General features: G+C 37.3%; 10 protein-coding genes and 1 pseudogene across 16 annotated transcripts in view; 6 read left to right on the forward strand and 5 right to left on the reverse strand.

The window, feature by feature from the left end:
• Positions 1–3,929: 3,929 nt before the first annotated feature.
• Positions 3,930–6,296, forward strand: LOC103954668 (cytochrome P450 82A3-like). The gene is made up of 2 exons (XM_048578155.1): positions 3,930–4,972; positions 5,444–6,296. Exons 1-2 carry the CDS (start codon positions 4,001–4,003, stop codon positions 6,065–6,067), a joined length of 1,596 nt encoding a protein of 531 aa, XP_048434112.1. The 5' UTR covers positions 3,930–4,000; the 3' UTR covers positions 6,068–6,296.
• A 13,356-nt stretch (positions 6,297–19,652) lies between these two features.
• On the forward strand, positions 19,653–21,489 carry LOC103955732 (cytochrome P450 82A4-like; the record flags this gene model as incomplete). Its single annotated transcript, XM_018649469.2, has 2 exons — positions 19,653–20,276; positions 20,736–21,489. Coding segments are annotated over 2 exons (1,248 nt in total), but the record flags the coding sequence as incomplete, so codon positions are not given.
• Positions 21,490–31,960: 10,471 nt separating this feature from the next.
• LOC103954583 (probable protein phosphatase 2C 55) lies at positions 31,961–35,430 on the forward strand. Of its 4 annotated transcripts, none has more exons than XM_048578177.1 (5): positions 31,961–32,188; positions 32,514–33,427; positions 33,940–34,264; positions 34,583–34,732; positions 34,820–34,944. In XM_048578177.1, the coding sequence occupies exons 2-5, from the start codon at positions 32,676–32,678 to the stop codon at positions 34,853–34,855; spliced, it is 1,263 nt and encodes a 420-aa protein (XP_048434134.1). In that variant the 5' UTR covers positions 31,961–32,188; positions 32,514–32,675; the 3' UTR covers positions 34,856–34,944. The 4 variants fall into 4 exon arrangements, with proteins under 4 accessions (XP_048434134.1, XP_048434128.1, XP_009364699.2 ...); XM_048578171.1 differs by having other exon boundaries at positions 31,988–32,188; positions 32,469–33,427; positions 34,876–35,430; XM_009366424.3 differs by having other exon boundaries at positions 31,988–32,188; positions 34,876–35,430.
• Positions 35,431–36,063: 633 nt separating this feature from the next.
• LOC103954573 (arabinosyltransferase RRA3) lies at positions 36,064–38,262 on the forward strand. The gene is made up of 2 exons (XM_009366415.3): positions 36,064–36,504; positions 36,876–38,262. The coding sequence occupies exons 1-2, from the start codon at positions 36,316–36,318 to the stop codon at positions 37,992–37,994; spliced, it is 1,308 nt and encodes a 435-aa protein (XP_009364690.2). The 5' UTR covers positions 36,064–36,315; the 3' UTR covers positions 37,995–38,262.
• A 440-nt stretch (positions 38,263–38,702) lies between these two features.
• Positions 38,703–42,705, forward strand: LOC103954565 (J domain-containing protein required for chloroplast accumulation response 1). The gene is made up of 9 exons (XM_009366406.3): positions 38,703–39,487; positions 39,657–40,480; positions 40,564–40,979; positions 41,082–41,187; positions 41,535–41,602; positions 41,832–41,903; positions 41,981–42,058; positions 42,233–42,409; positions 42,495–42,705. The coding sequence occupies exons 1-9, from the start codon at positions 39,015–39,017 to the stop codon at positions 42,531–42,533; spliced, it is 2,253 nt and encodes a 750-aa protein (XP_009364681.2). The 5' UTR covers positions 38,703–39,014; the 3' UTR covers positions 42,534–42,705.
• Positions 42,706–48,164: 5,459 nt separating this feature from the next.
• On the forward strand, positions 48,165–50,707 carry LOC103954553 (deSI-like protein At4g17486). Of its 2 annotated transcripts, XM_009366391.3 has the most exons (5): positions 48,165–48,408; positions 48,689–48,816; positions 48,938–49,193; positions 49,430–49,717; positions 50,234–50,707. In XM_009366391.3, exons 3-5 carry the CDS (start codon positions 48,986–48,988, stop codon positions 50,476–50,478), a joined length of 741 nt encoding a protein of 246 aa, XP_009364666.1. In that variant the 5' UTR covers positions 48,165–48,408; positions 48,689–48,816; positions 48,938–48,985; the 3' UTR covers positions 50,479–50,707. The 2 variants fall into 2 exon arrangements, with proteins under 2 accessions (XP_009364666.1, XP_009364674.1); XM_009366399.3 differs by lacking the exon at positions 48,689–48,816 and having other exon boundaries at positions 48,166–48,408.
• Positions 50,708–50,874: 167 nt separating this feature from the next.
• LOC103954506 (lysophospholipid acyltransferase LPEAT1) lies at positions 50,875–54,077 on the reverse strand. 3 transcript variants are annotated; one of them, XM_009366362.3, is made up of 9 exons: positions 53,346–54,077; positions 53,135–53,254; positions 52,951–52,988; positions 52,772–52,836; positions 52,509–52,577; positions 52,107–52,240; positions 51,812–51,952; positions 51,602–51,665; positions 50,875–51,212 (listed from the first exon to the last, which is right to left on the reverse strand). In XM_009366362.3, exons 1-9 carry the CDS (start codon positions 53,847–53,849, stop codon positions 51,202–51,204), a joined length of 1,146 nt encoding a protein of 381 aa, XP_009364637.2. In that variant the 5' UTR covers positions 53,850–54,077; the 3' UTR covers positions 50,875–51,201. The 3 variants fall into 3 exon arrangements, with proteins under 3 accessions (XP_009364637.2, XP_009364629.2, XP_009364622.2); XM_009366354.3 differs by having other exon boundaries at positions 50,875–51,278; XM_009366347.3 differs by lacking the exon at positions 50,875–51,212 and having other exon boundaries at positions 51,302–51,665.
• An 815-nt stretch (positions 54,078–54,892) lies between these two features.
• LOC103954529 (peroxisomal membrane protein 11A) lies at positions 54,893–56,853 on the reverse strand. Its single transcript, XM_009366368.3, has 2 exons — positions 55,926–56,853; positions 54,893–55,303 (listed from the first exon to the last, which is right to left on the reverse strand). Exon 1 carries the CDS (start codon positions 56,730–56,732, stop codon positions 55,947–55,949), a length of 786 nt encoding a protein of 261 aa, XP_009364643.1. The 5' UTR covers positions 56,733–56,853; the 3' UTR covers positions 54,893–55,303; positions 55,926–55,946.
• A 907-nt stretch (positions 56,854–57,760) lies between these two features.
• LOC103955723 (UDP-glycosyltransferase 72E1-like) lies at positions 57,761–59,874 on the reverse strand. The gene is made up of 2 exons (XM_009367629.3): positions 59,430–59,874; positions 57,761–59,185 (listed from the first exon to the last, which is right to left on the reverse strand). The coding sequence occupies exon 2, from the start codon at positions 59,177–59,179 to the stop codon at positions 57,761–57,763; it is 1,419 nt and encodes a 472-aa protein (XP_009365904.2). The 5' UTR covers positions 59,180–59,185; positions 59,430–59,874.
• Positions 59,875–64,373: 4,499 nt separating this feature from the next.
• LOC103954499 lies at positions 64,374–66,927 on the reverse strand (annotated as a pseudogene).
• A 1,902-nt stretch (positions 66,928–68,829) lies between these two features.
• LOC103954491 (zinc finger protein GAI-ASSOCIATED FACTOR 1-like) overlaps positions 68,830–69,134 on the reverse strand; it is a 3,443-nt gene continuing 3,138 nt past the window's right edge. Inside the window, exon 4 of the mRNA XM_048578215.1 lies at positions 68,830–69,134. This exon is cut by the window's right edge and continues 728 nt beyond it. Within this exon, the coding sequence (XP_048434172.1) occupies positions 68,988–69,134 (147 nt within the window). The 3' untranslated portion in view covers positions 68,830–68,987.

Genomic DNA, 69,134 nt, shown 5'->3' on the forward strand with positions numbered 1-69,134 from the left:
CTGCACTGCCACAACGTACTGAAATAAGGCATCATCGCGGATTGGGTATTGATGTTGAACATCATTTATCATTCAATATTTAGAACCCTTGACTAGGGATATGTTTAACGCGTGGTTTGCAAACTATCATTTTGATAAGACAATTTTCTCACCGTTAGGGGGAGAAAATAATATCGTTCCAGAAGAACGATGAGAAAATATCATTCAAGAAGAATGATGAAAAAAGACCGTTCCCGAAGAACAAAGAGAATTTGTTTTACTTTGATTCACGAAACAATCAATGAGGAAAATGAAGTGAGAATGATTAATGATGCAACAAAAGTGATGAAATTACATATACTTACTGCAAATGTGCCTCCAAGAATTGATGTCCCTGTTGAAAATAAATAAAATAATGATGCAGTAAATGATTTATTTATTGCATGCCTGAAGCGTGACAAACCCTTAGACTCAAAAGGTTTAGTCATTCAAAATAAGAAGAATATGACACTACTGAACTATTGCATTCCCGTAGCATAACTGTTACATGCCGGAAGCTTGTCTCATACGACACCTATTTTCTATAAAATACAAACTCCACACAATATCAAAGCAATAAGTTCACGAAGAGGAAGAGAGAAAAGAGAGGAAGAGGATAGGAGATAACAGAGAGAGTTATTTTGTACTCCTATTATTCTAAATTATAATGAAAGCACCACTGCTGCTCCGATGATGTATTCCAGTCATATTGACTGTAGAAGAACCTCTTAAATTTTGTATCTTGTTTTATTTATTTCACTGTACACACCGTTAATTTTACAAGAGTTGGGGCAATGATATTAAAATCATGCACGGATCACACAGAAGACAATCCTATCTTTACTTGCAAGTTGCATCGAACAGATAAGTAAAAGGTCCAAACTAACCATGTCATAAATAATCAAGTTCTTCAGAATAATCAAAAGTCGTCGAAAAAAATGTGGGACTGCGCGATTTACATATTTGGTCGTTCTTTTTATTTTTATTTTTTTATTTTTTTGTGATACAATATTCTGCAGAAAGTCGTCGAAGAAATATCACACTTTTCGCGAATCAGCTTGATGCTCCATAATTCAACATTTGACTAATGAGTTTATAATATTAAAAATAGCAAATTATAATATCAGACAACGTAGCATATGCGGGTTCATATGTTAATTATTTGGAGTACAGATTCTTTTTGAATCTAAAAAAATTGAATCTAAGGATCAAATGATCTGGATTGTTAAAATTTGATTCAACGGCTATAATTATTATAACTTTTAAAAAAATCTTTTGTTTGTAACCGTTGAATCAAATTTCAACGGCCTGAATCATTTAAACCCCTTCAACACCACCATGAGACATAAAAGAAAGACACAAGCTCAAAAAGGCAAATTTAACATGGACGAAAGCCGGACTATACCTAGACAACCCACACCATAAAAATTCATCTCCATCTCTTGCCACACACCACACTATCCGAACAACCATAGACGGAAGATTTTGGGAGAAAAAATGGATTGAAAAAGGACAAAAAAATAAGTGACAGAGAACTCAAATCTAAGCAAGTTTAGACACAAACTTAATCACCACAAAAGGGACTAAAATGATTAGTATGTCATTAATGCGTGATAAAAAATTATTTGGTAACTTCACCGCAACAGTCTACTTTTAGGGATCGAAAAGACTTACAAAGGCATTTCAACCTCTCATTGATCATTATCGTGTGATACACACGCATTAAGAATCTAACCCAAAACATATTGTGTATGATATAAGAGTATGAAATTCATTTTCAATCAGTAGGTCATCCCTTACTGGAATTGACCCTGATGTATAAGAATCACGAGTGGTAGACCAATTCCAGCGTAGAGATTTTTTTCGTAAGGTTATTTTCGTGGGGCCGATGACCTTAAAATTATGCACACATCACACAGAAGACAATCCCATCTTACTTGCATGTTGCAACGAACAGATAAGTACAGGGTCCAAACCAACCATGTCACAAAATAATAAATCTTCAAAATATTCAAAATTCGATAAACGTCTAGAAAAACGGGGGATTCAGCAGTTTTACTATTTTGTCATCCTCAATTAAATTGTCTTTTTAAAGAGTTATGAAAAGGAAAGGGTATTTTTAAGCGAAGAAGTTACTTTTCTGAGTTCAGGATGAGGATCATCCTGATCAGGTTATCCTAACCGTTTAAATTTAATCCAATGATTTTAAATATGAAAATCCTCTAAAAGTTATAATAATTACAACCATTGGATTAAATTTGAACGATCTAAATAACCTGATGAGGGGGATTCCCAACCTGAATTTAGGAGAGGATTCTCTTCCATTTTTAAGTACTTTGAAGGTCTCATTTTTCTATCTTCTGAAAAGTACTTTTAGAAAGGTAAGCAATCACGTCATTCTTAATTAAATTGTCATTTTAAAGAGTTTTAGGAAGGAAAACATAATTTCAAGGGAATTAACTTGGTTGCTGAAAATTTCAGCAGCCACTCCTACTTACAACTAATTTCGTGTGGACACATGTCCAAGTTTGAATTAAAAGAATCAAAATTTAAATACGTGTCCACACGAAATTGGGTGTAAGTAGAAGTGGCTGCTGAAATTTCAGCAGCCAAGTCTTGTTCAATTTCAAGTATTTTGAATGTGTTACTATTTTTATATTTTGACTTTGTAAAGATAAAAAGATAGAATATAGACAACAGTATTTTTGAACCACATTATTACTAATTTATTGTGAGGCTAAACTCATTCCTCTTCCTTTAGTGTCGAAAATAGGGAGTTATAACGAAAAGCTCACGGTACTGTTCACTTTAACGAAAAACCACATTTTTACACTAAAAAGTCAATCCTGATACTATTCACTTTACCCTTTATTTTATCTTTATCGTTAAAACTCAAAATTTTCAAACCCTTTTCATTAGTTTTCGTTAGAAAATATTATTTTGTTTGGACCGTTAGAAAATATTATTTTTTTTCCAAACAAAAGAAGGTATTTTTGAAAAGTAATCAATCACATCATTAACAAGCGAGAAAAGTCTTCCAAAAGCTACATAACGTAGCACCAATATAAGTAATTGCTTTAAAGAATGCACAAATGAAGCAGCCTAAGGAAAGCACCAAAGCAGCAGTTGCTGCCTTCTCTAAATGGTCCCTTTGTTCTTCTCCAAAGATACTCTTAAACTAACCAGGTTTTGTTTTCATGTAGTGGAAACATGGTAACTTGTAAATAACTAACCATTTATATTATTGCACGTATTAATTATGATTCAAAAGTAAAATTAAATATATGCGGGTCGGTTTGATTAACCGCACCCTAAAAATTTTGGGAGCTGATTGTCAAACCGATTAAGGTCGGTGCGGTTTGGTTTAGCCATTGAAAATTTTAAAAAAAAAAAAAAAAAAAACCAAACCAAGCTGCGGGTGGGATTCGATCGGTTTACTCGGTTTTTTTTTTAAATGTCCAGCCCTATGTTCTACGTAGAACCCAAAATAATTTTTTCTCTTAATAATTAAGATCCATATAAGCAAAATCATCAATTATATTTTACTTTACAGATTTTACATTTTTTCGAATTCTTAAAATATTCATATTGCATGTTTGATGTACACAATTAATTCTATGTGGGTTCTTAGGTTCGATTCTCGCTAAAAGTAAATTTGAACCCCATTATTACTAACCAATTGTGAGACTTAGCCCACTTCCCACCCCTTTAATGTAGATAATATCATTTTTTAAAATTTAAAATAAATAAATAAATAAATAAAACAACAACAACAACAACAACAATCTATCTTTTACCTTTTGGTTAGTCATAATTTTTTCATTTCTCCCCTCAACTGGAAGATAAAGAGTTATCTATTTCAATACAACCATACGTAATAATCGAGCCCTTACTCCTATATATACGTGTGTGTATGACAAGGCGATAAATCAACTCAAGCCTTACTCAGTTCAGTAAAAATCATTTTGCCTCTAGCTTTCTAATGATAGTTGCAAAAATGGATTCTCGCCCATATGCAAACTCTATCACTGCTGGCTTGTTCACGGTAATCATCGTGTTCTATTACTTATCACGAAGATGGAGAGCTGCAAATCACAAGGGCAAATTATCACCACCTGAAGCCAAGGGTGGTTGGCCTATAATTGGTCACCTTCCTTTGTTTGGAGGCTCCACACCTCCTCACATAACTTTGGGAGCCATGGCGGACAAGTACGGACCCATTTTCACTATCCGCCTTGGCGTCCATCCATCGTTGGTGATAAGCAGCAGTGAGATCGCAAAAGAATGCTACACAACCCAAGACTTGAGCATACTCTCACGCCCAAAGATGGTGGTTCTAGACCACGTTAGCTACGACTACGCCATGTTTGGGTTCGGACCAGGTGGACCCTTTTGGCGAGAAATTCGCAAGCTAGTCACCTTGGAGTTGCTCTCAGTCCGGAAGGTTGAGCTGCTCAAGCACATTCGAGTGTCGGAAGTGGCTACTTTCTTAAAAGAATTGCACGAACTTTGGAGTGCAAAGAAGAGGGAGAGCTCGAAAGATGGAGTCATTGTAGAGCTGAAGCAATGGCTTGGGGACATGACGCTGAACGTGATTCTCACAATGGTGGCCGGAAAGCGGTATTCCGTGGCTGCCGCTGGGGATGAGAAGAAAGAAGCGCGTAAGGTTCAGACTGCATTGAGGGAGTTATTTGATTATCTGGGCATGTTTTTGGTGGGTGATGCGGTTCCTTATCTGCGGTGGTTGGATTGGGGTGGACATGAGAAGGCAATGAAGAAAAGTGCAACGGAAATGCACGCCATTGTTGCAGAGTGGGTTGAAGAGCATAAGCAGAGGAGAGCAAAAGGTAATGCAAAAGGAGAACAGGACTTCATAGATGCGATGCTTTCTGTGCTTGATGGTGCAGACCTTGGCAGTTTTGATGCTGATACGATCGTCAAAGCCACAAGCTTGGTAAGTATATATAATTCATTAATTTGCAGGCAAATAATTAACCATAAAGGGCTGGAGTTGGACACTAAACACATCAAGAATTTTTTTGAGTTTCAATACTTAATTAAGTTAATTGCATGATCTATAAAAAGAAAATGAAAACATATGACTAAGAATTTTTTTTTTTTTTTTTTAAACATGTGATTTCCAATTTTAGGTATGACTCATGCAACATGTTTGAGTGCTCACCAATAGGTGATAGTAGAGAGATTTTTTTTTTAACTGTCTCTGCAGACCACATGATGTGACGGTTGATAATTATGTTATTTCTTTAAATCTTTAAAAATGAAATCCAACCATCAACCGTCACATTTTTTTATTTACAAGATGTGATTTAAAAAATAGTCTCTTTAGCATTTTCGCCACCTAAAGAATGTATTGATGTTAAGTACAGATATCCTCTAATCAATCAAGCAAATATTTTTTTGGCAGAATGTTATTGCAGGAGGTGGCGATACCACCATGGTGACATTGACGTGGGCAATATCGTTATTGCTGAACAACCCTCACGTTATGAAAAAAGCCCTAAACGAACTAGACACCAAAATAGGCAGACAAAGAGTTGTGAGTGAGGAAGATTTAAGCAACTTGGTCTACATTCAAGCTATTGTGAAGGAGACGTTACGTTTATACCCAGTGGGACCATTATCAGGGCCGCGTGTATTCAATGAAGATTGCATCATTGCTGGCTACCCTATTCGAAAGGGTACCCGATTCCTCCCAAACCTCTGGAAGATCCAAATTGACCCGAAATTTTGGCCAGAGCCACTCAAGTTCAAGCCAGAGAGATTTCTTACCACGCACAAGGACGTTGATCTGAAGGGTCAGCATTTTCAGTTTATTCCTTTTGGAAGTGGTAGAAGATCATGCCCTGGTTTGGCATTTGGCCTTCAAATGGTGCAATTTACATTGGCTAGTTTTCTACATGCATTTGAAATCTCAAACCCGTCAAGTGCCCCGGTTGATATGACGGAGAGTTTTGGAATGACCAACGTTAAGGCAACTCCACTTAATGTTCTCATCAAACCTCGCTTATCTTCTGAACTTTATGGATAAAATAAGGAAATATAAAATACTATGTGTGTGGTATGAATAAGAGGTTTTCATTGTTATTAATTTTATATAATTATATGTCTATCTTTATAGTCATGAGACCAATAAAAACAACTGCCAATGTAAGATACAAAACCTAGCAATAATGCGTGTTTGAAAATGGGCATTTATTCTTAATCAAAATGACATTTTGTGTATGAAAAGTTCATAATGGATCAAACTCTTTTCTTTATTTTTATTATTGCAGCGGGGTCCTATTGACATTTCTGTCTGGAAAGACATTATTTTACATGATTCTATTCAACTTATGCTAATGTGCTGCCAACTCTTCATGCTTCCATCATGTTGTCGATGTTATGCGGCTCTTCTTCTGTCAAATTGTTATAGTATTGTTCATCACCTTTTACTAGCTCTGCATCTCCTTCTCTATCTTCTTTCATCTTGTAATACATATCTTCTGTTTCTCCTTTGAAATTTTGAGGCTTCCAGTATAGCTGATGACGGGCTTTTGACTTGCTGTAAATATGCATTTCTTCTTCTTCTGCTACTAATATCATATTATACCTAAAATCTTCAAACTCATCTAAGGCAAACATTTGGATCCTTTGAAATTTTAAAATATTTTTGTAGATAGGGGATAGTCTAAAGGACTCTTCATTAATCATGGATATATGCTTAACTTTCTCCTTATGCATATGTACATATCAATTTGGAGGGCTATTAATAAAACTTGTGCAAATTTCTTTCCACTTTTCTAGATAATCTTCTGCTACTTTATAAGTTTTTCAGGAAATGATTCTAGTTGAGAAATATGGTTAATAAATATTTTATCAAGATAGTCAAACTCTAATAGTAAAGCAAGGGTAACTTCTACCACATTATGCTTTTTCTGATGCTCATAACTAAAATGTCATGGTCTAAAATCTCTCATGTTAATCCTGGCCACAGCTATACTAACCTCTGATTTACAAATACAATTCTTTGTACTATCACAAAGACATGGTGGATACATCTTTGTAATAATATACATCCCTGGTTTTGGATCAAAGATTGACTGATACAAAGCACATTGTAATTGTAATTATAACTTTTTCATGGACTATGATGTTTTTCTCAGGATTTCATTTTGCATATCTGATGGCATTAGTCTTAATTTTGCTTTTGAAATTTCTTCTAATAGTATATCATCTATTATTAAGTCTAAAAATATATTCCTAAGAAAACTTTCATATCTTTCTTGTTTTTCTTTGTCACTCAAATGTTGATGTTGCTCATTATTTTGATGCTGCTTCATTTAATGTCTTCTTCTAAGAGCTCAATCTTAATCTATTCTATGGGCTCATTAGCCTCTTGTTCTATGGTTTCAATAACCTATTTTCCTTTATTCTTATACTGATCAGTTTCCAAACCTATTTTCAATTCTTTTTTTAGGGTGTCACTTGCCTTCTGCTGTATTCTAAGATATTGAAGTTCTTGATTCATTTTAGTAAACTTACTACGTAATGACTCATGGTCTCTAGAAATGACTTGAAGGTTGTGCTCAAAAGAATGAATATAATGTTGGTTTTGAGGGATACTGAAATTAAAACTATCAAACTCTTGCTTCAAGGCTCTTATTAATTTTTCATGACTTAACCTCATACTTGGCTGTTTGATTTGGATATTTTAAAAATTATCTAGGAGAACCTGCTGCCTATCAGAAAACCTTGGTACTCTTGACCTATACCACAGAGTTGGATTTCTGATTCCTTCTACAACATTGCCATTAAAATTGAAAGTTGGTACTGGTGGTGATGCTGGTATGCTTATACTATTTTGGAATCTATTGAATGGTGGAGGTCCATGGTGCATCATTATGCTATTGAAATGTGCTCTTCTGCCTTGTGGTCTTGTGCTATTTGAGGATAATGGTCCACGATATCCCATTCATGTTCAACAAATTAATCTTGATAAGATATTAGCTAATGTATTGTCATTATCTTTTATATGTTCAAAAATTGGTTTAAAATCATTTCTTGTAATTGAATCAACAAAATTAACCCATGTTCAGGCTGCCTGTTTATTAGCATGTATTTTGTTATAATGAGAAACTATATTTTGACAATCTGTTCTAATCGTAAATATTTCATTATGTAAAAATAAAGAGAATATTTCAAGTGAATTAATTATTCCTAAAATTTCTAAATCCGTTGATGGTATCTTGACTGTACATCACCAAATTTTCCTGATGAATATCTACAAACTTGTTCGTCAGACTTTGGTGACTCCTTATGCTTTTTCTGGTATAGTATACATGCCCATCCTAATGACGAAGCATTTGTTTCAACTATTTTGTAACTTTCATCTAATGGTAATGTTAATGACTTAAGTTTAGTAATTTCTTCCTTTATTTTTTTGAACTAATTTAATATATTTACTATTAAAATACTTTTGTCTAGTTTTGCTAGTTTTACTATGTAATACTGCTATTTTTCTTCCCAAATCAGTGATAAAATTTATTGCATAATTTAACAAACCTAAAAATGCTTGTAATTATTTTTTGTCTTCTAATTTATCTGGAAATTCTAAGACCTTTTTAGATATATAATTTTGTAATTGTATTGTATCTGACTTAATATACATTCCTAAAAATTATATATCTTGCTTTTCTAATGCTATTGTATTTTTGCTAATCACAATTCCATTATTGATAAATTCTTGTAAAACTATCTCTAAATGTTTCATATGTTCATTTCTATTTTTACTATGTACTAAGATATCGTCTACATAAACACTACAAAAATTATCATATTTCTTGAAAATTTGATCCATCTTTCTTTGAAAGATCAATAGAGCATTTTTAAGACCAAATGGCATAACAAGCCACTCAAAATGTCCTTCTAAACAAGTAAAAGTTGTCCACTCAATTGATTCTTCTGCTAATCGTATTTGCCAAAATCTTGATTTACAATCAAATTTACTAAAATATTTACTTTCTTGAATTTTATTTATAAGTTCATCCTTACTTTGGTAACTTATAAATATCTTCATATGTATTATCATTTAGTCTCTTGTAATTATAAACTATTCTAACATTACCTCTTTTTAGTTTCGAATGTTTTCTCACTATAAATGTTGTTGATCTATGTCTAGACTTAGAGGGTCTAATTACTTTTAAATTTAACAACTCTTTTATTTGATGCTCAAACTCTTGTTTATCTACTAAACTACAAGGCATATCAGCTGTTTTTATGGTTAAATATGGATTAATTATATCTAATTTTGCTAGTATTTTATTTTTATTCAAATATAACTGTGGGTCTTCTCCTATAATTCTAGTTTGTTCTGCTAATTGTAACAATTCTTCTAAACTCTTTGGTCTATCTAACTGTAATATTTCTATACGGTTTCCTTCTTCTAAAATCGGATATCTATGTTCAAATATTTCTTCATCAAACGCTTCTATATTATTATACTCATCATTTTCTTTTGAATTTTCTTAATAATAACCATCTTGACTACTAAACTCTTCTATATTTATACTTATGTATGTTTTTTCAGTATTACATTGATCATTTATTGTAATGCATCTTTTGAAAAATGTTATGTTAGGATTAATTAATAAAAAATCTTGTAAGCTTTTCAAAAAGTTTGAACCTAAAATAAATGGGTATGATCCTACTGGTGAAATAAATGTTAGTGGTAAATGAAATTGTTATTTTTCAACTTTAATAGTGTAACATCCCACATCGCTTAGGAGAGTGGATCTTGTAAGCCTTATATGTATATTCTCATCTCTACCTAACACGAGGCATTTTGGGAGTTCACTGGCTTTAGGTTCTATGAGAACTCTGAAGTTAAGCGAGTAGCACGCGAGAGCACTTCCATAATGGGTGACCTATTAGGAAGTTATCGTGTGAGTTCTTAGAAACAAAATCGTGAGGGCGTGGTCGGAGCCCAAAACGGACAATATTGTGCTACGGCAGAGTTGAGCCAGGGATATGGTGGAGCCCGGGTCAGGATATGACAATTTGGTATCAGTGCCAATCCTTGGCCGAAGTGTGTCGACGAAGACGTCGGGCTCTTAAGGGGGGTGGATTGTAACATCTCACATCATTCAGGGGAGTGGATCCTGTAAGCCTTATATGTATATTCTCATCTCTACCTAGCACGAGGCCTTTTGGGAGCTCACTGGCTTTGGGTTTTATGGAAACTCGAAGTTAAGTGAGTAACGCACGAGAGCATTTCCATGATGGGTGACCTACTGGGAAAATCTCGTGTGAGTTCCCAAAAACAAAATCGTGAAGGCATGGTCGGGGCCCAAAGTGGACAATATTGTGTTACAGCAGAGTCGAGCCCAGGATGTGGTGGAGCCCAGGTCGGGATGTGACAAATAGACTCATTATTAATGCAATGTGTTAAGTAAACTGGTCTCTCATCAAATGGTGTTATTCTTACTATTTTTGCTAACTTTTGTCTATATTTTTCTGGTACTAACTCTTTTCTTATGACACTCTTTGTACTCCCTGTATCTATCATAGTTGTTGTTTGTATCTTATATTCTTTTGCTAATTTTATTTCGCACTTTATGGTAATTAATGAACTACTTTTTGACTTTTCTATACTATGAAAAGTATTTTCTAATATTTCAGTATTTTCTTGTGATTCTGCTGAATTAACTTCTAATAACCTATTACTATATCACTTTTCACATAATATTGAATATGTATTATAGTATTTATTTGTAACTAATTTACTACACTTATAACATTTTTCTGGCCAACCTAAATTAATGTATTTATATTCTTTTTCATGTTGTTCTTCTATGAATGCATATATATACTCTTCTAGATCACTATTTGTGCTACTTGAATTTTCTGAGTCATAATCTATCATATTTACACTTTCTATACTATAAATACTCTCATTATCACTTAAATCATATAAGTTGTATATTGACTGTATATCTTATCTTCTTCTAACTTAAACAACTTCATTAAATGTACCTTTTCTCTCGGTTGTTTACCTAATTTTGGACATTTAGGTCTAATGTGTCCAACTTCTCCACATGAATAACATTTACAGCTACTTTTATCTTTTGGTGCTTTATATTTTCTAATCCAAGGTCTGCTACTTCTTTTTCTAATTTGTTTTGGAATATATTTTCTCTTCTTATATGTTCTTGAAGGTCTCATGCTGAAATTCTTATGTTGTTTATAGAGTTTATATGACCTATACTTCTTTTTGTATATTTTCTTATGCTTATTTTTCTTATGACAACCATACAGTTGTGATAAATCTATATTTTTACAGCTCATGTAAAATTGTTTCTTAATCTGTCTCTTAGCTTTTATTTGGCTACACTATTGTCTAAGTATATCATACGCATGTTGAATTATAGGTCGTATTGCAATATCATTTTTCTTTGGATGCTTTTGCCATTCATTCCAAATCTTATCACCTATTGGTCCTTTTATTTTTGTCATATAAGTATCTAATAAATTAGTATTTCTAATTCTACCTGTTCTTTCTAAATATTTAAAGAAATCTGTAGTATACTCAGTTATATATTGTAAATCACAAATTTGTAATTGTTCTAAATTTGTAATTGCTCTTATTTGTTCTTATTCGCTTCTGTCATCTAACCTATTATGATCTAAAAATTCTTGCTTAATCAACAAAACCATCAATATTAAAATGTGTTTTGGCTGCCTAATGATGTTTTGGATTTTGGACTTTCCATGACTGAAAATAATCAAAAACTAAACCATCTAAACTATGCTCAAAATAATCTAACATATTTTGTGAATTACTAAAATCTAACATTAATGCTGCATGTACGCAACATTTTTCCCATCTCTCAATTGTTCTCTCCCAATCTTGAATATACATTATCTAAGTTTAATATATTTCCCGCTATATTAATTTGTTCTAACCTCTCAAATATGGAATCCTATTTTTTCTAGGTGGTTTCATTATATTTTCATCCATGTAGTCTACTCTAGCTTGTTTTTTTTTATATTGTTCATTTGTTGGTCTAAAAAATTATTGATCAGTTCTCCTTGTATGTTCTGGATTTTCTACTCTTGATGTACTACTTTCATCTGCTAGAGTACATTCTACTTTGCATTCTTCTCTCAACTCTAATAAATTATTATATTTTTTTTATCCTAAAATCTGTTCTACTCCTATTTCTAAAATTAAAATTTTCATCTCTTTATCTGAAATTCTATGTAGCCCTAAATCATATGTCTTATATTTTTCTAAGTACTCTTCTTCATTTAAATGATCAATATCTTCTATAAGTTTATCTACAATATGATCGAAATTTTGCTATCTACACTAAGGGGGAAGGGGTGGGCTTAGCCTCACAATGGGCTAGTAATAATGTGATTCAATCAATTGTTTATTAAATATTATTTTCTCTATTCTTAATGCAAATTTTATAGAGACCGATTTTATTATGTGAATTCAGCTGTTTTAATTAATTTATGAGGGGTTTCTTCTAACATGATCTAAAATTATTCATTTACTTCAAATATTTGACTTTCCTTTTGTCAATTTACGCATATAAATATATTTGAAACGTATAAGTCGAGCATAGCTCGTCGTGATTCAAAAAATACATTATACACACGTGTGAGCGTTTGCATGAAGGACTAGTAATCTATAAAACCCACATCATAAAAATTCAACTTCATCTCTTGCCAAACCCACACTACCCAAAACAAACACAAATGGAAGATTTTGAGAGAAAAATTGGACTGAAAAAGGACAAAAAAATAATTGATAGAGAACTCAAAAATAAGCAAGCTTAGGCACGGGCTTAATCACCACAAAAGGGACTAAAAGAATTAGTATGTCATCAATGTGTGATAAAAAAAAAATCACTTGGCGGCTTAATCACAACAGTTTACCTTTTTGGGGACCAAAAAGACTTACAGAGGCACTTTAACCTCTTTTTTACTAGTATTGTGTGATTTACACGTATTAGGAATCTAACCCAAAACATACCGCAAATAAAATATGAGTCTGAAATCCGTTTTCAATCAGTGGGTCATCCCGTAGCAGTTATAAAACGACCATTGTTCAATGTATAAAAATCACAAGTGCTACACCAATTCCAGGGTAGAGTTTTTTTATAAGGTTATTTTCGAGGGAGCAATGATATTAAAATTATGCACAGATCACACAGAAGACAATCCTATCTTACTTGCAAGTTGCATCGAACAGATAAGTAAAGTGTCCAAACCAACCATGTCATAAATAATCAAGTTCTTCAGATTAACCAAATTCGTCGAGAAAAATGTGGGACTGTGCAATTTAACTATTTGATCGTTCTTTAGTCAATTGTATATAGACAAGACAATATTACGGGATATGTTTAAATAATAAGTCTAAAGCCACGTAGAAAGTAAATATCACACTTTTCACCAATCAGCTTGATGCTCCTTAATTCAACATCTGACTAATGAGTTTATAATATTAAAAATAGCAAATTATAATATCAGACAGCGTGACTTGCGGTGTGTCAAGCTAATGACGGTGTGTGTGAGTGTGACGCACAAGACATTATTTTACGAATTCTGATCCTCTGCATGTTTTTCCCTACCACACTATTTCGTTGAGGAGAAATGATAAGGGGCTCCCTCGTTGGAGTCACCAACTCTGCTTTGATTTACAATTTGTACGAAATTTGAGTTTGAAGTTCGTTTTTAATTAGTGGGTCATCCCCCAGCAGTTATTGGATAACCGTTATTCAATGTATAAAAATGACAAGCGATAGACCAATTCCAGGTTTAGAGTGTTTTTTGTAAGGTCATTTTCGTGGGGGTAAAGATCGTAAATTATGCACACGTCACACGGAAGACAATGTCATCTTACTTGCAAGTTGCAACGAACAGATAAGGAAGGGTTGAATGTCTCATTTTTCTATCTTCCGAAAAGTATCTATCTTTTGACTTTATAAAGATGGATAGATAGAAATGAGTTTTAACAAAAAAAAAACTCATGGTACTGTTCACTTTAACGAAAAATCATATTTTTACACTAAAAAGTCAATCTAATACTATTTACTTTACCCTTTATTTTGTCCTTATCATTAAAACTCAAAGTTTTCAAGTCATTTTCATTAGTTTTCCTTAGATAGAATATAGATAACAATATTTCTAAACTACATTATTACTAATTTATTGTGAAGTTAAACTCATCTCCCTCATTTTAGACCATTTTCAACTCTTGGAGATAAAGCTTAAAAATTTAAGCCAGAAAATTTTAAGCCATAACCTAGAAACTATTTTTTTCATCCAACCCTTATAGCTTAAAATTTTAGCCGAAAATTATTAAATAATGATTTTAGCCTATTTTTTTTTCGGTAAATTTTTGAAAATAAAATATATGTAGATTATCCTAATTTATTTTTTAAATATTTTTAATCTAAAAATATTTAAACTCCGATAAGTAATAAAAAAGAATCATACAAATATATAGGTATTTATAAAGTTTTAAGTTAAATTTGATTTAAATAATTTTAGACGTTAGATTTAATGTCACATTTTGGCCCTGACCCTCACCACATCTTGGCCCCGACTCCACCGTAGCACGATATTATCCGCTTTGAACCCCTACCACACCCTCACAGTTTTGTTTCTGGGAACTCACACGAGAACTTCTCACTGGATCACCCATCCTGGGATTGCTCTCGCGCGAACTCACCCATCCTGGGATTGCTCTCGCGCGAACTCGCTTAACTTCGGAGTTCTTACAGAATTCGAAGCCAATAAGCTCCCAAAATGCCTCGTGCTAGGAAGAGATGAGAATATACATATAAGGCTTACAGGATCCACTCCCTTGGGCGATGTGGGATGTTACAATCCATCCCTTTAGGGGCCTGACGTCATCGTCGACACACTTTTGGCCAGGGATTGGCTCTGATATTAAATTGTCACATCTCGGCCCGGGCCCTCACCACATCCCAGGGCCCAACTCCACCGTAGCACGATATTGTCCGCTTTGGGCCCTTACCACACCCTCACGGTTTTGTTTTTGGGAATTCACGCAAGAACTTCCCAATTAGTCACCCATCATGGGATTACTCTCACGCGAACTCGCTTAACTTCGAAGTTCCTATGGAACTCGAAGCCAGTGAGTTCCGAAAAGACCTCATGCTAAGTAGAGATGGGAATATACATATAAGGCTTACAAGATTCACTCCCCTAGGCGATGTGGGATGTTACATTTAATTTTAGGCCATCAAATCTTTTTTTTTTTTTTTTTTTTTTGTTTACCATTACATTTGAACATAGCTGTTAGATTATAAGTAACAAACAAACAAAGGTTTGAAATATAACAATTTGGTAGGTCCAGAATAATTTAAGCCAGACTTAAATCCTAGGGGGAGTTTAGCCCAGAGATAAATTTTCTCCCTGGGGCTTATTTTAGCCCAATGGTTGGAGATGGTTTGAGAGGATTTTAAAGCTTATATTTTAAGTTTTGTCTCATGAGTTGGAGATGATCTTAGTGTAGATAATATAGTTTGTTAAATAAAAAAAAATATTTTTGAAAAGTAATCAATCACGTCATTGACGAGCGAGAAAAGTCTTCCAAAACCTACATAATGCAGCACTAATATGAATAATTGCTAAAAAAAAAAAAAAAAAGCACAAATGAAGCAATCCTATAAGAGCACCAAAGTAGCAGTTGTTGCCTTCTCCAAATGGTTCCCCTATTTTTCTTAAAAAAAAAACACTTAAACTAACCAGATTTTGCTTTCATGTGGTGGAAACATGATAACTCGTAAATAACTAATTATTTATATTATTACACATATTAATTATGACTAAAAGATAAAATTAAATATATGCAGGTCGGTTCAAATTTAAACCATATTATTGCAAACCTATTGTGAGGCTTAGCCCACTCCCCCACCCCTTTAATGAGGTTTGGTTTAGCCATCGAAAATTTAAAAAAAATCCAAACCAAGCTGCGGGTGTTGTTCTACGGTTTACTCTGTTTTTTTTGTTTTTTTTTATGCCTAGCCCTATGTTCTACGTAGAACCCGATATAATTTTGTTCTCTCAATAACTGAGATCCACATAAGCAAATTCATCAATTATACTTTACTTTACAGATATTTTACATTTTTCAAATGCTTAAAATATTCCTATTGCATGGTTGATGTACACAATTAATTCTATGTGGGCTCTTAGGTTCGATTATTGCCAAAGGAAAATTTGAACCATATTATTGCAAACCCATTGTGAGGCTTAGCCCAGACTCTACCAATTTAATGTAGATAATATTGTTTGTTCAAAAAAAAAAAAACAACAACAACAATCTATCTTTTACCTTTGGGTTATTATACAAAATGGTCCCTGAGATTTGCATGATCAATAGAAATGGTCCCTGAGATTGTCCACCGTCCATGATTTTGGTCCTTCCGTTAAAATCGATTCTGGGCAATTTTCAAAGCTTTGTAACTCAATCGTTTCTTAATCAAATTCGACCCATAATATATCAAAATGAAGATAGGAAAGTGTAGAATAAGATTATACTATTTGGAAGCACAATGGTTGCCGAAGATGGCCAGAAAATAGTTTGAAAGGTGACTGGTCCGTGAGAAAACTGGAAAACTCGTCGGAAACTGGGTAAATTTTAAACGTTCATAACTTCTTCAATACTCAACGAAATCAAGTGATTCAAAAACGAAAATAATAATTCTTGACGAGACGAAGAGAATAGGTACCTTTTTCGAAGGCTAACTTTTCATGGTTTGCTCAGACAACGGCTCGAAAGTGGCTAACCATTTTCGAGTTAGCCAATTTTGAGCATTTTTCTGGCCAAACCACGGCGATTTAGCAGCAAAGTAAGATACCATTCTCTGCATCTCTTCAAGAAGTATAATTTTTATTTTTGAATCACTTGATTTCGTTGAGTATTGAAGAAGTTATGAACATTTAAAGTTTACCCAATTTCCGGCGCGTTTTTCAGTTTTCCCGCGGACCAATCACCTTTCAGGCTATTTTCTGGCCATATTCGGCAATAATTGGGCTTCCAAATGGTATAATCATATTCTACACTTTCTTATCTTTATTTTGATGTATTATGGGTCGAATTTGGTTAAGAATCGATTGAGTTACGAAGCTTTGAAAATTGCCCAAAGAGTTTTTAATGGAAGGACCAAAATCATGGATGGTGGACAATCTCAATGACCATTTCTATTGATTTTCAATCTCATGAACCATTTCTATTGATCATGCAAATCTTAGGACCATTTTGTATAATAACCTCTTACCTTTTAGTTGGTCATAATTTTTTCATTTCTCCCCTTAACATACCTCAGGGATAAAGAGTTATCTATTTCAATACAATCATACATACTAAACGATCCCATATTACTCCTATATATACGTGTGTGTATGATAAGGTGATAAATCAACTTAAGCCTTTGCCCAGCTCATTGCCCAGTTCAGTAAAAATCATTTTGTCTCTAGCTTTCTAAAGATTGAGTTGATTCTCTCTGATAGGAGCATATTTATACTACTTAGTTATGTTATTTCCTTACATTTAGTGAGATAATTACTAATTATTATAGTGTTTTGAGCTATTTTCGTTTGTTTGTAGGTCCTAATGACAAACTTGGCAAGAAAAGGCAATTTTGAGCATTTTAGAGCAGTTTTGGGCTTATTTTGGATAGCTTGTATATGGAGCAACATGGATGGACGAATTTGGAGTCAAAAGAGGTTAGAAACATGCTACAAATCAGAAAAGGAAAGTTCATGACAAAGAAGATAAGGAAAGTGCAAGAAAAGAGGAAACATTATCCAAAACCTTATCCAACCTTATCTTATCCAAACCTTATCCTATCTTATCCTAACCTAATCTTGTTCCACCTTAATCCTAGCTGCAAGTGGACCTAAAAACCTAATTTCTAGAAGCCCTATTTGACCCTAAAAGGGTGCCACACCTTCCCCCCCCCCTTTTATGCCTTCTAGAACACCCAAAATTAGCCATAAGACACTTAGTTTCTAGAAGGCCCAATTTTGGACGAAAATTCTTAAACCTATTTCTGATTGGATTCTGATTTTATTTGGCCCTTTTTTCTCTTGGATTTGGTTTGTATAAGTCCATATCTAAGATTGATTGGGCTAGGACTTAATTCCCCAAACCCATGCCACAACTTAAGGGCCCTAAACACTTATATTGGCTAGGTTTAACCCTAAATCTGATTGCTAGGGTTTTGCCATGCTATATATATATAAAACCTAAAGTTGCCGCACCCTTGGAGAGACCCTAGGCAGCCATTTATCCCTAAATTCATTCATCCATTCACATCAGCCACCATTCATTCAGAAAACACATCTTGTGCTGCAAGTCCTAGGGAGAAGAAGGAGCACCGTGGCTTCCATAGGAAAAGGACCATCTTGTGCCGCAAGAAATCTACATCCATTGGAGACTTTCAGAGTTCTTTCTTCCCTTGTTTCGTTTCCATGTTTATTTTAATTTGCTTTTCAATTGTTATGAACATGTGTAACTAAGTTTTTCTTAGTTAAGGGTGAATTCAAAACCATGGGCATGTTTTCTATGACTTGATTTCCTCTAGATTTTGTTTCTTGAGTTGTGGATGTGATTTACTTAATTGATTTATTGAGAACTTGTTCTTGTGTGTTGATTAAGGATGCATACTTAGTTTTCATACATGAATTTGATGCTAGGATATAAGGAAATTTCACCTAATCGTTATGACCTTATATTCATAAGTAGTGGAAATCACTAGTCATGATTGTATTAAGTAAATTCTAGGCAAGAGTATCATGCAATTCATAGTTACGAATGCCTAGTCAATGCTTAGGGTTTTCAAAAAGCTCAATGATCTTTGATTTTATCTCTATTATGCAGTTCATGTAGGGAATTTGATAAGAATAATTTGATTGTCGATGCGTATTCCATCCAATTCAATGAAACTAGGAAAATCTGAGAGTTAATTTGTGCTTTTCACAATTAATTTGAGGCATTGTCATTCATGGTTTAAAAGGAATAAAATCTGGAAATCAATTTATGTTACATATGTGCATGTGTGGAGAAGAACCCCCTAACTAGCCTTTTTCCCATTCAATTCACCTAGTTTAGTGCTTAATCTGTTTAAATTGCAATCTGTCCATTTTATTAATTTCGTCCAAATCAATTCCCCATTTTATTAAGTGTGTTAGATTAGTTAGAAAAGTGTTTGAATCTGTCCAAATTAGTGTTTTGAGTCTAAGTTAGTTAAATTTCGTCCAAATCACCCTTTAGAGTCTAGTTTGAGTCTATTTGAGTGTTTTGGGCTGTTTTGAGTCTTTTTAAGTTATTTCAAGTCATATAGGTCTAGGTAAGTGTTTTAAAGTTTAATTTTGTGTTTTTAAGTCAGTTTAGAGTAGATTAGCATCCCTAGTTAATCCCCGGTTAGAACAATCCCTACTTTTGTATAATTTGTGTGTCAATATAATTTTCACATCACTCTCCCATATGTAAACTCTATCACTGCTGGCTTTTTCACAGTAATCATCGTGTTCTATTACTTATCACGAAGATGGAGAGCTGCAAATCACAAGGGCAAATTATCACCACCTGAAGCCAAGGGTGGTTGGCCTATATTTGGTCACCTTCCCTTGGGTTCGGACCAGGTGGACCCTTTTGGCGAGAAATTCGCAAGCTAGTCACCTTGGAGTTGCTATCAGTCCGGAAGGTTGAGCTGCTCAAGCACATTCGAGTATCAGAAGTGACTGCTTTCTTGAAAGAATTGCACGAACTTTGGAGTACAAGGAAGAAGGAGAGCTCGAAAGATGGAGTGATTGTAGAGCTGAAGCAATGGCTTGGGGACATGACGCTGAACGTGATTCTTACAATGGTGACCGGAAAGCAGTATTCCGTGGCTGCCGCTGGGGATGAGAAGAAAGAAGCGCGTAAGGTTCAGACTGCATTGAGGGAGTTATTTGATTATCTGGGCATGTTTTTGGTGGGTGATGCGGTTCCTTATCTGCGGTGGTTGGATTGGGGTGGACATGCGAAGGCAATGAAGAAAAGTGCAACGGAAATGCACGCCATTGTTGCAGAGTGGGCTGAAGAGCATAAGCAGAGAAGAGCAAAAGGTGATGCAAAAGGAGAACAGGACTTCATAGATGCGATGCTTTCTGTGCTTGATGGTGCAGACCTTGGCAGTTTTGATGCTGATACGATCGCCAAAGCCACAAGCTTGGTACGTATATATAATTCATTAATTTGCTGGCAAATAATTAACCGTAAAAGGCTGGAGTTAGACACTAAACACATCAAGATTTTATTTTTAGTTTCAATACTTAATTAAGCTAATTGCATGGTCTCTAAAAAGAAAATGAAAACATAAGACAAGAATTTTTTTTTGAAAACATATGATTTCCAATTTTATGTATGACTCATGCAACATATTTGAGTGCTCACCAATAGGTGATGGTAGAGAGGTTATTTTTTTAGACTGTTTCTATAAACCATATAATGTAACGGTTGATAATTATGTTATTTCTTTAAATCTTTCAAAATAGAATTCAACCATCAATCGCCACATTCTTTGATTTACAAGATGTGATTTAAAAAGATAATCTCTTTAGCATTTTCATCGCCTAAAGAATGTATAAGTATAGATATCCCCTAATCAATCAAGGAAATATTTTTTTGGCAGAATGTTATTGCAGGAGGTGGCGATACCACCATGGTGACATTGACATGGGCAATATCGTTATTGCTGAACAACCCTCACGTTATGAAAAAAACCCTAAACGAACTAGACACCAAAACAGGGAGACAAAGAGTTGTGAGTGAGGAAGATTTAAGCAACTTGGTCTACATCCAAGCTATTGTGAAGGAGACGTTACATTTGTACCCAATGGGACCATTATCCAGGCCGCGTGTATTCAATGAAGATTGCACCATTGTTGGCTACCCTATCCGAAAGGGCACCCAATTCCTCCCAAACCTCTGGAAGATCCAAATTGACCCGAAATTTTGGCCTAAGCCACTCACGTTCAAGCCAGAGAGATTTCTTACCACGCACAAGGATGTTGATCTGAAGGGTCAGCATTTTCAGTTTATTCTTTTTGGAAGTGGTAGAAGATCATGCCCTAGTTTGGCATTTGGCCTTCAAACGGTGCAATTTACGTTGGCTAGTTTTCTACATGCGTTTGAAATCTCAAAACCGTCAAGTGCCCCAGTTGATATGACGGAGAGTTTTGGAATGACCAACGTTAAGGCAACTCCACTCAACGTTCTCAACAAACCTTGCTTATCTTCTGAACTCTATAGATAAAAGACGGAAATATAAAATATTATGTGTGTGGTATGAATAAGTGGTTTTCGTTGTTATTAATTTTATATAATTATGTGTATATCTCTATAGTCATGAAAAAAAACCGAGACATATCTATACTATTATTAAGAGAACCCTCCTTGTCAACTTTTTGTCATTTTTTTTCCTATTTTGTCCTCATTTTTGATACACAACATTGACATTAGAAGGGTAAAATAGTAATTTTGTATCTTTTGAACTTTCCCCCCCCCTTTTTTTCCTATTTTGCCCTCACTTTTGATACATAATATTTACGTAAGATAAAAACTATGCACTTGTGAAGAGAAATTGTCTCACCATCATTTTTTTCATACATGTAAGTGAAATCATGATGTTTTTTGGATAATTTGAATGAACTAAAGCGGTTGCCCTTGAGGAGAACGTGGGAAGAGGCTTTAATTTTGTACATTTTGACAAAATGACAATCATATCCCTATTTTTCCTATTTTACCCTCATTTTTTGAGAAAATGACAATCATATACCTATTTTTCGTATGACAAAAAAATATGCCCTTATTAAGATAAACTGTCTCATCATCATTGTCTCATACTCTTTTTAAAAATTTTAAAAATAATCACACTCCTTAATAAAATAAAATAAAACAAAAAACAAAATGAAATTGTTCACACGAACGTGTGTGCTCATCTTCTAGTTTTAATTACATTAACTATGTGTACTGCTTACATCACTTTGTACATATATGAGTAATGGAATATCAAAATGTGATATTTCTAGCATTATTTGTAGGGGAGGAAAGAAATCTAAAAGAGATATTATATTTACACATCTCAAATTACTTCTCTCACATCTTTTTAATTTTTTTAATATTTTCTACACACCTACTAACCTTTGATAGAAAAATATTAAAAAAATAAAAAAATGTTGAAAAAGTAATTTAGGATGTGTGAATATAATCTCTCAATCCGAACAATTCACGAATATGGCCGTTAGATTTGATTGAGGTTAGATCTCAACCGCTCATATAAAATAAAACTCCAACTCTCCCCCTCAGAACCTCCCAAACTCTCAGTCCCTCTCCTCGACGACTCCGACCTTCTCTCTCTATTTCTTCTCTGGTGACACCCCACCACATACCACACCGCACCACATTGCCCCACACCTCCAAGTTCATCTTCTATGCCAACACCGCACAGCCAAATTCATCGCTTAGTCCCACCTAATTCAAATTTCACCTCTGAGCTTGCACAAACTCTCTCTCCCTCTCGACTCTCCACCACCCATTCTAATATTAGGTAGCCGTCGACCACCTCTGTCTCTCTTAGTCCACCCACAGCTCTACGAAAACTCATTTCGTTTCAGTCGTCAATGCAAAGCTTCGTCAATTCTCAACCAATTATATCGATTCAACTGTCAATGTCCGTCTCTCTCTCCTCTCTATATCTATTTGCAAACCCCCTTCCCTTACAAATTATTTTTAGTGCTGTTGGTTTTCCGCAGCACGTGGAAGCCCAAGAGAGAGTGTCTTAGCAGACTCACTTTTTTTTTTTTTGGAAACCGAGCAGACTCACTTTTTGAGCGAGTCTTGCTAGCCTTTCCCCTGCAAATTTAATTTCTCTCCTAGAAATTGCTAGATTCCATACAGACCCAATTACAAATTAGAATCTACGCGGGTTCGGAAAGTCAGTTTGGTCTGGGCTTTTCTAGAAAGAGATTCCATGCATAAGAGCAGTTCCACCGTGGTTACTACCCGGTGGACTGGAGATGGAACAGGGCCAAATAGGCCGGGGGATAAGGTCCAACGTATGCCAGCCCGAGGGACTAGGCCAGGCCCAAGTGACAAGTCCAGCAGGGATTGCCAACCCGAGAGCCTGAAGGGAATGTGACGTGCGGACGTTAGCCACAATATAAAAGTAATAAATTAATAAAAAATTTAAAAAATGAAAACATAGGCTTTGAACTCAACGGCTCTCGCCGAAGTTCGTCGCCGATGTTGATGATACACCCACAAACAAATGGCAGAGACTAAACCCAAGGGTTTCAACTCAAAACACATAAAAAAATCAGAGAATAACTCAAGCAATTGAAGTAGGGCAATAACCTCATATGGGTTTGAGCAATGGAAGCTTGAAGCTTTCGGCTTCGATGGTGGATCACCCAAATGGTGCTCTGATGATGCATGCAAGGATATATTCAAGTTCCTCTCATCCAGGGGATTGAGATTTCAGAGTTTGGTAGTTTGATTTGCTTCGGTTTCGAAGAAGAAGAAGGATGAAAAGAAAAAGGAAGGATATATGGATGGAATCTGAGCTTGTGCCTTGGCATCGGTCCATTTTGTGATTCATATGAGAGAGAGAGAGAGAGAGAGAGAGAGAGAGAAGGAATAGGAAAAGGAAGAGTGTTTTGGAAAAAAAAAAAATTGAAAAGGAAAAGGGAGCAGGAAAAAGGCTAAAGGAAAAAAATTAAAAATTATTTTGTATTATTTTTTAAATAAAAAATACTAATATTTTATTATCAATTACCAGGGTTATTTAGTGTAGAGGTGAAGATGCAAAAGACAGTTACTGTTCATTAAATGCAGTTACTATTCATTGGGTGGATTAAATAGTAGATAGCCCTAGGGGGCCTCAGACACGGTGGAACTGCTCTAATACTAATCATTCGGAGAATTTTTCGATCAATAAAAAATTCCAAAGTGCTCAATTCAATTTATGGTTGAGTTCAATATCTCTCAACCAATTTTTTTTATCGAGACTTCAACTTAGATTGAATTCTTTCTAGAAGAAATTAGGTTCTCATCCTTATTTTTTAAACTCCATTGATTAAAACCTTATTCTTTTCCAATTTTTTATCAAGGTCCTTGGGTTTTAATAAACGTCATTTATTTAGTGTTAAAAACGTTACATTTAGTATATTTATATTTATGGTTAAACGTTTTATCATATATTTCTATTCGTAGTTTGTATCTATTTTTAATTTGCAACCCTCTTTTTTAATTTGTACCAATTTTCTTTTAAATTTTAATTTGTACCCATATATTAATTTCATTTTGTCCCTTATTTTTAAATTTTTTATTTGTATAATTTTTTTAATTTTTTATGATTTTTCATTACAAGTGTACCACTTTATTATATGCAAAATGTATCTTTCTTTTTTTTTTTTGTAAGTACCATTTTTATGTAAAATGTACCCATTTTTTAATGTAAAATCTATTTATTTTTTTAATCTAGAATGTACCGTTGTTTTTTTATATATACAATGTATCCATTGTTTTTTACATAAAATATACCCATTTTTTGTTATATAAAACATGCCCCTTTTTTTTGTATAAAATGTATCAATTTTTTGAATGTAAAATGTACCCAATGTACCAATTTTTTTATTTGTAAAGTGTAGCCTATATAATTGTACTCATATTTTATAAAAATAAAATTCCATTTTTTTTATAACCTAGAATGCACCCATAAGCGATTTTTTATTTATTTTTTATTTTTTTGTAATTTTTATGAAACCCCATAAGCAATTTTGAATAATTGAATTGGCAGTGTAAATGAAAGCAAAAAAAAAAAAGAAAAAAGGGTTGAGTTTGTATTGAGATTATTGCATCTCTTTTATTATTATGTCATTTATATGGTAGAGGAGGGACTTCAATCAAAAACTTAAAATGCATAAGGTTTGAGTCTATAACAGTTAGGGATCAGATACCGCAACTAAACTATCCCTTCTTTATAACATATAAATGAATAAACTTCATTAATTTGAGAAATCGGGACTGAATGAACTTCGGTACTTTGGTCCAAATACTTTTCTTGTCCTTCTAACTACTGCAGATCGGCTCCATAGGAAGTAGCAGAACACCGATTATCCAAGAGTCAGATTGTTGCTTATGGAAGAGGAGGCAGGAGCTCGCGACGAATGGAGATTCTCCATGGCATTGGCTTTTGCACTCAAAAAATGGAGGAAAGCTCGGAAGGGCGGATACATCTAGCACATGTTTAATGCTTGGTTATTTGAATCAAATTGGGAGGGGTCGTGGCTTTGCCTATTGAATAGCACCTTGGCCGGTTAACATAATCTTACGATAAATGGAGTCTTGGTTAACATAATCTTACGAGAACGTATTAAAAACGCAAACTGGCTACTTTTATTATATTTTTCATACTATATTTGTACTAACTTTCTAAAAGAGATGAGACACACATGTGTTTGTGAACCCTACTTCTATTTGAATAAGTAGTATATTGTAAGTACAGCATTACTTTTATAAACGTGACAAGATATCATATATTGAATCAATAAAATTTTAATTAAGATGAATTCCAAAATTAAAAAGCAACCCACTATTTCTTATAAAATTACAATAAAAAGCAACCCACTCTTTGAGCATTTAGAATGATTTTTTGGTTTTTAAGATAGATTACCTGGTGCCCAAACCTAGATATTGGTTTAGCAAAGAAAACAATTTTTACCAACTCAATTCATCATTGTTGGCTATTTTATTATACTTTCATAACGTTTTTTTTTTAAACCAAACGATATTATCTACACTAAGAAGAGTAGGCTTAATCTCACAATGAGCTAGCAATAATGTAGTTCAAATTAGCCTTTGGAGAGAATCAAAGCTAAAACTTCTCACTTACAAGGGAAGAAGAATACCACTAAATCGTATAACTAAGTGACTACTTAGATAACATTTGAACATGAGATTCTTCCATTCTTCAAGGAAAAAATTGCGTTTTTTTTCCCTTTTTTTTCAACTTATAGTTGTGATCACATTGCGAGATTAATCAATAGTCTTGTTGTATAAAATGCAAACGAAATACATAGAATCTTGTTAGTTGGTTTATTGTCGTACCTCTAACAACTAAATAAAATAGAGAAATGCTAGCAAGACATGGTCCCAAAGCGAATTTGAATCTTGTTAGTTGATTACTTCTTTCTTTAAATCAACTTCTATTTTCCGATTCTCGTCAAAAACAAATTTGAATCACATTATTACTAACTCATTGTGAGACTAAATTAGCATCTCTCTTTTAGTGTGGATAATATCGTTTGTTAAAAAAATTCTTATGTTTTGATACTGCCATGATTTGTCGCACTAAATTGTCAAACATGAATCAAAATGATGATCTAATACACCACGAGGATCTTAGAAGAGCAGCCTTATATCGTCATATGTTTAAAATAGTATATTAATTGTCAAATATATTCTTGTCACATAGTGCTTTTAGTAATGCCCCAAAAAGAATATTGCAAACTTTCTACCAACAGTTTTCGATAAATTATAAACTCAAAACTGAATTTTAATTCGTCCGTTGATTTTTTAAAGATTTAAGAGTTCGGAATTATTTTACGTTAAAGCTGTTAACTAGCCCAAATGGGCAGCCCAATAACTAAAATATGGATCTACCGCGATCTCTTTGTCAGCCCACCTACTCATCACAAAAGCCCGTCCACGAAACTCCCAAAAAAAAAATAATAGAGAAAAAATTTGGCGGCACACGAAAAAATAAAACAGGGCAACGGCAGCGTTTGATACGACAGCGGGAGCATTTCCTCTGGTTCTCTAACGCTCGGGCTTTGCATTTCCATGGACTCGAAAACTTCAACCACCACAGCTCCATTACTGAACCAGCAAAATCGAATCAATCCACCGTCGAAGCCTAAGCAAAAGGACTTTCTAAACCACCTCGAAGTACCTCGCGAAGCGAGATGGCGTCGACAAGCTCCTTAGGATATCCCTGTACGCCACCAAGATCATCCTCGCCTACTCCGGACTTCCGGAAACCCTACCCCTAAGGCAGTGGCTCAAGAGCTTCGATTCGTGCGCCGGCGTCAGCCGCAAGGCCTTCCTGTTAGGTAAGTTCGTCCAGGACGTCAACGCTGTGAGGAGCTCGAATTCGATTCGAATCAGGATCTACTCGCATTAATCGCGTACGGCGGCGAGGGATTGTACTTTGTCCATGTGTTCATCCAGAGTGCATATGCTTATTCCAAGCAGACTTATAGAGGAAGAGGGGATGCAAGAACCAATGGAACAGTAAGCCAACTACTGCAGACTGGCTCCAGAGGAAGTAGCAGAACACCGATTATCCAAGAGGGTTCGAAGCAGATTGTTTCTTACGGGAGAGGAGGTAGGAGCTCAGAACTGATGGGGGATTTCTCCATGGCATTGCCTTTTGCACTCGAAAATGGAGGAAAGCTCGGGAGGATGGATACATCTAGCACAAGTTCAATGCTTGGATTTTTGAATCAAATTTGGAGGGGAACCGTGGAGTCCAGCATATCAATCCCAATGAATAAAAGCAAAAAACCATTATGGTCACGGCATTGCCTATTGAGTAACACATTTGGCCAGTTAACATTATCTTCCAATAAATGGAGTCTTTGTCACTTAGACACCATATATTGCAATCAAATAAGGTGAATTCCAAAATTAAAAAGAAACCCCCAATTTCTTACAAAATTATAATAAACGGAATCTCCGTTAATAGGTGTTGACGCTGTCTCACAAAAAGTCTTATTGCGGTAAGCAAATCATTTGTTATATTATTTTATTCTACTTTATGTTCTTGGTAGATAAAAGTTTAGAGGCACTCCTACCTAGGCTACGAGCAACTCTACCATTGATTATTGTCTTGGGGAGAGGCCCAACTACTCCCCTTCATTAAAACACTCTAGCCCACTCAAGCAATTGGGCTCAAGGCCAACCCGAGGGATAAGTCAGATAATAATCATCTCGCCCAGTGTCTTGTCTATTTGATGTAAGGTTGACGTCATTCACAATTTAATTTATTCTCATCGCCTAGGGGAGTGATTCTTATATGTATATTCTCATCCCTACCTAGCACGAGGCCTTTTGGGAGCTCACTGGCTTCGGGTTCCATCAAAACTCCGAAGTTAAGCGAGTAGCGCACGAGAGCAATCCCATGATGGCTGACCCACTGGGAAGTTCTCGTCTAAGTTCCCAGAAACAAAATCGTGAGGGCGTGGTCGAGGCCCAAAGCGGACAATATCGTGCTACGGTGGTGGAGCGGGCCCAGGAAGTGGTCCCCCGGGCGAGGATGTGAGGCCATCTCCAACTGATGGCTGGCTAGAGGGCTCGTTAGCCCTCTATGTGACATCCCACATCGCCCAGGGGAGTGATCCTTAAATGTATATTCCCATCCCTACCTAGCACAAGGCCTTTTGGGAGCTCACTGGCATCGGGTTCCGTAGGAACTCCGAAGTTAAGCGAGTAGCGCGCGAGAGCATTCCCAAGATGGGTGACCCATCGGGAAGTTCTCGTGTGAGTTCCCAAAAACAAAACCGTGAGGGCGTGATCGGGGCCCAAAGCGGACAATATCATGCTACGGTGGTGGAGCGGGCCCGGGAAGTGGTCCCCCCCTAGGCGGGGATGTGACAATTTGGTATCAGAGCCTAACCCTGGCCGTGGTGTGCCGACGAGGACATCGGGCCCCTAAGAGGGGTGGATTGTGACATCCCACATCGCCCAGGGGAGTGATCCTTAAATGTATATTCCCATCCCTACCTAGCACGAACCCTTTTGGGAGCTCACTGGCATCGGGTTCCGTATGAACTCCGAAGTTAAGCGAGTAGCGTGCGAGAGCATTCCCAGGATGGGTGACCCATCGGGAAGTTCTTGTGTGAGTTCCCAAAAACAAAACCGTGAGGGTATGGTTGGGGCCCAAAGCGGACAATATCGTGCTACGGTGGTGAAGCAGGCCTGGGAACTGGTCCCCCCCCCCCCCGGGGCGGGATGTGACACTCTGGCCCTCCAAGATTCTCCAAGATATTAATATTTTAATGAACAATACAGGACCATATTTGCCTCTGTCTCCAACTGAGGGTCATAGGGCTCGTTTTAGCCCTGTCACGAAAAACCGTCTCCAACCAAGGGCCAAATGGTCATAGGGCCAAACATAATTTATTATTTAAATTTAAAAACTACAACAACTTAAATTCAAATCCAACAACATAAATTTAAAAACTACAACGATAATTAGCCCAAAAAATCAAAAAAATTAGAATTTAAATTTAATGAATGATTTAGGTATTTATAAGAAAAAAAAATTAGAATTTTTAAGAATTTAAAATAAAAAAAAAGTTGGCCCTCTGGCCTAGCCCTCGGTTGGAGATGGCCTGACAATTTGGTATCAGAGCCTAACCCTAGTCGCGTGTGTGCCGACAAGGACGTCAGGCCCCTAAAGGGGGTGGATTGTGACATCCCATATCACCTAGGGGAGTGATCCTTATATGTATATTCCTATCCCTACCTAGCACGAGGCATTTTGGGAGCTCATTGGCTTCAGGTTCCATCAGAACTCCGAAGTTAAGCGAATAGCGCACGAGAGCAATCCCATGATGGCTGACCCACTGGGAAGTTCTCGTCTGAATTCCCAGAAACAAAACAGTGAGGGCATGGTCGGGGCCCAAAGCGGACAATATCGTGCTACAGTGGTGGAGCGGGCCTAGAAAGTGGTCCCCACCGGACCGGGATGTGACATATATGGTGGTACATACAAGATAAAATACCTACATAATGAAGAAATGTTATTTGATTCAAAATTAATTTACTTGCAAAATAAAGCAATTGTATTTTATTCAAGATTAATTTACCTATTATTTGTACATATATCTTATAACAATAAAATGTGCCCAATATATGTAATAATACATGGAAAATAAATTACCTACAAAATAAAAGAAATTTACCTACAAAATATATGTTATTTGCTCATAATAAATTTAGATATAGGTAGATTAATTAGTTTAATATGTTTGATCATATATGTAGTACTGTGCATGTATATATATATATATATGTGTGTGTGTGTGTGTGTGTGTGTGTGTATACACGTGAACATATAGTAGTATTATATATATAGGTAAACTATATATATATATTACTACCATACGTTCATATAGGTAAACTATATATGTACGACATTGACAAGTATTGCTTCAGGGTGGTCAAAGAATGTATGTTTCAATATATAATAGACCTGTTTTGATTAAATCATACTAATTTATGCAATAAAATTTTGGCATGCAATTTATGTCCTTCAGAGTTACTTGCAAATCAATAATTTATTATATTCTTTCAACTTGGCTTCTTGATTTTCATTTTGGTTATGAGTCCCATTTTAAATGTGTCAATTTGTCGTACTTGTTTGTTGAGCAATTTTTTGGTGTACCAAGATTTACTACAGCTACGTAGAGTTACTATTTAGCTTAAATTGGGTGTTGCTATATACATCAAATTTGTGCACAAATTGATGTGGTATATTCTACACTGTATAAATTTTTTATTCCAATTATCAATTGTGCAATACGCATAACTGAATTTTTCTTTCGACAAACTTGTTTCATAAGTATTGAATTGAAATGCATAACTCTCTAATATAAAGACATATTGGAGATAAAAGTAAATGCATTTTCATTTGGAGATGGCTGAGATGATAGTCATCGATCCTATGAATTTTTCGATAGTTTAATGTTTGGCATGCAATTTCAAACTATTGTTCTATCTAACTAGGTTGGTCGAGCTCATCTTCTTGTGGTTTGCAGATTTTGATGGTCACAATTTCCTGGGAGATTTATTGTAGAAACAGAGTACTTGAGAATTATGTCCTGTAATACTCAATCTTATTTGATACAAACCACATTGAGAATAGGAGAATCGAATACAGAGCTCTAAATGCATAGTAAATTAATATTCTTAATTACTTGAATTGCATATTTTATATATACATATAAAATGAGTGTGTGTGAACGTACGATAAATAATATGGAGATTAACAGAATTGTTCAAGCGTAACAAAATTTAAAAAACTAGTGTTACACATGAGAAAGTAGAATAAGTTTAATGATTAAACAAATAGGGAGGAATATAATTGTTCAAGCATAACCATGTGATTACACATCTAATCAAATCACATGTAAAATGACAAAAGTGCCCTCCTAATCTTTTGGATAGTATTTACGTCACCTCAAAATCCACCAATTTATTCTAATTGTTAGCAGTATCCTACTTCCAACTTTTCACTTTTGATCTCCACTTTTTTGAACAGAAGAAAACCAACCTTCCACTTGAAGCCTGTCATGGTACACGTGTATGGGCATTATCGTTTATGTTCTTTCAAATTTTTTTTACTAGGATCTAATCAAAATTACGGAAAAATTTAATGAATTTTTATGACATAGACGACATCAATGTTACTGTAGTAAAGTTGAGTAATGACATTGATCGATGTTAGAATTAACCGAAGTGAAGAGGGGCTGAATTTCAAATAAACTTTTACTACATAAAACCTAGTTTAAAAAAAAAATATATATATATATATATATATGATTATGGTTGAAGATTTTTTGTGAAGAGAGTAAAATCCGGGGGGTTTTTACATAATTTCCCAAAAAATAAAAAAGTATATTCGCAAAGCACCACTGCCTTATCCTCCTATTATATTGGAAAAAAAAATCATGAAAATATGGTAACGAGTCTAAAAACTTCAGCTAAAAGTCTTCACGTACCGGTCCGATCTAGTTCTTCAGCTGTCACCGCAATTACCAAACCGCCCTCGTCACGGATCATAAACTACCCGTAGTGTTCCGTAAATATCAGCACGACCAGTGGTTAAATAGTCAGTGAATTCAACGCTCAATCTGAAGTGAAAAAACCCTACCATAAAACCCGTGCATTTAGAATTTTCTGGGACTCTACTTTTCTAACCGTTGGAGGCGATTGCCGAGTTCTTGGAGTTGGAGAAATTAGGGTTCTACTTCTTGCTTTTTCTGGATTGGGTTTCGGTTCCGATCGCCGGTAAGCTCGGTGAGATTTCTATTTCTTTGATTTCAGCTACCCTTTCATTATTTTAAGTATGAATTTTTGTCTACTTTTAGGAAATTGAATTTGAATTTTGCTATACGATTTGTGTACTAAAGTACCGGGGATAGGCTAGCTGAGCGAAATGGCCTGACACACGTCTGCCTGATAAGATACATGTTAGCTAGCTACTGGGTTTTCTTAATTTTCAATTTTCTGGTTTATATGGAGATACATCTGATTGCTTGTTTTTATGGAGATTTGTTTGCGGACTTTGTGCTGATAGGAATTTCGGTGACTATTACGTGCACCGTTTGTGTTCGTTTCTCAGGAGTCTGAACGATTGTGATATATCGGCGGACGATAGGGGATCATGTGGATCTAGGATTAGATGTGCATATAGTTATGAGATTTAATTTTGCGTACGGCGGTGACCTTTGTGTTATCTGCAATAGAGGGGTTGAAGCTAAGCTGTTTCGTTTAAGAGGGTAAGATGCCATCTTCATACTTGTCGAAGATTAGGACTGCGTTGCAGAGATCAATTGTTGGGCAGGAAGGAGCGCTTCAGGAATCGGTAGATGGGTTAATTGGGCAGGGCAAATTGTTGTTTGGAAATTCTAAGTTGTTCCAGTCGAAATCCTTTTCAACTATTTCAGACCTCCAAGCATTGTTTTCACCTGGCATTGTTTTCGCTGCAAGATCGGATTCACAGCTAGTTAACCAAAGAGGGAAAATTTCTGTTGTAGGAGAGATTTCACGCATTATTTCAACTCCATCTGTGTCAGGGCCTTCAATTCAGGTCTGCGGATATCATATCGATTGTGTACTTTCTGAGCCCAGTCAGTTTGTGGCCAGAAGCAAGTTTCAGAATAAACCTATGGCTGCCTGTGGTTCTAGAACTTCATTTGGGGGATGCTGCCCAGATAATTTAACTTCAAGGCGCGGGATTCATTCAATGGTACCGGAAAGTGCCTGTACATTATATAACAAAAGAAGTTCCGACTGTTTTCAAACAGCTAGCATGAGTTTGAAACAAAGCGGGCAATCCAACACTAATGCGATTTATGGGTATTTCATATATGAAGTTGGAAAGAGATTGTGTAATTCCTCCCCAAGTAAAGGATCCGGGTCAAGAGAATTTCATACTTCATCTACATGCTTATCTGCCGGGACTGCCCATGACGTGTCTTTTGATAGTTCTGCTCCTGAGGACCAAGTTTCAAGTTCTGCAGATTCATCTAATGAGTAAGTTCTAGAGAGCAGTTTTTATCTCAATGCTTTGTCATATTTGTCTTTGAGATGTTATTTTGTTTGCTGTCTTATCTAGTTGTAGCGGCATATTATTTTATTTTAAGTGCATCTGGACTGATTTCCTTTGCTCTAGCTCTCTGTGTAACATACATCCTGCGACTAGGGTTGCCTTTAATTTAAAGGAAAGTTGGATATAATGAGAAATTGAATACATATTGTAGGTTTCTGGATATAATGAGAAATTGAATACATATTGTAGGTTTCTGGATTTGATGAGAAATCACTAAACCTATTATATGTGTTCACAAATCACAATTAGTTTTCTGCTAATTTCGTATATTTTGTTCAATAATAACCTGCATATGTTGGTACTTTATTATGTAAATACTAACTTATGGGAATATAAAGTATTCTGTGGTGGAAAAGTTTTTGCCCTGATTTAATGTCTTATTTTAAGTAGTGCATAAGTCTTAGCATTTGTTAAACATATGTTGCTATGATTACAGGAAGGTTACAGATGGAAAGCCCCTAAAACTAACTTCTGGATCATACTACCTACCCCATCCTGACAAAGAGGAAACTGGTGGGGAGGATGCTCACTTCATTTGTGCGAATGAACAAGCAATAGGGGTTGCGGATGGTGTTGGTGGCTGGGCAGATCTCGGTGTTAATTCTGGATTGTACTCCAGAGAACTGATGTCTAATTCTGTAGCTGCTGTTCAGGAGGAGCCCAAGGGGTCCGTTGACCCTGCTCGGGTATTGGAGAAAGCTCACTCGAGCACGAAAGCCAGGGGTTCCTCAACAGCATGTATCATAGCACTCACTGAACAGGTGTGGAACTTCTCTTCATTCTAAGCAGGATGTTTAGTTAGAAACTTTTACCTCTGTCAAAGTGATACTACGGTTCATGCTAGGTATCAAAAACAAATATCTTTCTCGTGAGGCCTTTTAAAGATGTCGCATGCTGAAGTGATGAAGTTTGTAGTAAAAATAACTTTGGAAGTCTCGGCTCTGACATTTCTGTTTCATTACTCTCTTTTTTGTAGTGGTTTTTGTATATGAACTGGATTGCAAGGATTTGAAAATAATGCTATTTTATCATACTGATTATTTGGGGACTTGTATTAACTGTTTGCTATCTCACTGCAGGGTATTCATGCAGTTAATTTAGGTGATAGTGGGTTTATAGTGGTTCGAGATGGGTGCACCGTCTTTAGATCCCCTGTGCAACAGCATGATTTTAACTTTACCTATCAACTGGAGAGCGGAAACAACGGTGATCTACCTAGCTCTGGCCAGGTCAGGAGCAATGTTTCACAAATTTCTTTACCGCAGTTTATTAGTATCGTGTACTAGATCTTTTGATATTTCATTTAATGTTTCAAGGGACCTGGAATGACTGTCGTGCATATCACAAGCTGAGATGGTTTTGTTTGATTCAGGTTTTTACAGTTCCTGTTGCACCCGGGGATGTTATAATTGCAGGAACGGATGGCCTGTTTGACAACTTGTACAACAACGAGATAACCGCAGTGGTAGTTCATGCCATCAGAGCTGGCTTGGGGCCTCAGGTGACAGCACAGAAGATAGCAGCGTTGGCACGCCAACGAGCACAGGATAGAGACCGGCAGACGCCTTTCTCCACAGCCGCTCAAGATGCTGGGTTCCGTTATTATGGCGGCAAGCTTGATGATATAACTGTTGTTGTTTCATATGTAACCGGCTCAAATGACGCATGACACATACAATTGGACTCTCTCTCTCTCTCTCTCTCTCTCTCTCTCTCTCTCTCTCTTGTATATGCTACGTTTCTTCTTTTCTTTTTCCATTTTGTCCCTTTTTCTGTGGCGGTTCAAGCTAACGTACAAGCAAAGTGGTTTGCTTTTGTCACGTTTTGCCTCTGTTCGTCTTCCTTTTTGCTCACATGGATAAAATTCCATTCCATTTACTTTTGTCATGACGTTTACTTTTACTTTATTATATTCTTCTTCCACTTACTCGTTTTATTAATATTCATCTTTTGTCTTTTCTCGTGTGCTCCTCACACAGTTGTTTATTTCAGTTTTTATTAATAAATCAAAGGGAAAATTAAGAAGAAAAAAAACGTTTTAATCGAATGTATCAAGGAAACTGCTATTCAACATTCAATTGTTCTTTCAATACTGTCTTTTTAATTTTTCTACTATTGAGTCGAATGAATTGAAGAATATAAATGGTAAATAATTAGTGTGTAAATGACGTTATCCTGAATCAGAGGTGTAAAAAGAGAGATGGTGCCGAATGACTAATTTTGTACTAGCTATGTTCCAATTGGGGTAAGGCCCAGTGGGCTTGAGGTGTGAGGCCTACTGGGCTTCGTGTTTAGGCCCACAAGACCAAGAGAAACTTATATGAAAAGAATTCATCGTCGTTATATGTTTCAGTTCAGTAATAAATTGTCATGTGAAGAAAAATATTCATAATAAGTATTATTTACCTTACATGTGAAGTGAAACCTTCTCCAATGGACTTGAGGTGTTAGGCTGTTAGCCCCACTAGGCCTGGTTAAACTCAAACTACATTAACTGCCAACCCCAAAAAAAAGTCAAACTTCACCAAAAAAACAGCGAATCATGGCCGATGTGCCAAACCAAGACAGCCAATGATGATTCTCTAGTTCACTGCACGCAAAGCACCGAATCCTTGCCCGCTGGATCGCCTCTCTCTCCTCAGTCTCTCAGACTGAGCAACCTCGCTGCTCCGCTGTCATTTTTGAAAGGGAAAGTGGCAACTCCACCACAACCTCCGCAACCGCCAGCGGATTAATAATCCACGATCGGTTTATTTCCGTTCTTTCTCGTCAACCGCTGCGCACGACTCGGGAGAAAGGGAAGAAGGCGGGAATGATGGTGGGTCGTAGAGAGGGGTCGTTGATGAGGGACAAGACACAGTCGTTTCGTGGATCTCGAATCGTGACCGCCATTGTCTTGGGAATCCTACTGGGTTGCGTCTTCGCCTTCTTGTTTCCTCACGGATTCCTTAGCTCCTATCCGCCTATCCAAAACCGCCGATTTGGGAAATCGGATCTTCAGGTTCGAATCTCGCTTCCTTAATTTACTCTCTCATTGCCTGTTCGCCTTGGCATTACCGCTAATTGCATATCTTAATCGCTTCATTTAATGATTTGATTTGCTAGTTTGCATTTGCTAAGTTGTTTAAGCTGATAATTAAACCTACATCTAAAGCTTACATTTTTCTGAGAAATTGGATTCAGATCAATTTTAGTCCATAAGCAGTTGGGAAGTGTTCTTTGGGATTGCAGAAAGCACTTCCGCACTAGAAGTGCTTTTATTTCAAAAGCAACAATGTTTAGTTTGCATTAAGCTCACAGATTGTAAATATCAAAAAAATTTTAAATAGGAGAACGATGTCATATGGCTGGCTATGCTACTTTTGCTTGCAGATTAGCTCATCACAATGTGAATCAACAGAACGGGCTACTGCGTTGAGGTCAGATATTGCATCATTGTCGGACAAGAATGATGAGCTGAAGAAGGAGGTGCAGGAACTAACTGAAAAGCTACGGCTGTCTGAACAAGGAAAGGATCATGCACACGAGCAGTTTTCTGTGTTAGGTAAACCACATAAGGCTGGCCCTTTTGGTACCGTTAAGGGCTTGAGAACTAACCCGGCAGTTGTTCCTGATGAATCTGTGAATCCGAGGTTGGCAAAGATCTTGGAGGAAGTAGCAGTACAAAAAGAGCTTATAGTTGCACTTGCGAATTCAAATGTGAAAAGCATGTTGGAGGTATGGTTTACTAGCATCAAGAAAGTTGGTATAACCAATTATCTAGTTGTAGGGTTGGATGACGAAATTGAAGAATTTTGCAAAGCTAATGATGTTCCTGTATACAAAAGAGATCCGGATGAGCGTTTTGATTCAATTGGGAAGACGGGAGGTAACCATGCGGTATCTGGGTTGAAATTTCGTATCTTGAGGGAGTTTCTGCAACTAGGTTACAGTGTTCTTCTCTCGGATGTTGATATAGTATATTTGCAGAACCCGTTCAATCATCTCTATCGGGATTCTGATGTAGAGTCCATGACTGATGGTCACAATAACCATACAGCTTATGGATTTAATGATGTGTTTGACGAACCCTCTATGGGGTGGGCTCGATATGCTCACACAATGAGGATATGGGTTTATAACTCTGGTTTCTTTTACATAAGACCTACGCTTCCTGCAATTGAGCTTTTGGATCGTGTGGCTGAACGACTCTCTAGGCCAGAAAAAGCATGGGACCAAGCAGTATTCAACGAGGAACTATTTTTCCCTTCACATCCAGGATATAGTGGACTTTATGCTTCCAAGAGAACAATGGATTTCTATCTCTTTATGAATAGCAAGGTCCTCTTCAAGACGGTCAGGAAAGACGCTAATTTGAAAAAGTTGAAACCAGTAATCCTTCACGTAAATTACCACCCGGATAAACTTCCAAGGATGCAGGCAATTATGGATTTCTATGTTAACGGCAAGCAAGATGCGCTGGAACCTTTCCCTGACGGTTCTCAATGGTAGTATGGTTCAACAGACGAGCCAAAAACTACGTACACATGCTCTGTTTTTCAATTGATACAGCCATACAGGTTAGGATAAATCGACTGCACCTGATGAGGCCAATTCGAAGCATTTCCTTTCTTTCTTTCTTTTTTCTTTTTTTCCTGAGTTCCTTTCAAGTTTTGGTTTTGTATGGATAGTAATTTTGAGTTTCACAGATTATCCCCTGGGATGACCCTTGTTCTGTATCATATTATACCAAGAAATCTAACTTAAGGGTTTGTCATCATCGACTGCTTTGCGGCATACTAACCGTTGCTAGTATTTTAATTCTGCATATTTGCTTGATTGGGTTTTGAATTCGACGTTGTGTTTGATGTACAACCTTGTTGAAACGGGGCAGCCGCCCGAGCTAAATGCATTGGGTAAATCTGTAATATTCATGATCCGGGAGAAACCGTACCATTGCCTCGTGGTGTTACTGTTGTCCATTTTTACATGTAGATTAGTAATACCATGTGGCAGTGTGACGGTCATAGATGGCCGGAAATCGCCCAAAGTGCTAACTGTGCATTTGAAGGATATAATCAAATATATTAGGGCCACAAAATTCTGAAATCTGTGTATAACTTTCCCACCATGAAATCCATGAAATGCAACAGCAATTAACAGATTTTGGGTGCCTACCAAGTACCATAACAATATCGTAAATCCCAACTGCCCAATAAGGCAATATCTTCCCCTCACTCTTTTGGACTCTTCCACTTATCCACAAACATTCCCATCCAAATTCCGCGTTACTTGCTACTGTTTTGTGTGGCCTCAAAATCCCACGGAAACATTCCCAACCTGATGCCCCCAGTCCCCTGAATTCTCCCTTTCAATTCCGATTTCGCCGAATCGAGAATCTTCCTCTGCAACTGTTTCGTTGAACCAGAAAGATTTCATGAGCAGTTGCCCGCCAAATTTTCATTCAAATTGTCTTCTCATTGCGAGTTTTGTTTCGATGAATTGTTAGCGGGGGCTTGGTTAGTGATCGAAATGGAGCGATTTTCGCAGCGGGAGAGCCTTCTTCTGGGCTACAGTCCTCAGAGTGCGTTCGTCAACTCCGGTTCTTCTTCCCACACTCCCACCAAAAACTCGGAAGTTGATTTTCATGACGTTTTTGGTGGCCCGCCGAGGCGGCCGTCCACTAACGAAATGAGGTACAGCTTCAGCGAAACTACCGAGAGCAGCGGGTTGAAAAGGGATGCTTATGACGACGGCGATGATGATTGGTCCGGTTTGATTGAGAAGCCGGTGTTTGGGGAAGGGTCTGTGAATAGAAGACGGACGCAGAGCGATGACTTCTTTGATGACATCTTTAAAGGCAATCATTCTGTCAGTTCAAGTCCCAGGAGGCTTCAGAGGGACCCTTTTGCTTCGGCGCCAGGTTCCCAGGTTCTAAGCCCCGCCCACCCCCTGCTGCACAAACCCGAGCCCTCTGCGGCTTCTTCACTGCCTGCACAATTCAGGTACCATAGAATATTGAGGAAGAAGAAATGCATTATGTTTGAAAAGCTGCTAATAACGTGGTTTATCTTTTGTTTTAGATGTTTTCTTCTTTAAAACTGAATTAATTTTGTTCATTGCATGTTGAATCAATCATGCGTTAATTACCTTAATTGCTTCAAAATCTCTCAGCCTCCCTGACGGATTTAGCAAAGGGGTGGTGGACCTGCCTGCGTTTGGTTCTGCTGCTCGTACGAGCTCTCTTTCGAGATTTTCGAACCAAGCAATTGATGAGGAGTTGAGAAATGATATTCGATCCAGTACTCGCCAGAGCTCCTCATCCCGAGATTTTTCTCTTGTTGGTGAGGGGTCCTCAAGCTTGGCTACATCTGATAAAGCAGACACAGGAGTGAATTCGGAACAGGATTCAAAGAGTTCGGAAAATCCAACTTCTAGCAGTCCGTTTCAGTTTCATTTCTCAATTTACAGGTGGGCAAGCAAAGGAGTGCCAATCGTGATACCTCTTAGGGGACGGAATGGTTCAAGAGTGCAGGAAAGAACCAAAAATGAAGAAGATTCGAGCACTAAGGAAAGCGCTGCTACTGAGAGTACGCGGAGGGAATCGCCTAAATCCACTCTGCCTATTACTGATTTTCCCTCCAATGAGGATCCACTCGCCGATGCTAGGTCCCCTACCATGGAACGAAACATTCAAGAAAATGACTTGCTTCTTGATGAAATCACTCCTGATAAAGTCGATCCACAACAATCTGTTGAGAAAGCAATTCTTCCCGTAACTAAATCAGGAACCGTCAGCAGCCTTCATGACATTACTGGAGATGTTTCCGGTAATACCATCTCATTCCATAAAAGTGAAGATATAGAGCCTCATCCTTTACTGAAAACAGCTTCTTCTGAAGACCGACAGAAAGAAATTCCTGCGCTTATGGAACGAGTTCACGAGCCTGTTCTAAATCCTGTTCCTTCTTTGTTTTTTGATGAAGATCTTCAACAAGGTATGTTAAATTATTAACTATCATGGCGAGACAACTGTTATCACGTACTACCGCTGACACCACGCCTAAATTTTCATATGCAGGCAATGATGAGGTAACTAAAACGAGTAGTAAAAAGGAAATCATGGTTAAAGGCACCAAAAAATCATCTGCAGATGTTGACACTGAAAAAACTGCAAAACATCAGGACAGAAAAAGAAGTTCCTCGACTAAAATTGAAGTTATTAAAGCAAGTTTCCAAGGTTCACCGAAGAACTCAAGAGATAATCTCGGGAGAAGCAAAGTTAAGGGTAAGGTGAAGGACTTTGTTAAAATGTTCAACCAAGAAGTTTTGTGTAAACCCACATATGATGGTAGGAATCTTGGAAGTCACAGCTCTAGAACAATGGAGAAAGGCGCTCCCAAAGCAGAGAATGAAGCGAGTATTACCGCAACAAGGATGAACAACTACTTACAAAGGTCTGATGTGAAAAACACATTTTCTGATGCTTCCGTCAAGGTAATCAATTTAGACTGGTTTGAGTTCACATAGCCAAAAACGAATAATATGTTTTCTTCAACATTTTTCTGAATATAATGTTCTATTTTCTACTCTTTCCAGATGAAGGAAGATCTCAAACAGTTAGAGAAAGAATATAGTGAATCAAGGACCGCTAGCTTTATGCTTAATAATGCTCCCGTGCAGGACATCCCTGCATCAAGTACCGGTTAGTTCTCTTAATCTTGTTTAAGGAATGTACCTTAACTAAAGCTTCAAGTAGATAAAGAACTGGTGTACAAAAGTACTCGAAATTGATGATATCTGGTGATATTTGATACACGGAGTAGTTCAGTGATATTTGATGTGAATCGAATACCATATCATACACTCTGGTTCTCATGAATTCCAACATAATGTACTTCTCCAATCTCTCACGTGAACCTGAGCTTACTAATATCAAACATCAGTTCTGCGTATTTTAGTTAACTGCGTGCTTAACATTTTTCACCCTTGTGTGTATTTAGCGATGGTCTAATGAAAGACGTACAACTTATACCTTATGAGTTTTGACAGGATCAGTTCCCGACGGATCCAAGCCTATAATTGAAGATGCAGATGAGTCCTTTCCGGAAACTTTCCAGGTGTGTAATTCTTCCATATAAGAACTTGTTTTCATCTTTTCCTGTATTCTTATAAATTCCGCTCGTTTTCTATGAATAAAGTTTTCTTTCGTCCATTCTCTACTCAATCATTTGGTGCAGTATTTTTTACTGAAGTAAACGAATTCAGGGTTCCCATGCCGATTATGTTTCTACATACTATGCCTAAAAATATAAGTAACTAAAGTTTAGACGCGAACAATGTTGACAGATGAAAGAAGTAACTCAAGATGAGAAAAAAGAACTGCCGCCACAACCTGGCAACAATCGTGAAGAATTCCAGGTAAATACATAACAAACAAACACAGCATGTTGTTACAGTTTCCGGAGAGCAGTAATGTACTATCCCATAAACTGCAGGCGATTGATACTACGATACGACAGTGGTCAAGAGGGAAGGAAGGAAACATTCGCTCGCTGCTGACTACTATGCAAACTGTAAGCACTGATTCGTTTTGTTTATCCTTTCAATATGCTCCATCTTCAAAAATGGCCGCGGATATTGCATAGTAGTATGCTTCAAGGCATATACTTCACCGTTTCATTGTCACTGGGACTGATGCCTAACTACTCGTTTAGCAACTGATTCGGGTTTAAACTGATACACGACAGGTTCTTTGGCCCGAGAGCGGTTGGAAGACGGTACCTCTTGTAGATATAATCGAAGGAAATTCCGTTAAAAGAGCGTACCAAAGGGCGCTGCTATGTTTGCACCCAGATAAGCTGCAGCAGAAAGGTGCTACTTCACATCACAAATATCTTGCAGCAAAGGTTTTTGACATCTTGCAGGTCAGGTAACTAATGTTCTTGTGGTGAAATTTTGTACTCAATTGGTAACTTTTATTTATTTTTTACTTGGTTTGGGCAAATGCAGGAAGCCTGGGATCATTTCAATTCACTTGGATCCCTATGACAAATTTTACGTTGTAGCCACGTGTCAGATTATGATTGGTCGAGTTCTTGTTCATTCAACTGCACGTAATTAAATCGAATATATACACTCATGTATATCATTTTGATTGCAGAGAATGCTACATACAATTGATTTGTAAATACAAAAACAAAAAATAATGTTTCTTCCGAAATCTGAGAAAGGGAAAAAAAGTTCATAATATGAAAAAGCTGATCAGCCGTAGCTAAATTGACTAGATCAAAGTACTCATTTTGTACTCAAGTTCCAGTCTCTTCGTAGGTTAATATAGATTAAAATAGGATAGTGTTATTCACTCTTTTTAATTTTTGGCCGTGATCGTCTTCAATTCATTCAATCCAACGGTTAAAAATTAAAAAAAGTATGTGAATAGTACTACTCTTGATTGTCTTCAATTCATTCAATTCATTTAATCTAACATTCGAATAAGCAAACAAAACAAAACTCGGAGTGAAGAAATTGCCTAATTGGGCCAGGCCTTTAATTTTGTTTAATTCAAAGTCCAGTGTTGTAGCCCGTTAACGAGTTAAAGGATGAATTTCCCATTTTGCCACTGCAATTGGATTGAAAAGTGAAAACGACTGTAGACTGGTACTGCCCAACTTGGATAAGAACGTGGCACGGTGACCGGTGGGGTCCAAACTTTTGACGGTGTGCACGTGTCCATGTTATGTTTCGTACCACTCGACAGCTATATACTCATGGAATACGCTTGTCGTTTCTAGCGTTTCGATTTTGCAATAGATTGTCGTCTATTGAGATGAAACGACACCGCAACATGGTAAACGGAACAGATTAAGGCCGCCAACTGTCATGGGACCTACACGCTCATGAACAAGTTTTCAGAAATTAAACAAGTTAATCCTAAATTTTTTGTTCAATGGGTTTTTCTTTTTTAGGAATTTGATTAATGGAGTGTTTTGAATCTTTTGATCAAAGAAAGGTATTGGAGATAAACCTATTATGATATTGAGAAAGGAAACTAACACTTTAATTCTGAATTAGACTAATCGTCACAGGGTGGTCAGTGGTTGGAGAAGAATTCCAGACCGTATTCCACACGATACGTTATGAGTTTGATTCCTAACATTGGTTAATCGCACAATAATAGTTAGGAAGAGGCTAAAATTGCCTTTGTGATGGTGGACTACTAAGACGATGCCACCAACTGATGCCCTTAAAAAAAAAAAATATATATATATATATATATGTTGGAGTGAGATTTCCTACAAGAAGAAATACCTCCATAGATATGTTGACCACAATCCTCACGTTCGCCGAATCCTTCCTTGAGGTGTCCCAAAATAATCTTCCTCTTCCGTGGTTTGCCCGGGCGAGGTACTTGTAAAAGATACTCCGACGCTCAAGTCAGTCGATTGATTTCTCTTATTTGGATTCTCTCGGGTTATCCTTCAGTCTTTGCGATCGATAATGTGCTTCGCGTCCCTCATAGGGTTGGGGTCCACCATGTATGACATTGATATCCAACAACCTCTCATTCGCTCTGATGTTTCCTGTTATTGCTTTAAGTCCTTCATCATTCTTGCGTTCGTCTCTTGATTCTACACGGTATTGTGACAACATCCCCTTCTTCATCATAGCTTCCACTTAGTTCCTTAGGCTTCGACAATCATTGGTGGCATAACCAAAGTCGTTGTGATAAGCACACATCTTGTTCCTGTCTCGCTTCTCTAAGTGGCGTTCGAATTAGTGCTAGTGCACGAAAGTTCCTTTTCCCTTGTTCTCATGGAAAATCTTGCCTAGGCTCACTATCAGCTTGGTGTTTGGGCGATCAAGTTTAGATCTTTCATTAAACCCATCGTTCGGATCACGCGTGAATCTTCTTACTTGCCTCGGTTGAGCTGTGGGTTTTAAGGTAGGTGCATCAGTGCTCGCTGAAGATGCAGCAATGGTTGCTGTGGCCCACTTTGATTGGATAAGTTCCTCTTCCTCTAATATGATGATTCCATCAGCTCGGGTCATCACCTCTCTCATGTCCAGTGGTGGTATTTCGATTAATGACCTACGCATCTTCGTTCCAGGTAACACCCCTTCTCTAAATGCCAAAGACGCAGTGTGGGAATCACATTCTTCTAGGGTGGTTTCTTTAGTGAACCTAGTCATATAGCTTTTGAGGCTCTCGCCAACGTTTTGTTTGGTGCTGAACAAGATCATAACATCTTTTCTTGGCCTCCGATTACAGACATATTGAGATATGAATGATTCGCAAATCTCTATGAAACTTCCGATAGACCTTGGTTTCAGTTGCCTGAACCAAGTTAATGATGATCCCGAAAGACTTGAAGGGAACAACTTGCACAAGAGAGCTTTATCGTCTCCTTCAATTGTCATCTGTTGTTGAAAGTGGTAAATGTGTTCGACGGGATCAGTCGCGCCTTCAAATAGCCTAAACTTTGGTTGGGTGAACTTGGCAAGGTTTTTAGCTTTCAGGATGTCCTCTGTGAACGGCGATTTGAGAATCCCTCTAGCAGCTTCTAAGGCAAGCTCTGCTGGGGTCTGTGGCTTGTATCCCTTCAAAATCTTCTCAATTTGTTCTCGCAAATCTACATCCTTTATCTTTTTCGATCCTTTTCCCCTGTGATCCCTTCGCCCTGATTTTTGTCACTTCAACACGATTACTGGATGGCGCGCTACTAGAGTTACCCTCCTTATCTTCCTCTTCTGCACGCTGTCTCTTGGCGTTGGTTACATCTTCTACTGCGTTTCTCGCTTCAGCCTTCTTCAATGCCTCATCTGCTGTCTTTTTCGTTTCACGCAATTCCCTTGTTAGCCTTCTAAATTGTTCCATGGCGAGACTGGGTTCACTTCCTTGGGATTGAGACCTCGCATGTATCGATCGAGTCCCTGCGTCTTCAGAGGGATTCAAAACTTCTTGTGCGGATCTAGTCATGTTTGTAGCTCAATTTTTTTCGTTCCCACAGACGGCGCCAACTGTTGGAGCGAGATTTCCTATGAGAAGAAATACCTCCACAGATATGTTGACTGCAATCATCATGTTCGCCGAATACTTCCTTGAGGTGTCCCAAAATAATCTTCCTCTTCTGTGGCTCGCCCAAGGAAGGATTCGACGAACGTGAGGACTGCGGTCAACATATCTGTGGAGGTATTTCTTCTTGTAAGAAATCTCACTCCAACAATATATATATATATATATATATATTCTGAATTAGACTAACGTGTTATTTGACCGTCATTTAACTGAGATCAATGTCAATAAAAATATATATAAAAAAAATTGACAGCACTGATATAACTCATGAGTGATTTTATTGTGACCATTATACCACCACATGATATAACATACTCGTTAAAATTCAAAACATATCAAAATCCGTTTGAAATATATTGTAACCCATAAATTAGTAATGCAATGCAAAATATAATTATCAAACTAATAAATGTCTTCGGAGCTATAAAGGATGATGTGAGATTTCTCTATACAAATAAAAACAATATCGTTATTCAAAAAAAAAAAAAAAATCTTCATAGTTGAGATTATGTTGATATAAATTTAATTCTAAATTGGTGGTTCGTTCTTATTTGTAACAGATTTATATTATTATAAATGAGAAAAGATTGTTCAAACTTGAAAATATCCATGATGGACATTTATATTTCACTTCAATTATGGTTTATTTAATTTTTTTTGGTCAGTTTATTGGTTTAATTATATAGATATTTGAGTGCTGATATTTAATGAGTAGTGATGTTGAACGGTGATGGAACCCCAGGATGTCCGTGGTAGCCTTCAAATCAGTGCATATAAAAACAAGCTGGCAACTACTGTTGCACTTCAATTATATTAGACACCCACACAAGTCTTCAACGACCCGGGCACGCTTTAAAAGAAGTGAATTGTTATCGAGCGTCATTATTAGAAATAACAAAAGTAAGTTTATATATTTTAAAATTTCATATTTGAAGCGAGTTTTTAAGAAATTGTTGGGTTAAAACGAGGCTGTTTTCGGAAGTAGTATCGATTGATTGAAAGGTTTGAAAAGAACTTTGTTATAAAGAGATAATACATTTTGTTACCGGATTCAAAGGATTAGTCCACCCTTCAAGGCCTACATAAGTCTCAATATTGACTTTAATTTTTTTTTTTTTAAGAAATAATTTACTTTAATCTAATAAAAACTACGATACAAGGGAAAGGAATTTGAATTTATAGAATTACAATAACTAAACTGACAGTTAGTTATAAAATTACAGTTTCTTTTTTTCCTCGGAAAATTTATAGAATTTATTATCGCAATGGTTCCTGATTTTGGTACATAAATATCAGTACTTGAACCATTTAGTCCTCAAATATGCACTTGTGTTGAACTATTGGTCCTTTTCGTCAAGTTTATCTATATAAGTAACTTCGCTATCATCAATCTTCAAATTTAATGTAATCGCCAGTCGCTACCTAGTTTAAATTTTTTTTTCTTTTTGGCCATAATCATAATTTTAAAAATTTATTATTCAATTTTCAACTTCAATCGATTCAAGAGCTAAACCCCACAATCATTGCTCTCTTTGTTCTTGGATTAAATCATCTATTCTTTTCACAAATAAAGCAAGTAGCTTTCTTAAAAGAAGTATTATTTTATTTTCTAATCATGGAGTTTAGTATAAACTTAAACACATTTCCTCATTTCACATGTGGTTTAATTTATGGGTTTGGAGAGATTTTTCAGTATGCTGTGAACATGATCCGATACACTAAGTGTAATAATACAAGTGGTTGAAAATTTTATTTTTCAATTTTCCAACCAATTGTATTAAGACATTTGTGTACCAAACCAGTGTTCCTAACACACTAAAAATTTTCTCACGGGTTTGTCTTGTGTTATTGTTTCTTTTCTAATTTTGTTTTTCCTTTAAGCTTATTACTCAAAAGTCACATTGACCAAATTGTCTCTCTCTTTGGCTGAATATAAAAAAACAATTAATAATTGCTACATGTAACATGTTGATGTTGACTCCTCAACATCCAATTTTTTTTTATCAGGTAAAAAGGAAAAAAAATATTACACTAAGTTATTTTTTTTTCATATATGTAATTTTAGCTTTCGGAGTTAATTAAACTCTTTAACCAAATGATGACCAATCATATCCCACAAGAAAATACAAGGAGAAAACGACGACTCACCAATCCGTTGAAGAAGGGTACTATGAATGTCCATTAAAATTCGATCCAATATGAAAATTTCATTTTTTTTTCTAATTTTTCTTGATGTGGAACTCGTTGTCAAATACTGAAATATAATGATTAATATTTTGTATTTTGAAAATGTGTTTATGTTAAGGTTAATTATGTATTAAATAACGTACTTTGTTATCAAACGTAGACTAGAATTGCAAACGAGGAGGATTGGTGACTAGTTGGTCAATGCCGCTTGAATAAAAATTCAAATTCTTTTTGTCATAATTTAGACAATCGTCTTGTTTAAATTAAACATCAACTAAAATTTGTCGTTTTTGATATTATAAAACGTGAATTAGTTATATCCCGTAATAAAAAGGTGACCACTTTCTTTCACTCAAAAACACATACTTTTCCCAAAATACTCTGGCCTCCGACTCCAACACTTCAATTTCCATTTTTCGGCAATTTCACCCTCTCTCTCTCTCTCTCTCTCTCTCTCTCTCTCTCTCTTGTTTCGTATTTTCCTCTTTTTTTGCGAATTTAGAATTGAAAAATACAGAGTAGGTTCCAGCAGAATACAAAAACCTTCCATTTAACAGCGGCTGTTGGCATTTCTGAGCTCTGGAAATACAGAAACGCAGCTGTTTAGAGTTCAAGGAGGTTGGGTTTTGCTGGACTCCAATGGCTCTCCTCTGCGAATCGGTGAGTTCCACAGTTAAAGAACTTCAATTCCTTCCAGTTTTTTTCTTCAATAATTTCGTCTGGGGCTCGAATTTATCTTCTGGGTCCTGTATGGTAGCTGAGAGAACTCGGGAAAACGAACAAACAAGTGGGAATTATGATTCACTGAGTTTTGAAAATGGCTGCTGTAAAATTTCACTTTTTTCTACTGACATTGAACATTTCTTACACAGTTTTTAAAATAAAAAGCTTATTTATTTGTTAGTTTTGGTTACGAATTTCTCTGCTTCCTCTCCACTAGTTGAAACGAGATCTGACTGTATACTCTGAGATCTGCACTGGAGCCTGTTGAATATAATGCTGCAACTCTGGTCAACGAAGTAGTTGCAATTCGCGCAGATTAGAGTAGTTTAAAATATCGCTTTTGTGGTAAGAAAGACGATGTATTTGTACATATGTAGTTTGTGTTGAGCTTTTGTTTTTAATGCCACTGCATTTCATCCCTTTGGGTCTAACCTCTAATGGCTTTTATGTTTACCCAAATTCACAGGCCGGAGGCAAGCATTGAGTGCATTCTGGTTATACTTATTAAGGAAACATGAAATTTGAGTTAAAGAGATGGAGATCCATTTCCCCGCTTCAATTGAAAACCAAATCAGCGGGACGTTTTTGTATATTTCCCAAATCAAAGTCCGATAGCGCTGAATTAGGAAAAGCACCAGTTTATCTCAATGTATATGATTTGACTCCCATGAATGGCTATGTCTATTGGGCAGGCTTTGGAATTTTTCACTCTGGTGTTGAAGGTAAGGTTATCTTCTGTTTAGGCAGTCTGCGTTTCATATTATCCGCCTAAACTTAAGCTGAACCGTGTTTTTGTTTGTTGGGGATTTTACATGTTGTATGTCTTCTTGTTTTGCTCAATTCTATCTAGTTTTGGCGCAATAGATTATCAAATTACTATAAACTTGTTATTCTTCGTTCTACGTTGTTTCGATCAAGTGAAGTTCAGGGTTTATGATAGTCCATTTTCATTATGCAGTTCATGGTGTAGAATATGCATTCGGAGCACATGACTACCCTACAAGTGGCGTTTTTGAAGTTGAACCTCGCCAATGCCCAGGGTTCAAGTTCAGGAAGTCTATTTTAATCGGAACAACATGCTTGGACCCTACTCAGGTTCGAGAGTTTATGGAGCGCCAGTCTTTGAGCTATAATGGTGATACATATCACCTGATTGTCAAGAACTGCAACCATTTCTGCAGGGATATTTGTCGCAAGCTCACTGGAAAATCAATTCCTAAATGGGTGAATCGACTGGCAAGAATAGGTATCCTCTTTTCACCCACTCTTTTAAGGGTTGCTAGTTTCATAGTCCTTTATTTGTTGTCTCTGCCTGCCCCATAAAACAGTGTTATATGGTATCACCGGTATGACTTTTGATAGGATTACTTGAGTACTTCATAAACATAGGGTGTACCTTCAGTCAGAGAGATTTCCTTTACCTTTGCTTTCAATGGCATGTATAAGCTTGCTGTGTTAGCGAGAGATATATAGACATTCGAACTTTTAGAACCCTTCAAACATGTTCCAGGTAAATGACTAATTGTCCCGGTTCTTTGCTAGAATACTTGTTTTGGTTGCAATTAAGTTTCTTTAGTAGTTTGTAAATGATTAGAGTCATTATTCTGATAATAAGTATCGTCCTAAGAGAACGGCTTAAGTCGTGCATGTTTTAAGGTCTTACCCGGGATCGAATCAAGATTCAAATTTATAATGAATGGTGGAAAAAGCAATGGTTTGCAAAGGTAAATTAACTCTGTTCCATGTAATTGATATGTGGTAGGTTCAGTATGCAACTGCGTACTTCCGGAATCTCTGAAGATTTCTGCTGTACAACACGACCCAAACCGCCAACCATACGACAGCGAGAAGAGGAGCTTGAGAAGCACCTTCAGTTGCCTGTCTTCCATCTCGATGAGGCAGAAGCAATTATCATCATCTTCGTTATTTCTGCAGTCGCCCCTGAAAGGCTGCTTACCGCCATGGGAATTGCGAAGGTCGTTGAATGGTTCGTTGAAAGAAAGGTGAGAAAGTGTTTGGAAGACTTGCTCTTACGCCCCCAAATGTAATTTGAATCTAGTTTGATGACCTAGCAATTAGGGGAATTTCGAACTTGTTGCGAGAGTTTTTTGCGAGCGTCAGTAATTGAAGGCTGCCGTCACTCAGATTGTTTGTGTTCTCCCAGGTTTGTTGACTGATGTTTATGACCGTTGTAACTGTAAGTTTGCATGAAGAAATTGCTAAATCAGTTCATCTACTCTTTTCAATATGTTTTCTTTTTCGCGAAAACCGCGCGAATTGATTTTTATGGCGCCACTTCTATCGATTTTCAATTAGATCCTTTATCTTAATTTATTCACCGCAAAGGAAAAAAAAAGTTTATAATCGATTCGAAGTGGGAGAGAGAGAGAGAGAGAGAGAGGGTTCAGAGTAAAATCTATCTTTGTTAATTTTGCACTAGAAAGGATCAGATTGAGATACATCATCACACGTTAGCACTATTAGGCTCTACCAAGATCAGAGCTTTATACTGGTGAAACAAAATCCCAGCAAATACATGTACCAGCCCAGCTCGTCGAGATAAATCGACTTCCGCGAACCCATTCCCTCCTCCATTAACTGCGAGAACGTAGAGCCACCGGAAAACGCCTGCTTTGGGAATGCCAGCTTAAATCCACAACAGCATGCATCGTAAAAATACCGTTTCAACTTACCCGACCAAAAATAATTCTTCAGCATTCCACATCAATTTTAATATTTCCCTACAACAAATAGAATCATACATGAATATACAGATGACGGTCCGAATTAGCATTGGGAAAACAAACCTGCATGAACATGAAAGAGAGGCTTCAGATCAACAGGCGCAAAGTTTCTTCGATAGGGGTTGTAATGCATTTTAACATGGTGAAAATACAAATATTTCGATGCTTTAGCGTTAAAGGCCACGGTTTCCATAAGCATGGTATTACAAGTTAATAATTGCACACCATGGCACATCAATAATGATGACGACCACCCCTCACTGTGGCTTGTGCAATCATGAACGAAAACTAGGAAACTCAACAGCGACGAGATATCATTTGGGAGCGAGGCCCTGAAATTTATCAATCGTCTTTCTGATGCAAAACACTAGGATGGCTATTATTACCATTAAGAGCAGCATGATACACCCGCTTCTCAGCAAGTCCAATATCTGCTAGAGCCATGTTGCCCTGTAAATAAAACAGAAACATAGATGGAATCAAGTTACAAACACCAGGAGGTCGCATGATTAATATCTACCGAGTTGGTCACGCTCTCAAGCGAGAAAAGGATGTAAACTTGGTTTCGTAATATACTTTCAAGGGGAAACATATACCTCACTGGCCATCATTCTTCTGACGTTACTAGCATAGAGTTTTGGATCATCCTTTTCTTCTTGTGAGGGGTAATAAACAGGTAACCTTGTGACCTCTATGTGATTTACAAATTGACAGAGGAGAAATATCACATGGCGCACCTGGAAATAAAGTAAATAAGGTAACTAAAATTAGAAGCCCGGAAGATTGAAAGGAAAACAGTCTATATGCCTGATATTGAATCCTTATGATTTGTATTATGTATAATGCATTTTCTCTCTACGTGTTCATGGAAATTGTTTAAGAAACACTCACCCCAGATATCGAGTCCCATGCAGGACTAAATCTGTGGTAAGGATACCTAAGAATCACCGGAAGAACCGGAGATTTTGCTAGAAATGCTCCCGTCTTGAATGGCAGAAGAAAGTCTCCGTTTGTAGTAGTGCCCTCTGTAGAAAGATTTAAGATAAATAAATAACAACAGTAGTATAAGCATGACTGACAACATAATGCACGTCTGCTAAAAAATGAATCGCAGAGCAGTTTTCAGTATGGATGGAAAACAAATGCAAAGCTATAAGCATCACCAATATCATTTAATTACATATGCTGCCAGAAAGCCTCAATCAAGATAACATTAAATTGGTAAATACGAGTCGAAGGACAGCTGAAAACTCCAATTGGGCTTTCTTAGAATAGAGTGTTTAAAACTATAACCTGGGAAAAGCATTATTGGTGGGGCAGATTTATTCTGATGTGCTTCTTTAACTCTTTCAGTCACGGCACCTGCACATGACATCCATTTATTGATCAACCAACATTGCTATATAAGTAATACAATCGAAAACTCGTTATATAATCCACTTGTGATCGATCAAAGTTTTCAACTTAGATACCACCAATAACACATGAGTTACGGTGTACACATTACGAGTGTCTACAAAACTAGCAAAAGCAGGGAACACCCATAATTTATTTACCTGCAACTCCCTTGAAGTCTGATGACTTTGACTCCCGCTGAACATAGACACAACCCAGGCACTTGCTGTCAAAATTAACGATCCGAAAAATGAATTGACGGAATACTATGGTGACAGATAAACTACAGATTTTCAGAAACATGATGAAATTAAAGGAAGCGAAAGTGAATGCAACCAACCTGATGAGGCCTACTAGAGGAAGTTTTGCCACCGATCTCTTCACCGACAAAATCCAGGATAACAAAAAATGGGAATCAATACATAGATAATAGGTCGAGACAGATAAAAAGGGAACATCTTTCAATCAAAATTCACATCCCAGTGCGATAAAATTAGTAAGAACAAGTGAAGAGAGTGGCAAACCTTGGCAACGAAGCTCGGAAACGAATTAGACATGTGATACAAGATATCCAAATACGAAACGTGATTCGATATAATCGCCCCTGGCCTTTCGGGCTCCTTCTCTTCGGCCCCATCTTTTCCCTAACCAAAAATTTAACATCAAAATTTACCACTCAAAATCTCACGAAATTAATTTTCATGCTTTAGAGAGAGAAACGGTGAGAGAGAGTACCTGGGCGGCGGGTTTGGGGTCGGAATCCGATGATATTCGATAGATTTCGCTGATCCAATAGAAGCCGAAGACGACGAGCATAACTCTGGATAAGGCGCGGCCGCACTGGACAATCACCGCCCGCCGCCATCCGCCCATGTGCGCGTAATCCTCCTGCTCCTGCTCATCGCGATTGGGGACTTTGAAGAGCGTGCAAATCCGGCAAATCAAGTAGTACAGCACCAACACCGTCGTGGCCAGCACCACCCGTATCGGAACCAGAGTCACCAGCGCGAGCCCCAGCAGCACCTTCTCCTTCACCGGCAATCCGCCGCGTCCCATGGTGCCGTACACATCGCGTCGCACGTACGCCGCGCATTTCTTCTCAAGCTCCTGGAGCTCCTCGGCGGAGACCGAGGAGTTCGTGTCGGATTTGAGGAGCGGTCGATCGTCCTTGGGCGCCGGACCGTCGTCGCGGTCCGGCTTGGCAGGATGGGAATTGAGGTCTTTGAGTTCGGACTCCATTAGCAAAAAGAAGTAAATGGGGGGGAGTCGGAGCCTGGCGGGGTTTTAGTGAACGGCCATCGAAACGATGGCGTATTGGAGTGTGTAGATCTGGGAAAGATGAGTAATGTGGACCGGCGGGAAGATTGTGGTTGCGCGGGGGGTGAGAGCTTGCTGGTTGCAGCACGTCCAAATTCCTCTCTTATTTTTTATTGATTAATTAATTATTAATCACCTGAGAAAGAAAGAAATAAAAATGGCACCGGGAAGAAGAGTCGGACATACGGAAGAGTATTTAGAATCCGAGAAGGAACGGAAATGTTGGCGAATTGTGGTGTGTCCGATGATGAATCGATGATGCCAGCCAAGTGGATAGTGTCATTGTCGTGATATGATTTGGACTCCCTCCTTGTTGGGCCAAATGGCCCATTAGTCGATGATTGACAAAAACGCCACGAAAGTAGATTTTAGGCCAACTTTTGGGTCCTTCCGTACCAAAGTCATGTTAGCAATTAAAGCTTAATCCTAAATATTCAGTAGTCTCCCATTAGATAAAGATATTTTTAACGAAAAACTCACGGTACTGTTTCACTTTAACAAAAAATTATATTTTTACACTAAAAAGTCAATACTGATACTATTCACTTTACTCTTTATTTTGTCTTTATCATTAAAACTCAAAGTTTTCAAATCATTTTCATTAGTTTTCCTTTATATAAACTTACATGATTTTATATATAAGTGAATCAAAATGTAGTCAGAGACTCAGAGCAGAGTATGCATTATTACGCGTGGGTTATAGACCACGATTTCTGTAAAAAATGAGATTGTTGAGTTCTCACAAGGTATTTTGCGTACACAACAAGAAAATTGTTTATAAGTTGTTTGGGAGCAATTTGACCATTTATTAGGTCCATAAATGTCCTGAAATAAATGGTCATGCATAAAAATAGAAAAAAAGGTCCAATTCCGCTCGTATTTTTCTATTTGGGAGCAATTTGACCATTTATTAGGTCCATAAATACTAGCGGAAAACATAACATCTCCAGAAGGCAAAAAACCGATGAAGCAATCCAGCTCTAAATACTAGCAAGGCAAAAAACGTAACCAGAACGGAGTTCGGTTCGCCAAACAAAAAAGTTTACCATTCCCGAACACTTTTTTCACCAACCAAACGCAGCTTTCCAGAACAAACCATATAAACTCTACATAGGTTTGGCGCAGAAAAATGCCACTAAAGTTGAAACGTTAATGGAAATGGAGAACCCTAACATATTCAACATAAACGTCTGCGAATAAGCTCACAGCTTAAACGTCTATCCAGTTTCTGTCATCACACGACTGGCATACAACGAGAAACCGCAAAGTTGCAGATAGAAATGACTGCGGGAGTGACAACTCGAACCATGGATGGATCGGCCTAGAGAGATGGTTGAACTCATCAGTAAAACCAATTTTCCGTATTCTTGAAAGAACTGCATTCATCAGATGTCAAAGAAAATTCAAGTTTAAAAAGATCAAAGAACAATTCTATATGAGCAGTGTAACTGGTAATCAGTAGTAACTATGTGAAACGAAAGGCAAGCAATCATAGACTTCGGATTTAACAGGGCATGAACAAGATGAATCGTCGGGGATGAATTCCGGTTGCACTTCAAGCAGCATCAAAGTCGGATTTGACCTACGAAAGTCAGATTCTTGGACAAATGTTTTCGGCTATATTGCTCCAAAATACTCAACATGTCATGTTCAAGGAAAATGAAAATGTCGAATTTGAAATGTTAACATCATTATTGGCATTCATCAAACAAATGTTAAGATACCAAGCAACGAGTTTTCGATCCGTTGAAGTTCTTCACGTTAGTCATTACTAATAAGTTGTTCATCACTTCATTTGATTTTTCATCTTTCAGAAAAAAGGCCTGCGAAAATCACTATCGAGCTAAAGAATTCAGTTTTCGCACTCACGAGCTAACGAATTCAGAATGTGCTATAAAATGAATTCTTATTGAACCATTGCCTGTGTCAATCTGCATACATTTTATTCTCTTACAATTTGCAGCACAAACTAACAAAGAAAGTGTCAAGCAACCATACCTTGTAAAAAGGCCATGAATCTCAGCAAGACACCCAATTCTTGTGAGTGCTAATCAGAGCCGATAACATCCCGGCCAGCGATATCGAAAGAGGCCCCAAGAACGGTCCGCCGCCCTCCCGGATATCCGCCAAAGCCATTAACGCGTCCGCCGAATCTTGAACCACTGACAACCTCTTCATCATTTTCTTCTCACGCAATTTACTCAACTTCTCCTTCTCTTCCTCGCACCCGTTCCCCCTCATAATCGCGATCTCAATGCTCGATTTTACACACTTTTCGTCCTCCGAAATCCGACTCAAATCCCTAAATTTCAACGAGATGCTGCCCGCGTATCCGATGAACTCGGCCCAGGCGCTGATCTTCTGCAAATTCCGCGAGTGCTTCTTATCGATCAACCCCGTCTTGACTAGCCAGACGAACTGCTCAACGAAAAAGTACAATCCCTCGCCGACGTAGGCGATTAGTGCGAGTACGAGCTCCTGATTCGAATCGAATTTCGAGCTCCTCAGAGCGTTGACGTCCTGGACGAACTTACCTAACCGGAAGGCCTTGCGGCTGACGCCGACGCTCGACTCGAAGCTCTTGAGCCGCTGCGTTAGGGGGAGGGTTTCGGGGAGGGCGGAGGAGGCGAGGACGATCTTGGTGGCGTACCGGGATATCTTAAGGAGCTTGTCGACGCCATCTCGCTTCGCGAGGTAGGCTTCGAGGTGGTTCAGGAAGTCCTTCTGCTTCGGCTTCGACGGTGGATTGATTCGGTTTTGCTGGTTCAGTAATGGAGCCGGGGTTGTTGAAGCTTTCGAGTCCATGGAGATGCAGAGCCCGAGCGAGAGAGCGAGAACCAGAGGAAAACTTCTTAGTCGTATCAAAACGCTGCCGTTTCCGCGGGAAACCGTTGTCTTGTGGAACCCATACCACCATACGTCAGTATCCACCAGTCAGCTTGTTATATTGATTCGTGTGCCACCGAAACTCTTTTTCTCTTTTTTTTTTGGGGAGTTTCGTGGACGGGCTTTTCAGATGAGTAGGAGATCGCAGTAGATCCATATTTTAGTTATTGGGCTTCATTTTTTAACATGCGACAATAACCTTTTTATGGTCATATAATAGGTAGAATCTTTCCATACTTGCGTTCTTCACACAGGAGAGTGATCATATTTCACTATCCTTGAATAATGTATTTTTATAATATAAACTACATAATCGAAATTATTCAATTTATAAACTTCATTTAAAGATCATTTTTTAAAAAAAATATTCGATTCGGAGATCATTTAGTCATCCAAATGTATCAAATAAATTGACAGTTCATCATGAATATATTACCTGATAATCACATTGTCAATTTGTTCTATAAATTTGGAAAACTAAACGATATTTGATTCGAATGACTCCTTACTGATGATATTCAAATAAAAATTAATAAATTAAATAGTTCTGATTATGAAATTTAGACAGTGAAGATACTTATTCAATAATGGTAGAATATGTCCCATGTGGGAATTGCAAGTATTATCCTTATTCTAGTGTGTTATGAAGAGTAACTAAAGTTCAACACTTATTTGTGTTATAGGCTGTGACACTCCTTTTGTTGGATTATAAACTTTTTGCACTTATGCATGCATTAAGCAATACAATGGATCTCAATCTTTTAAATTTGAATTTTCTACATTTATCAACATTTCGCTCAACCGAACTATTATATCAATCTAACGACAACAATTTAAATCTTAATCTGTCAATCACAATTGATAAGTTTTAGATCGTTAAATATTTTTTATTTTTTTTATTTTTTATTTTTTTGTCAATAGATCTTTAAATTTTAACACACATCAAACTAATCGAAGAACTTAGCCTCCCGCCACTCCTTCGCCAGTCCCTCGAGGGATCCACTAGATGACCCATCGACTTCCAAAGCTTTCACGGCAGTGCCTTGAAGCTCCCTCACCCTCCTCCTCACCCCTTCTCCTTCCTCCTCCAAAATTGTCCTCACCGCCCTCTCCACCTCGCAACGCCCCACCACTTTCTTCCCATCATCCTCCTCCGCCTCCGGCCACACCGCAACTCCCACATCCACCAAAAACCTCGTATTCATCCTCTGCTCGGCGTACAGCGGCCACGCAATCATCGGCACCCCATGCAATACGCTCTCCAACACCGAATTCCAACCGCAGTGCGTCACAAACCCAGCCACAGACCGATGGCTCAGAACTGCGACTTGAGGGGCCCACGAAGGTGTCACCAATCCTCTCCCTCGCGTCCTATCCAAAAACCCTTCCGGCAAATAGGACGCCGGATAGTCCGTGTTGAAACCCGCCTTAAAAAAACTCCCCGACGCGCTCGAGTCGTTTGGAGGCCGCGCCACCCAAACAAACCGCTTTTGGCTCAGCTCCAATCCCCACGCCAACTCACTCATCTGTTCCCTCGACAAAGTCCCTCCGCTACCGAATGAGACGTAAACAACCGAACCGATTGGCTGCTCGTCCAGCCACGTCAGAAACTTCGAAGATTCCAATGTTGATGTTACCGGTTTGTCCTCTTTGGTCAACGGTCCAATGGGATAAACCGGCGGCGCTGGCAGACCAAGAAAGAAAGGGTTTTCTCTAAGGCTAAGAAGTGTCACCGGCTCGAGTTCTTCCCACGTATTTACTAAAATGCCCTTCACGGTCGGAAATCTGTTGCACATAGGTAATACTTCTGGCAACAAAACTCCGGGGACAAGATCGTCAAGCAATAGGGGCTTGCAGCCTGGAACAATAACCTCCTCGGCGATTTTGGAATAGTCGCCGTTGACCTCGGCGTTGATGGTGGGGAAGTACATGGTGAACGCCAGAAGCGAAGCGGAAGACGTCATGAAAACATAAGTGGGGATGGAGAGGTCAGCGGTGATTTCGAGTGCTTCGATGCAGAAAGGATCGACAACGAGAGATTTGATCGGAGGTTGTAAGTTTTTCAGGACAAATGGCAGCGACTTTAGGGTTTCTTGGACGACGAGAAAGATGCGAACTGAGATACCGATGGGTTGTTGGGACACGTCGACGCGGGGGAGGCTGACGACATGGAGGTCGGAAGGGAGAGAGGGGTTGCTGAGGAGCTGGAGCTGTGCGGGTGGTGCGTCGGTGATGATGGAAAGGAAGGTGACATGGAAGCCGTGGTCAACGACGAGTCGTTTGGCTAGCTCGAGGAGTGGGGTAACGTGGCCAATCCCTGGGCTTGCTAGGACTGCCACATGCGGCTTCTTCTGGCTGGACTCCATGTGTGGCTGGGATTTTCAGAAAACAGAAGTTGATATTTAAAGAAAGAAGGCCATTAATCAACTAATTAAACTTACTTTAAAATTTAATTTATAACTCTAAAGACATAAATTTTGCCAAGACAATAAAAAAACTGGAACAATCCAACCATGAAGTGATAGAAATCAACCCAACTCGAAAACTCCAATTCTCACCAAGAAAAAAGAGCCAAAGAAATACAGTGGATTTTAGAGAGAGAGAGAAAATCTTTACCTCTGAAGAAACAGTAACGGAGAGCTGAAATCAGCAGAAAGCAGCTTCCGTGGAGAAGTGTTTTTGGTGTGATTGCAAAAGCAGCGGCTGATGAAATGGATAAATGGGTTTTTTTCCTACAAGAATTTGCCTTAATTGCTCTCTCTCTCTCTCTTCAAAGGTGAGGACGTTTCTCCATTAACGAAGAAATCAACAGAGAGCGTCGACAAGGAAGATAGATCATGAGAGGCCGTGAGTGAGGTGAGGGTGAGGTGAGTGAGTTCCAATTGGGATGGAATCCACTGATTTGCAATTTGGTGAAACTAATTTTTCAACCTATTATATCATATGTGTATATATAATTTATTTATTTACTATTAATAAAACGGTTTGGTTCCAGCCGGTTCTTGTTTATTCGAAACTGGAATCGGAACTGGTTTTTGACTTAAAGTTGACTTTTCCGATCAACATGGTTCTTTTCGAAATTTTTTTTTTCTTCATACGGTTCGATGCGGTTTTGTGGTTTTTATGTTCACCCCTAGATGTCCTATGTCCACACACCCTCCAGTTTGATTATTGTCATTAATAGAGTTAAAAATTAAATGTGTGTAAAGATAAATCCACATATTGAATTGGATTTGTGGGGATATTTTAGATAATAAATTTGAGTTTTAAGAGATGCTGATAGTTTATTTAAAAATCAAATTGATGCAAAAAGTAATTTGAATGTAGAAAGATATTACATGGATTTAAATAAAATTTTACTTAAAAATTTCACGCTTTGGTGTATTAGTCCAGTTAAGAAATATAATGTTCCTTTCATCTTCATATTTTATTTAGTTGTTGGATATACGACAACCAGTAAACCTACTAACAAGACTTTAGGTTATTTTTAGTTTTATTTTACACAGCAAGACTATTAATTAATCTCGTAATAAAACAAGCACAACCGTCGGGTTTTGGGGAAGGCGAGGAGGCGAGGCCATGCGGCTGAAAAAAGGGCGTAACACCGATAAAATGTAAGAAGAGTTTGGTGGGCCTTGGTTGCCGTCTTATAGAGATTAGAGAGAAGGAAAATGAGTAAGGTTTTCTCCCTTCTATCTTTTATTATTTAAACGGTTACAATTACATCATGTTTATATCTTGTTTTGAATTTTTTATATAAAGAATAAGATTAAAAAAAAAATATGAGAGAAAGAGATAAAAATGGATGATAATTAAAGGGAAGAGAACCTTACCCCGAATATGAAGGAAAATGGGAAAAGGTACACCTTTTCTCAGGGATGGCAGACAAATGAGTTTTGATATTTGAAGGATTATTATATAAGAATGGTATGCCGCTGCAAAATGAAAGATGACGGAGGTAAAGGCATATATGGAATAGTCAAGGACTTGGGCCCCTCATTCCTTTAAAAAGCTCTCTGCCACTCTTGTGACTTATGAGACCCCAGAGGGATGATTGTCCGGACGCCGGGCGAAGAAGAAAAGAAACCTGCTGGACATACAGAGAACGCACAGGGCCGAGCCGAGAAGACAACTGAGCACTCCAGGCCGACCTGGTTTTCTCCACATGGATGTGGTCCGCTAGACGACCGTCGACCAGAGTGCCTGGCAGACCACGGTGTTCTAAGGACGGTGTAGTTCCGTTTATGAGTGAACTACTATATATCTTTGTATTCATGTTTAGCTCAGTATGTTAGATCATCTCTAACCGAAGTTTGGTAAGAGGGCTTGTTTTAGCCCTTTAGCTTTTCAAAAAATTAATATTTTAATAAGACTATATTCCTTACCATCTCCAACTGAGAGCCAAATGACTCGTTTTAACCCTGTCACAAAAAACCGTCTCCAACCAAGGGCAAAAGGGTTATAATATGGAATGTGAAAAATTGAAATAAAATAAGGTAAGATAGTATGAAATAGTGACAAATATATGAGAAATGAGGTAGGAAAAAAATAGAAAAAAAAAAAAAAAAAAGAGCTGCTAGGCATAAAAACAAGGGTTTTTTAGATATAAGCCCATGCAACCTTTATTTTCTTGACAAAAACTCATCTCATTTTAAATATCTAAATAAAACCCAAATTTGAAGTAGACTGTCATGTAAACAAATAAATACCTATTATTTTCAAACTATTTACAATTATGCCACAACACTAATTATGTTAATGAATTTAACTATCCACCATAATTGTGGGAAATAAGTGCCTTATTATTATAAAATTATCTACTTTATACTTCTCTTACCATCATATGTTTCATTTCTTTTATTTGTTTGACAATCATTGTAGGTAAATTATTTTGCATGTATGTATCAGGCACATTTTGTTAAAATTATATATATGCATGCAAATAATTTATCTATATTTTTATGTAAAATAATATGTAATTAATTAATTTTGAATCAATTGGCTAAAAACATTTATTTATTTGGCAAGTAAAAAAATAAAAACATTCATTTATTTAAATAAAAATATTTATTTATTTTGTAGGTAAATTATTTTGCATGTATCATTACATAATTTACTAGGAACTTATATTGTTATTGTATCTATGTTGTGCAAAATAATTTACCTATGTTATATTTAAAATATTGATAATTTTGAGTAAAGTAAAATAACTTTTTGTATTTGTAGGATATACTAATTTAATGAATGAAATAATGTAAAATAAATGTAGATAATAAGTGAGAAACCCAAAGTAAGTGTTATTAGGGGTAATTTAGACATCCAAAAATACAAATTTTGCCAAGTTAAACTTAATTATGGATATTGCTTAGTTGGAGCCTAGTCATTGGGTTTTTGTTAGAAAAATTTACCATGATGGATTTTAGTTAAAGAAAATTGAATTCCAAAGGGTATACAATACAAGAAAGTGGCGCAATCATGAATAAAGCATAATTTGTTTAAAATTTTGGGTTATATTTTCAGAAATATAAAAAGCAGAGCGCAAGAAAGTGGCGCAATCATGAATAAAGCATAATTTGTTTAAAATTCTGGGTTATATTTTCAGAAATATGAAAAGCAGAATGCAAGAAAGTGGCGCAGTCATGAATAAAGCATAATTTGTTTAAAATTTTTACCCAAGTCTTTCTCATTGGAAACAACCTAAAAACTTTGAAAGCTTTGTGCTTTACATGCAAAAGGAGAAGGGGGATGGAGGCAATAATAGCGTCCTTTCTCCTCCAACTTTTTTTCCATTTTTTTTAATTTTATTTTTTTGAACCCTAATTACGTCGATTCCTGAGCTCCCATTTCAATCGTCGATCCACCCCTTTTTCCTGTCGCGTGGGACAACTACACACACACACACACACACTCTCTCTCTCTCTCTCTCTCTCTCTCTCTCTCTCTCCATCCTCCGTACCCTTACTACTGTGAAAGTTGCAACTTTCCAAAAACTTACTCACCCACGCGAGAACGACATCGAGGTAGAGACAAAAACCCAGCCATAAAATACCACCGCCTCGGCCTTCACTACTACTATTTTTATTGTTTAATATACGATAATTTGAGAAACAATCCAACCTAAGATTTTTTGAGTAAATGTTCTAAACCACTTAATAAACGGGCAAGCTAAAGACGAAAATGGAACCCCCTCTCTAGAATACTAATCAAACCTATGTATTTAAGACTTATGTAATTAGACGAAGACCCATATACATAGGTTAGGTCAATTACTCGCGGTGTGGCTGCCCTTGCATTGATTTTGATTGCTCTCGACAAACCATGGTAGTTTCTTTTTAATGAAAGAGATTTAGAAGAATTTTGTTGAAAGGACTGGAACAATCATGTTACCTACCCGAAACGCACTCCCAAGCTTAGCATTTGACACACGTAGGCGATGTGGCATGCTCATATTATTCATCATATCGTAATGATAAACCCACATTTATTGACCTTATTAAATAGGGTTACCTGAGCTCTGAATAGACAAGGCCGTAGACACCACGGTGTTCGACGGTGTGTGAGGCGGTGGAGGCGGCGATGCCGCCACCCCACAAGCAATCAGATATATCTCCAGAAATCCTACGTTCTCACGTGTAACGCTAGTTTTTTTATATTTCGATATGCTTGAACAATTCTGTTAATCTCTATATTATTTATAGTATGTTCTTACACATATTTTTTTCGTTATGCTTGAACGGTTATATTTATATATATATATATATATAATTTAAGTAATTAAGAATATTAATTTACTTTGTATTTAAAGTTCTGTATTCGATTCTCCTTTTCCCATTGTGGTTTGTATCAAACAAGATTGAGTATTAATGGACATAATTCTCAAGCACTCTGCTTCTACAACAAATCTCCCAGGAACTTGTGACCATCAAAATCTGCAAACTACAATGGTTTGAAATTGCATGCCAAACATTAAACTATCGAAAAATTCATAGGATCAATGACTATCATCTCAGCCATCTCCAAATTAAAATGCATTTACTTTTATCTCCAATATGTCTTTAAATTAGAGAGTTACGCATTCTAATTCAATACTTATGAAACGAGTTTGTAGAAAGAAAAATTCACTTATATGTATTGCACAATTGATAATTGGAATAAAAATTTATATGGTGTAGAATGTGCCACATTATTTTGTGCACAAACTTGCTGCACAAATTTAATGTATGTAATTTAAGTGGAATAATAAGTCTACGTAGCTGTGGTAAATCTCGATACACCAAAAAATTGCTCAACAAATTAGAACGGCAAATTGACATGTTTTAAATGGAACTCATAACCAAAATGAAAATCAAGAAGCCAAGTTGAAAGAATATAATAAAGAGAGTTTTAACGAAAAGCCCGTGGTACTGTTCACTTTAACGAAAAATCACATTTTTACACTAAATAGTCGAACCTAGTATTATTCATTTTACCCTTTATTTTGTCCTTATCGTTAAAACTCAAAGTTTTCAAACTCTTTTCATTAGTTTTCCTCATAATAAATTATTGATTTGCAAGTAACTCTGAAGGACATAAATTGCATTCCAAAATTTTATTGCATAAATTAGTATGATTTAATAAAAAAAAGGTCTACATATATTGAAACATACAGTTTTTGAGCATCCGGAAACAATACTGGTCAATGTTCATAGTCAAGCTTATTCATTAGCATCAACAACAAAATCTTATTTAACTAAGTGGAATCGGCTATATAAATCTTAAAACGTTACTATACTCGGTTTTGTGCCAAGTTTTATCGTCGAAAAACCTCCAAAATTTTCATTAGCATGATTAGCATCCATTCTCCAAATTTTGTCATCGGAAAACCTCCAAAATTTTCAATTTGCAATCTTCGTGAAAATGATCTGAGCGCCGTACTGGGGCTGTAAAGTTAAAAACAGCATTGGGCCATGAACATATGTTGGTGACATCCTGAAAGAATAGCGTTGGATGATGAGTGCCAATGCTAGTTTTGCTTCAACCACGGCCGAAGTTTGACCTGCGCAGATTCGAGGCCCCAGGCCAAATGGGATGAACGAGGCTGAATGCCTTCGAGACTCCAAAAACCTTGATGGATTGAATTCGTGAGCATCTTCTCCCCATATCTCAGTGTCGTGATGGATAGCGATCAACATCAAGTAAAGTTGTGCATCAGTAGGAATTTCCAGGCTCCCGAGCTTAACCTTCTTTGTTGCTTGCCTCGCTAGCATCGTGCTGGAGGGTAGAGCCTGAGCGTTTCATTAACGATCATAGTTATCTGTTAAAAAAGTGACAGAAATAAGCAAAATGTGAGGATCCAGCAACTTGTTTGCGTAATTTAAGTGCTACTTTTATCCAAAGTGCAGACAGCAGTGTTACAAATAAATAGGAATGGATTTCGTGATGCTGGCGAGATACAAGATAATTGTATGAGCTTACATTCTTGAGGTCATTCAAGTTCTCTGCAACCGGGAGCTGATTGTCTCCGAAAATGCGGAATACTTCTTCCCTAGCCTTGCTTTGCCATTCCGGATGCTGTGCTAGAAGTAGTAGTGCCCAAGTCAAAAGATTGGCGGTTGTTTCCTTTCCTGCAAAGTAGAAGGTCTTGCATTCATCTATAACTTCCTGTATCCCTAACTTTTCATCTTCACCATCCGGATTCTTGTACGGCGTCATTAACAGACTAAGCAGATTTCTCGAATCTCCCTTGTTTTTGCCATTTTTTGCAATCAACGTCCGTATGGATTCGCTACTTTCCTTGCCTAATCTCCACCTTTCTCTGTTACTCTTGGTAGGCAAAAACCTGCATGCCAGAAAAAGCATTCAATGAGAACTACCTTGTTGAATTAAGAACATCTCAGTAATTAGCTAGTATATAAACTAAGTTCTTTTTTAAACGACAACAGCGAGGGTGACGAAGGATTAGGAGAACATACAAACACACACACACACACACACACACACACACCACACATACATACACCAACAAGGTTTGAAGTAGTCCACCTGAATCCAGGAATGTAAATGCTCCTTGCTGCCTTCGTGAAAAGATGCATTTGTTGTTCTTGCAAGTCGAAAACATGTTTTCCTTCCTCGAAACAGCTTCCGAAAGCTGTCCTCTATATGACATCCCCTAAGAGCAGATGAAGTTGTTTGTGCACATCCAACTCAAACTCTTCTCTCCCTCCTCTTACATCCTCCCACTTCTCCAACATCTTCATTGTACTCTCCACAATCTCAGGAACCCAACTCTGTTGTATTAGAAACATCATCAACACCACCACCATTCACATCAAATAATAGGCATGTGAACCTAAAACGTTATCGCATTATGTTACTAATCTGCCGCCCTAAAACATAATAACGTAATAAATTAATAACGCTACGTGATAGTGCGATACCTTGACGCGCTCCATGTTGAAGACCTGATTTACAATCCTTCTGTGAAAAGCCCACTTATCGCCCTCGAGCCCGACGAGACCCCAGGCACCAAACAGATACTTAGTCAGAGGTGTAAAGGGGATCTTTCTAAACGACCCACCCGAATTGAAAAGGATTTCCTTGATCATATCCGGGTCGGATATAGCCACTCGGGGCTTCAACCCAAACCAGTAGAGGAAATTCTTCCCGTACATAACGGACCACTGGTGGTAAAATGGGGCCACGCGTTGAACAATGTTGTGGTGGAAAGGGAACGGCTTGGAGAGAGCCTCCGCGAACATACGGCGGATCTCGGCCGAGTTTCCAACGACCGGACGGTAGGCGGGGCCGCGCAGGCCTTGCTTCTGGAAATGGGTTTGTGTGCTCAGTGGGACCCAGATGGTTGAATACACAGATTTGAAGAGGAGGATAAGAAGAAGAGGAAAACTCACAAGAAGTAGAAAATGCATCGTGAAATCAGAGAGAGAGAGAGAGAGAGAGAGAGAGAGGGAGAGGGAGAGGGGGGGCTATTTGGGATAAGCATTTTGTCACTACCGCAGAAAAAGTTGGTGATGTTTTTGGTTCAGACACTCGCACTTGCAAGTACTTCCGTCTAGAATTTGTTTTACCAAGACTTCCAACTTGTTTAAAATGAAAGCACTTCGAACAAAAGCTCTTGTGAACATAAGTTCAAACAAGCGTTCGACTTTTGGCTGGCGTGGTATTTATGTGTTTTGAAGAAGAAACTGTTTTTGCTGCGACGTGAGAATAAGTTCATTTTTACTGCTTCACGTTTTCAGTTTTTCTTATTCAAAACTATAAAAATATGCTATTTTTAAATGTTTAACAAACAACTTTTTAAATTCAACTTTTGTTTATACTGACTTTTTATAAAAGCACATCAATACTGTTATAAGATAATGGCTTTTGCCGACAGCAGAAGCTGACTTTGGGCTTTTCTTTTGGCCTGGAACAACTGAAGCTACTTGAGTGAAACTTGAAAGACCAGTTGGTGTGGTTCGAACAGAAAGAGATTATTGGGTGGTTGCGTCGATTTTCAGGTTTCCAGTAGGAAAAAGTCTTTGGGGAATCATCAACTCCAATTAGAATACTAGGAAGAAAACAAAAACCTATTAACAAAGTCCTCGATCGGCGAATCTGCGATTATTCAAATGGTGTAAATATAATTTACTTTTTACTATTTTATTTTCATTTAAGTGTTATTTATTCCATCACATTTGTAGAGTGAGAGATGACGCGCTTCTGATTGAAACACAAAACATTTCAAAGAAAAATTTAAACGTGCGTCTGATTGAAAAAGCAGTCCTTCTATGAAAAGCCCATTCTGAAGGCCTGGTTTACAATCCATTTATGAAAAGCCCATTCTTCTCTCTCAAGCCCAACAACAGAGAGGAAGGAAAAGAACAGCAAGCGGATGAAGGAAATGCATCGTGAAAAATCCTGATAGCGAAGAGGTAAAGATTTGTTAGTTTCTAAATACATCATGCGTGACGTAGACAAGAGTAATAAACAAGAAATTTACTAAACAAGTAACTCAATTGGTTACGAACATTCAGCTTTACAAGATTTTAAGTTCGACTCACTTCTCACCATCTAAACCTCTCTGCTCCGGTAACGTTTCGAGGTTAAAAATCACTTATCAAGAGGGACACCACAGGTCCACGGATAGCTGGGTGGCAACAGCAACTGCAGGGTTGCAGGTTGCGCAGCTACCAGCAAGAGATACCACCCGGCAGGGCAGGTGCCCTCCCACGCCATAAAACCGTTGGACCCACGAGTGGTCATCGACCCACCCACCACACTGTCAAATTACGACCTGGATTGTCTGCCTCTCCATTCTCTTCTATTTTTGTAATCACGGTTAAATCACGTCAATATTTTATATTCCTATTACTTTTTATCTTATTATTTCTATAAAAAAAAAAAAAGTGTTATTGACACTCCAAAAATCTTATTCTACACTGTTCACAAATGTATTTTTCTTTCCAAATATAGAAAGTTTAGAATGTAGAATAAGATTTTTGAAGTACCAATAACAATTTCAAAAAAAAAAATCAATCAATATAAAATATTAACATGACTTAACCGTGATCACAGAGAATGAAAAGGGTACGGGATAAGGAGGGCAAACAATTTAGTCAAATTAAACCCAGGTCCCAGTTTTATTTGCCATGATGCTTGACTCGTTTGACCACCGGACCGTACTTGTAGACCGCCATAAAGTTCCAGTCCATCCATGTGCTCATCAAAGCGAAACGATACCGTCTCGCGCATTATTTTGTTGGTGTAATGAATTTCTGGCTTGATTTTCTCCAATTCAATACGTTGCATAAATTGTTAATTGCGACGATCACACCGCTACTCATGCTGCATAATTGTTGAATGTGACAATCACACCACTATTCACGTTGCTATGATTGACGTGGTATAACATAAGTTTGAATTTTGACGTACTATAACATAAGTAAATTGGTCATGATACCAGCAAAACAAGCTCCTGTGCAACTTAATTTTTCCCTTTTGTGCTGCACTTTTCTAAGCTAGCAATTAAGCAAGCTCCTGTACAACTTAATTTTTAACTTCTCCATCCAAAACGGGGACATTTCAAAGACCAAAATTAAGGATCCATCCATCACAAAAACAAAGAAGCTTTCTCCTCTACAGTTCTACTACATATATATGATATAATCAGGCACAAAATACAGAATGCAATTCTGTCTAGAGCAATGAAGACCTATCGGGTTTTCTATCTTGTGCACCTTCCCACGTTTCTCGCTGCGAACTCCCACCTCCGCCGCCACCACTTCCATATGCAGTTGCAACATTGAAGGCACCGCCGCTGCCACCAAAGGAATTTAGGAAAGC

The sequence above is a fragment of a genome, unplaced genomic scaffold (assembly GCF_019419815.1).
Source record: "Pyrus x bretschneideri cultivar Hongxiangsu unplaced genomic scaffold, Pyrus_bretschneideri_v1 Contig1, whole genome shotgun sequence".
Classification (NCBI taxonomy): domain Eukaryota; kingdom Viridiplantae; phylum Streptophyta; class Magnoliopsida; order Rosales; family Rosaceae; genus Pyrus; species Pyrus x bretschneideri.

Excerpts from the sequence above, each read along its gene's own strand:
- LOC103954668 (XM_048578155.1), top strand. The coding sequence starts at position 4,001 with ATGATAGTTGCAAAAATGGATTCTCGCCCATATGCAAACTCTATCACT. Across the intron at positions 4,973-5,443 it reads TCGTCAAAGCCACAAGCTTG|AATGTTATTGCAGGAGGTGG; the intron begins GTAAGTATATAT and ends TTTTTTTGGCAG.
- LOC103954583 (XM_048578171.1), top strand. The coding sequence starts at position 32,676 with ATGCCATCTTCATACTTGTCGAAGATTAGGACTGCGTTGCAGAGATCA. Across the intron at positions 34,265-34,582 it reads TCATAGCACTCACTGAACAG|GGTATTCATGCAGTTAATTT; the intron begins GTGTGGAACTTC and ends ATCTCACTGCAG. Across the intron at positions 34,733-34,875 it reads ATCTACCTAGCTCTGGCCAG|GTTTTTACAGTTCCTGTTGC; the intron begins GTCAGGAGCAAT and ends TGTTTGATTCAG.
- LOC103954573 (XM_009366415.3), top strand. The coding sequence starts at position 36,316 with ATGATGGTGGGTCGTAGAGAGGGGTCGTTGATGAGGGACAAGACACAG. Across the intron at positions 36,505-36,875 it reads TTGGGAAATCGGATCTTCAG|ATTAGCTCATCACAATGTGA; the intron begins GTTCGAATCTCG and ends TTTTGCTTGCAG.
- LOC103954565 (XM_009366406.3), top strand. The coding sequence starts at position 39,015 with ATGGAGCGATTTTCGCAGCGGGAGAGCCTTCTTCTGGGCTACAGTCCT. Across the intron at positions 39,488-39,656 it reads TCACTGCCTGCACAATTCAG|CCTCCCTGACGGATTTAGCA; the intron begins GTACCATAGAAT and ends AAAATCTCTCAG. Across the intron at positions 41,188-41,534 it reads CATCCCTGCATCAAGTACCG|GATCAGTTCCCGACGGATCC; the intron begins GTTAGTTCTCTT and ends GAGTTTTGACAG.
- LOC103954553 (XM_009366391.3), top strand. The coding sequence starts at position 48,986 with ATGAAATTTGAGTTAAAGAGATGGAGATCCATTTCCCCGCTTCAATTG. Across the intron at positions 49,194-49,429 it reads TTTTCACTCTGGTGTTGAAG|TTCATGGTGTAGAATATGCA; the intron begins GTAAGGTTATCT and ends TTCATTATGCAG. Across the intron at positions 49,718-50,233 it reads GAATCGACTGGCAAGAATAG|GTTCAGTATGCAACTGCGTA; the intron begins GTATCCTCTTTT and ends GATATGTGGTAG.
- LOC103954506 (XM_009366347.3), bottom strand. The coding sequence starts at position 53,849 with ATGGAGTCCGAACTCAAAGACCTCAATTCCCATCCTGCCAAGCCGGAC. Across the intron at positions 53,255-53,345 it reads ACCCCAAACCCGCCGCCCAG|GGAAAAGATGGGGCCGAAGA; the intron begins GTACTCTCTCTC and ends ATTTTTGGTTAG. Across the intron at positions 52,837-52,950 it reads CCTCTAGTAGGCCTCATCAG|CAAGTGCCTGGGTTGTGTCT; the intron begins GTTGGTTGCATT and ends TAATTTTGACAG.
- LOC103954529 (XM_009366368.3), bottom strand. The coding sequence starts at position 56,732 with ATGGACTCGAAAGCTTCAACAACCCCGGCTCCATTACTGAACCAGCAA.
- LOC103955723 (XM_009367629.3), bottom strand. The coding sequence starts at position 59,179 with ATGGAGTCCAGCCAGAAGAAGCCGCATGTGGCAGTCCTAGCAAGCCCA.